The following is a 72,089-nucleotide window of genomic DNA, read 5'->3' on the forward strand; positions in this document are numbered from 1 at the left end:
GTGTTTTTGCACCTGTGGTGCTGATATCACAGAACCAACCACCAACAACCAGTTAATTTCAACATGTCAATCTCAACCAAAGAGCACCCATTATTATATATCTGAATTGGGAAAGAAAAATCAATTTCCTGAATGCTATGTACAGGAATTTATGAATTCATTGCAGAGGAGAGCCCTTTTTACATCTCTGCCACATTTCAATGCAGCCACTCGCTTTCCCATGGGAGACATCACAAAGAGGGTGAGGCAAGAAACAGAGAGGGATGCATATATGTACTCTAGATGGGTGAGGTTGATTACTTGTCATGGGCGAGAGGAAAGGGTCAAATGTGGAGTATAGAAATAGAGATGGAAAAAGATACTGAAAGGGTGGTGAAGCGAGCAGAAAAAGTCGTTGAGGAAGAGATATGGAAGTGTGGGACGCAGAGATCAGTAATAACGGTGGGAGAGGGACGGGACTGGAGAGGGAGAGGGCGCTGAGGAATTTCAGTATAAGCCAATAGTCAGTCTAAAAGTAGTCTTGATGATATACGTCTGAGAGCATTCAAATGAGTGTTGGTGTGTGTGTGTGTGTGTGTGTGTGTGTGTGTGTGTGTGCCCAACGGTGGACAGAGTGAATTATTACATTTACACGTGCAGAATCTCAAGTCCCCCAGATAAATGTACGTGAGTGAGTGGGTGAGTGAGTGAGTATATAAGAGATGGACTCATAGGACTCAGTTTAAAATCTTCTACAGAGGCCTGTCTACATGGTATTTCGCCCTGTTTTGAGTCTTTGTGCCACGGTCAGCACAGATGTCACTATGGTCATGTCAAAATCAGTTAAGCAGCGCGTTTGCCTTTTTCCATAAGTTTGTGTGCGTGTGTGTGTGTGTGTGTGCCGCTCACAGCAGAGCAGGTAAATGAGCAGGGTGACATGCAAAACAGCTATCATTGCTGACAGCCCTTGTGTGTGAGTGACATGATAAGGATTTCTCAGGTGTCACTTTATATACAGGTTACACATATTATATACTGAGAGGAGGATGATAGGAGAGGAGTGAAAATCAGAGGGCAGCTGTCTAGAGAAAAAGAAAGCTTGGTGTGGGGGGATTGGAGAAGGATGGCAGAAAGACAGCATTCCATGCCATCTCATTCCAAGATAGCATACATCAGTCATAGACAGTTTTAACTCTCAACAATGATGATATTTTTTCAGGTAAAGGCATTAAAATATCTAGTAACTAATGCTTTTTCCAGTCAGCAATAGATTACTTTATATTTCCATATTTAATTATCTAATTTTGCATCAAAACTATTTAAATATTCAACCCTCATATTCAAATGAGGGGAAATAACTGTATATCTGCCTTTAGTAGACGTTGTAATTATTGGTGTTATTGTGTCCATAATGGCTAAAGGGTCGCAAATAAGAAAAGAGAAAATTTGTCTTTTATAAATAGATAAATAAGTGCTGTCTCAATGAATGGCAAGAGCATACAGTAGCGCTGAAATAATTTTCACTCACGGAACACACTGAAAAACAGTGTTGAGTGGCTGAGAGAGAGAGAGAGAGCGAGAGAAAGTTGTGTGAAAGGTGTGTGTGTGTGTGTGTGTGTGTGTGTGTGTGTGTGTGTGTTTGGGACACAGACTGCAGTCGAGGTCAGAGTTGTATGTTGGTGTTATAGTAAGCAGACAGGACACACATGTCCTATCCTCCGCCAACACTCATTAACACTGGGTGGCCCTTTGGACGGCAGTGTTTAGCATTCTATAATGAGTTTCCCTCCGGAGCAGCAGGCTTGAATGTCACTCACAGTCAACTGCAGTTTGAGTTGGGAGGCGGTGATGTGTGTGGGTGGAGCAGTGGGTACAGTGTTGTGTCTGTTTTCTGATGACTGAAGACAAAGTAAACAGACACTAGGCGCCTCTCATGAAAATGAGTGAGGGCAAACAGAGAAGAGGAGAAGGCAGAAACAGAGGAGTTAGGAGTATTACGATTGTGTTTCTCAGCATACTCTCGGGGCAGAAAAAATGCCACAGACAGTGATTTTTGTGGTCATGGCCTTTTAGGCTAGACTGAGTCTATTATTCAATTAAGAGCCATAACAACTGGCCCTAAATAAAACACCAAATTGGATCCAAGTTTGCAAGGCATGTATCGCACAATGAGAGGGAGTGACATTTTTATTGTACAACATTACGTTAATGAGTTTGTGCAACACAACAGCCCCATCTTGACATTTGTTAGCGATGCCGTTGTAAACAAACCTCAGAAATCTTTGAAACAGTTCATATACTTCTATAGACTTATTACATTAGATACTGGACAATAGGTTTGTAAGGACTTTGACAATGATTCAATGGCATAGTAGTAACGTTTTTCTCCTAAAGACACCATCTTTCCTTCATTAAAATGAAGTTCGTCCTGAAGACTGTCCTGGCCATTTGGATGTACAAAAGGCATAAAAAGTGTCTGACTTTGACACTGAAAACCGCTCGTACCCATCTCTGATAGTTTCAACAAATAATGTTAAGCAATAACCACAATATTTCCCTGATCTTTCTCTTTGGAAAACCCTCAAGAATAGTTTTTGTGACATCATATGGGTTATTTTGGAAGAGTGATTAAGGGTGCAAGATCAGAAAATGCTCATTTTGGAAAGCAATGGCAATGCTTTTTGTCATGTCAGGTATGTAGAAGAATCAGAAGAAAGAATCAGTTAAGTAGAGAACATGCTGTTTGATTTGATAGGAGGGGGAGAGAGACAGGATTACTTTACAACATGTGATGACTTAAGGGGTTAGATCCTATGTTCACAACTACTTATGCAAAATTACGTCACCATTAAAGATTCAGGTTGTCCAGTGTCTTTAGAATAGACTTTGCTTGAAGATTGAATTCAAGTGTTTTCCTGCTGACCTCCAATAAAGGGAAAACATCGGCAGCAGACCTGATTCAGAAAATTCATAAATTCTTTATTTTAACCTAAGTGCTTAACCCTTCTCCTTAAGATGGAAGGATCAAGGTGAAAGAGAGATAAAAGAAAAGAACAATTGTTTTTTTACTGTGTGCATCTTTCTGTGTGTATTTGATCGGATTCATGTGTGAGCTTGTCTAATGTATATGTGCTTGTGTCTATGTTCTACCTTCATAAAGTGTGGTCAAGAGTGTGTATCTGTATTCTCGTTAGTAAATGTGGTCAAGCGTGGATTAATTAGCAGTAATGTAATTCACATTGTCACCTCTCATTACTTTCACAGTGCAGGATCCCCACCCCATTCCCTGTATCCCTCACGCCCTCTCTCCCCTCTTTTATCTCTCTCTCACCTTTGTATTCCCTCTTATGTCCCTTTTATGTCACTCCCATCTCTCTCCAGTGTTTCCCCTACCATTGTTTTGGGGAGCAAAACGACCCGCCTGCCCCCTTTAAAGAATGATAAAATCATATATTTTTGCTATATATTCAAAAAAATCTACAAAAAAATGGATGCGCAAGATAACGCTGTTTTCACACATACAGGCAATTCGCTTCTCGTTCCTCGCCTTAAAAGTTCAATTCATTTTTACTTACGGGCTGGCTAGTGGCAGTTTCATTTTGAGAGTTTCTGTTTCTATGTCTTGTCTCACCTGCGTCCTCTGATAACAGCTGACAGTAAATTGACGTTTTCACAGCGTTGTGCCAGCTCCAAAAAACTGAAGAAACAACGACAATCCCAAAGCAAAAGCTCTCGCCTGTGACTCACACAATCCTACGCCGTGTGTGTGCAGCTGGTGTAGCCAGTTAAAACATACATTCCGCGGTACATACGCTCAGCTAACGGTCCGCATACGTTACGCATTCAATGTAGCCAAAGTCGCGCAACCTTGCCCCTATTTTCAACTGTTACTAACCGTTGCTAAATAGTTGTGTGATGTGTAAATCAATGTTATTTTTATTTATTTTCAAAAATTATGTGCACTAAACCACAATTGTGCTAATGGTCACATAGTTAGGTATTTGGAGAAACTCTAGGGGAAACATTGCTGTCTCTACACACCTTTCTACATCACATAAAAAAGACCTGCCTCTTGTTGTTTCCACCCCTCCCTGCCTCCCTTCCTTTTTCCTCATCTTCATTGTCTTTTGCACTGTTACTCTCTCTCACCCTCACATCACCTTTTATCAAATCAGCTTTTCTGTCTCTCAGCACATTGAGCATTATTGTCCCTTCCCCATGGTGGACATTCTCAATTCTCTTGGTTTTACCACAAGGGCCTGCTCACACCAGCAAAAATAATTTATTTTCAGCAAAATTTCCATTAATTTAATTTGAATCACCTCAATAAGTGGTTTCACTTGTAAAAACCAAAGTATATCTGCTTTGGCCAACTGCAGACTGTCCTAACAATGCTGACACATGAGAAACCTGAGAGCATAAGGGTCCAATAAGAAAAAACGATATCTTATTAGTTGTGTTGCACCAACCAATTTTATATAAGCCTGCCTTGCTGGAGTACAAACAGCCCCACAATGGTTTGGCATGGTTTCAGTCATGAGACAGGCAGCTATGGTACAAAAAGAGCCACAGTACAACAGGAATCTGTTCCCAAAATAAGAAAATGGAATCCAAAAACAAATTGACATTTGGAATGGGGATGTACCGATGTATCGGCTGGACATCGTAATAGGCCGATGTCCGCCCTATTTACTCATGGGCCCATTGGCAAATAAGGTGACATGCGCCAATGGCAGTAGCTGCGCTGCCTTAATGTTGTGTTAATTGGTCTTACTCACACAACAGTAGTCTACCCAGCTTTGAAAAAGGCAAAGGTGGGACTCTGGCATGCCATAACGCAAGGGAGCAGCAGGAAAAGCTCCACGATGAAAATGTGCCTGTGACATTTTAAGAGGAGATGCGGCAGTAAAGTGATTACCTGAAAAGCTAATACAAAACAGAGAGATGACCTGGAGGCCAAGAGAGCACACACCGACAGAACGATTCAGCCCATGTTAACCACAGCATTCGAGAAGGTGAAAACATTCCCAGCGGTAAGCGTAGCATTCAACTGTTCCACGAAATTCTTTTTTGAGAAACTCAAACTGTTCATAAATGTGTTTGATTGTATTTCTGCTCTTTCATAATTAGTGCGATGAAGATTATTTAATATTTTTATATATATAGAGATTTATTTGTTTACCTGGCGAAAAAGAAAACTAACATCGGCATTGGTATTGACATCGGCCAAATGAAAATTCTATACATCGGTATTGGTAGAGAAATTTGTAATTGGTCTATCCGAATTTAGAACGAAGAAAATTACTAAAAAAGTTTAGCCTTGGGACAGTATGTTATGCAGCTTACTCTATTTTCAAGACAGGGATGATAATTTTTTTAGCTGGCATTTAGCAAACCAGCTAGCTAGCGGGCTACTGCGGCTGGCCAGCACTACAATGTTTCTGGCCAGCTATTATTTAGAGTGCCAACTACAATATCTCGCCAACTTTCCCCACAAGGAAATCAATTTCCAGCACCACCTATTACACGAGGACACCCAAATACATTTTGTTTTAGAACTTTCAGTTGTGACTCAGCTTTTGGCTTAGCTCTCGCCCTTTGGCAGCCCCAGTCTCTCTCTCACTAGTTCTCTCTATCATTCTCACTATTTCTAGTATACACTTACTCATTATCACACATCATCTGAAAGAGCATCTGTGTGTGTGTGTGTGTGTGTGTGTGTGTGTGTGTGTGTGTGTGTGTGAGAGAGAGAGAGAGAGAGAGAGAGAGAGAGAAGGGGAGAGAGAAGGGGAGAGAGAGAGAGAGAGAGAGAGTGAAAGGCATGTCAAGGTTGAGTGAGGGCAATCTGTTTCTACTAAATGTGTTTCATCAGAGTAAAATTACTGGCTCATAATGGATGCATAATACATGGATAATGTGATATTTCATAATGAATTAATATATGAAGTGCAGACAACAAATGGTGAGCAGAGGATGAGATCCCTGTTAGCTTTGTGGATTAAATATAAATGCAGTCTTTGTTCCTGGACCTTGGCTACATCTCTGCTTGTTGTCTGGTCTAATCTAATCCAATTGCTGTGTAGAATTTGAATGGAACAGTAATTGGCCCATGTGACAACCTCTCGTCAGTTGCAAGGACATAAGTAAAATGAAAGTAATCTCCCTTTGTGCTTCTTGTCTCTTAATATTGTATAATGAGACATGGAGAGGATCCCCTTCTACCAGCCTCATGCATTATTTCACCTTCATTAGGACGTTAGTTGGAGAACGGTAACAGGCCAAAGATAGGTATCAGAGGAAACAGGGATAAATTAGTGGATGAGAAAGAGAGATCTAGAGGATGGTACAAATTAGGAGTGACATACTGTACATTGTCTTGTCAACGTCTCATAATATTTTAGAACAAAGGGAAGTCATTCAAATGAGTGGTGCTTTCAAAAGACAAACAATAGCGTTCAAAATGTTCCACTAGACTGATCGATGGTCTGCCAATCATCAGTCACTGCTCTTTTTTGGCGCATTGTTACCGTGTGTGTTTGTCCTTTCTGATGGCTGAGGTAGACGGAGGACATGTAGGCTACATGAGAGACACTGTAAAGGCAAGTCCAACAATAAGTCATGATTGATTTTGTCCCCTGCCACTGGGAGGAAGAGACAAACACATTCCCCACAGGGCCTAGTGAGACAGATTGTGTACCAAGAATGCCATTGTTACTGAAAAGCACATTTTCCCTGACAAGGCAGTGCTATTTCTCCTCCTCCTCCTCCTCCCCTTCTTTCTCACAATGACAAATACTCTTAGCCTGATAGATGGTATTGTTTCCAATCACACACACACATGAAACCATAAGAGTGTCAACAGCCAGTCCACATATCTCCCATAGTGTTTATAAAAATCAGCAGGGAAGAAATTTAAGCTCAGCTGGACAGAACGTGATATGCCCACAGAAGCTTAATATTAAGATTGGGAGAGATGTTAAGTCCTTTATTTACAAAATATGGGTGGATGTAAAATACACGGCAGTCTTTACACAAGGAAAACAGAAAAACATAGTAACACAATAGGCTCTTTGTTACTGTATGGACTGTACTCCTGGAAAATGCAAAAGATTACTTAAAACATATCTTTTCTACATAAGAGTGACATGACACTGTCATGAACATGTCCATAAAACATTATAAACAAGTCATAAAGGTTTATGACAACGCTTCTTTTAGTAAGTGACATTCGGTTTTGTCATGACAAGTTATGGTTAGGGTTAGGGTTCATGTTTCATGTTTCAGTGTCCTGTCACTCTTATGTAGAAAACTTCAAGTAAAGTGTTACCAAACATATTTTCAAGCAAAGTATTTCAAAGATTTTTTATTAAGTTGAAAGTACAATTAAATAAGAAGCAGGAAAAAAATCCTTGTGAATGTGAGAATTCTGCAAGAATAGCACAACAATGAAACTTTGAAACAAACAAACAAAAAAGTGAAATACGCTAACAACTGTAAGGTATTCAGTTCTGGTGTGGTTAGAACAAAAGCTGTGTGGGCCGACGGAGCCACATTGTCACCATGCAGGACGCTTGCTGTGTTTTCTCATCTGCCAGTCAGCTCCTGTTGATTACAGCTGGCTGCCAGGAAGAGGAGAATTAATCAGTGCTGTCAGATCTCTATGCAGATCATCTGATAAGGCACATAAACACACTCACTGACACACAATTTATGCAGAAAATGCACTGAAATGTCATCTATTATATTGCTAGTCATGCCTCTTCAGAAAGTTGCTTAACCTTTTCAAAGTTGCCTTCTGTCGCCGAATTTGCAGCCAAGTTAAGCGCAGAGCTATCTTTGTCTTGAAATCACAAAACAATGTTTGCAAAGAGTCCTTCTGGTGATATGGTTTATTGTGACTCAATTTAAATAATTTAACTCGCATATGTGTTTAACTGAAGCATTTGCTTTGTGTTGACAATTTTGAGTGGGAATCCTAAAACCATCTGAGGTTACCCCAGGCTGGGTTACTGACAAAATAGGAAACCTATGAACATCCCCAAGGGCCATTGGGGACACCTGGGAATGAGTGTTGTGTAGAAGTGTTGTAGAGCTGCTGATTTTTTAATGACACTGATTACTGGCTTATGAAACTGCACTCTGGGATTTTAGCTGCTTGAGCTGGCCTTGACAGCGTAGCCTATAGAGAAATGCATAACAGACAAAAGGTCAGTCTGCACTGACTGATAACAGACATGATCCACATCAACAACCCTTTCCACTAGAAATTACGTTATGAAATATTAATTTTGCCAAATACGTTTTGGGAGAATCAAAAGCCGATCACACTTTATTTTACAGTACATTAATAACACGTAATAAGCCATACTTTGTATCAAATAGGAGAAAATGGGGACTTTACTAGACAGAAAATGAACACATTTATACTCTAATTACACACCATAAACCTAAATTATGCTGTAATTAGAAACCTTGTATACTAATAGCACGCAAATAGTATTACTAGACGAAAATTGATGCACAGATTTGCATATCTTAGTACACAGGTTAAATAAACGCACATGTGGTATTTTAACAAATTTATTATTTAGGGCTGTCAAAATGAACGGGTTAACGAGTTAACGCAAATTCCTTTTAAGGCCACAAATTTTTTAAGGCGTGATTAACACACGCGTTCTGTGATTTCACTTGAGGTTGATGGGAATGTTTTATTTGGTAATTAACCAAGGTATTAGACAAAATAAAATGTTGACCAGATGATGGCACTAGATTAAAGATTGGCGTATCAAAGTGATTACAATGTATGCTCTGGAGACACTGGATGAGTGTACAAAATTGCACAGCAATCCATCCAATAGTTGACAGAATATTTTAATAAAAATCCCAAATGTCAAGCTCATGGTGGCGCTAGAAGAAAAGCCAGGGGATCACCTTGGTCAATAGGATACATCCTCTGGGGACCACAAATATCTCCTGACATGATATTTCAGCCTGGACCAAAGTGTTGGACCGACCGACAGACGGACAAACGGACAGACGGATAGACGGACAGACGGACAGGCTGACGGATGGAAGGACAGACGGACAGACAGACCGACGGAGGGACAGACAGACCGACGGACAGACGGAGGGACATACAGATAGACAGACCGACGGAGGGACAGACAGACCGACGGACAGACAGAGGGACATACAGACAGACAGATGGACAGACAGACCGACGGAGGGACAGACAGACTGACGGACAGACGGAGGGACATACAGACTGACGGCCAGACAGACAGACCGATGGACAGACGGAGGGACATACAGACAGACAGACAGACAGACAGACCGACGGAGGGACATACAGACCGACGGACAGACGGAGGGACATACAGACAGACAGACAGACCGACGAACAGACGGAAGGACAGACAAACAGACAGACCGACGGGCAGACCAACGGACAGACGGACAGACAGACCGACGGACAGGCGGACCACCAGACAGGCAGACCGCCGGACAGGCAGACCGGCGGACCGACCGACATTTCCATCCTCATTATGATCAAGCTATACAATTTCCCAGTATGTAATTTAGTTAGATTCATATTTTTGCAGTGCTCCCCCTACTTTTTCTTAATGAGTTATATTGGTCCCACAAAACATTATATATCAGAAGATGCTAAAACAAGGACCTCTGCCACTCCAAACCACCATATCCATTATCCTGCCACATTTTCTCCAAACCCCAGCTAAATATGGAATATCATTTTTCTTGTTGAAGAAATGTCATGGGAGCATGCCTTTTCCATTCTCTACCACTCCTGGCTCAATTAGAGTTCTGTAATTACTGGGAATGTAATTTCTGGGTTGAGAAGATGGGATGTGTAGTGCGGGTTGCAGAGGAAATCCTCTGAGTTTTAATGCAAAGCAATGCTACATACTTTCTCATCGATGCAATCATGTAGAAAGGCTCCCAACAGTATAATCTCTAAGTGAAGATACATTGGGGTTGGTTTGTCCCATTATCTGGCCTTAGATTAGGCTATCAATCCATTTTAATCAATAAGGGTGCTGACATTTATAATAACTCAACAGTTTGACCTGCAGTCTGACCTCCTGATCATAGAGCACCTCCTGATCATAGAGTCAGGCTGTTATCTGCCAGAAACACTAGCACTTGGCCTGAATCCAGCCACACAGGGAACAGGTAGAACTATTTTTGCTTTATTTTAAAGTGCCTAGAGAGGAGTAGGCCAACTCCAACTAAGCCGATTGTGTATTATGCTGTCGGGCTGACAATGATGCAATCTAAGGCAGTGAACTCTCCCTCTGTTTTTTTATTTCCCTGAAGCATCTGTTTCTAAATGGGGGTTTTATCCTTTCAAGCTGAGGCACGTTGTAACCTTCAGCTGTTTTTTATTCTTTTCTAAGAGCTAAGCAGGATAGCCAGAGGGAACAAACTGCTGCCAGGACACTGTACACTCTTCACTACGGGTAATTACCACTACAATCAGTTCAGCCCATTACTAACTCTGCGCTTAATAGGGAGAGGGAGGAACTTCAGTGAAAACAACTGGTTCACTCAGTCAAATGTCAGCTATTGAAATAAATGCTTTACATGCATGTGTATTTACAAATCTGTTCCAATGTATAGTGCATGCATATCATAATTAAGGTTGGCACCGTATGCTGTAGATTCCATTTCAATCTAAATTATTCAAATCCAGCATTTTTATTTCTTAGTAGGCTTGTGAATGCCTTCCACTAAGCTCTTTTCCCCACATCCCTTTTGCTGATTTAGATTTGAAAGCCCTCACAGAAGTTGTCAATTTATAGTCAGATGCTTGAGTCCACTCTCTCTCTCTCGCTCTCTCACACACTCGCTCTAAGTATATTATGTGTTGACAGCTCTTTGAACTATAGGGTTTCATATTTGTGAGCTATTCAAGCAAGCTAAAATTGATGTGGATCTACTTCACAGAAAGAGGTAGAAAGTGGTAGAAAAATGTACTCTGACTGACTGAGACTATGACCATAAATTGACAGAGGTGTTTTCCAATCTCTGCCATTAAGTTGTTTTTCTTTTCTTTAATATAGGCAATGTCTAGTCCTTAAGTATTTACAAAGAACTTAAGCAAATTAACAAAGTGAATGCTAAGATGCAACATAGATATTTCAGTTTAAGTTTTTTTTAATGCCTTTTATATTTTAGAATTCTTCAAAAGGCCTTTGTTGTTTATATATATATATATATATATATATATATATATATATATATATATATATATTAGGGCTGTCAGCATTAACGCGTTAATCGCAATACGATTAAGGGCCGAGCATAACACGTTAATTTTTTTTAATCGCATGCCGCCATTTATTAATTTACTTTACACTTCACTCGGCTTCACGTCGTTCCTAACAGGCTACTATTTTGACCCTTTGCCTTTACTTATCATCATGCTGCCATACTTCCTCATAACACATCACTGCTGCAGGCATGATGGAGAAAGACAGCAGCAACACAATTCTCCAGACGGCTCAGTAGACAAGTCAAAAGCCATACGCACATTGTGTAAAGCCGAATTAAAATATCACCTAAGCACGTCAAGCCTGAGCTAACACCTACGAGCTAAGCATAGTAGTACAGTTAACGTGACTCAGGTTGATGCTAGTGGGCTCAGGCAAAGCACCACCCTGGAGAGTGCTACTCACCGACCTGTGGATGAAACCAAATCCCAAAAAAATTACTATCGCTCTTGCAAAATGGGTGGCAACTAACTGCAGACCTGTCAGCATCGTAGAAGACTCGGGTCTTAAAGACGTACTACGGTTGGCCTGTTCTGACCGTCTTATACATTGCAGTCGAGGGGGACAGCAGCCCTATGCACACACAGCCTGTACGACACGGAGAAAGCAGCCAAACTGGAACTGCTGCAAAGTGCAAACGCTGTCTCATTAACCGGTGATCACTGGACGTCAGTGAGCAATCAAAATTATTTAGGAGTTACTGCACACTATATTGCATTTTTTCGCACCGAAATCATGGCGGACGTTCATCTTCCATGACTGCAGAAACTGGCATATTAGGAAAGTTTTGTCTCTAAAGTTGATAACAATTGAATTTCTAGCGGAAAATGGATACTACAGTTGCGCTTTCTGTCTTCAGTGAAAGCATACAACCGTTGTTAGTTAGTACCTATTTTTTGTATACAGTATGGTTACCTAGCAACCGAGGCTTGAAGACACCAAGTGGTAAACAGTTGTACAACATTCTGTAAGAACTGGTAGGTGAATGGTTAGAACACTGAGCTTTGGTCTGGGAGCCTGGAGTTTGATTTCCTTGGGAAGCAATTGTGTTTTTTTCATTTTGGATTGGATAATTTGCATGCAATTGTGCAAGTCAGGGCCCGCGAACGCGAACATTTTTTTGCAGGGTGGTAGGGGAATACTCATGAATATGCCTGCTCTGGTTGGGTTGGTTAGGTTTTGGCAAGAGGAGTGGGATTGGTTATGGTTAGGGTAAGAATGTCAGGGCGATAATATTCCAAAAATGTGTAATACATGAGTAGTATGAATAACTGTGTGCAAATATATGCCAAGGTACTGTAAATGCACAGGGGTGCAAATAGCATACATTGATATTTGTACTAGACGGGGTATTAATAGAACACATTGCTGTGTGCACCGGCGGGGTATGAATAGCATTCACTTCTAATTGCACCAGGGTACGAATAGCATACACTGCTTATTGTACCAGGGGTGCAAATAGCCTCACCCATATATATATATATATATATATATATATATATATATATATATAAATATATATATAATGTATTACATATATAGCCCAATAATTTACATAGCTTTTTGCACATAGTATTACTATTTGTTCATGTTATAAAAGAGTAAATAAGTAAAATAAGTAAATGAAATTCACATTCTATCTATCCAGATTGGGTTAATATACAGTTGAAAAAAGTCAGAATCAGAATACCAGGCAATTATGTCATCTTATGCAATTAAATTAGCTGATGTCAAGATTTTATTTTAGGGTTTTTTGTGAAGATACTGCTATCACTTTTTAAACAGACAACACATGTGTACTGAGCTCTACATTTAGAAAGAAGATTGCTGTGGCTATTTGTTCATTCAGTAACTTCCCTCTGGCACAGACTTTAAAAGCTTGTCTGAGGTCTCAGGTAACCTCACCTCACTTTACTTGGAGACAATTGTTTTGCCATATACTTTAAAACAGAATATGACCAGACATTTTATATTATGAGAGGCAGGATACTGTGTAGTACATAGTAAAGCAGGATCACGTGCCACCACCTGTATTTGAGGAATGAAAAAATGCGGAAAACATAAACTGACCTCACACAATTTGTTATGTATGAACAGGCCTGTCAAAGTAAAGGGCTACCATCACATAAAGGGTAATGTTAAATTGTTGTTCCTGCGAATTTCATAAAAGTGAAAAAAATGAACTGAAGTTTAAGAATATGAAGCTTTGCCCTGCAAACCTTTTACATATGTTTTGGACATGTCCAGGTCTACACCATTTCTGGCAATCCAATACTCTTTCTGAAATACTAAAGAAGCCAATTGATTCATCCACTCTCACTGCTCTGTTTTGTGTTATATCAAGTATATGCATTTAAGCAATACTAAGTGTAACATGCTTGCCTTTTGCACTTTGTTGGCCAGGAAACTCATTCTCTTCAGGTAGAAAGACCCTTTACTCACTTCACTCAAGGGATTAGAGAAGTTATGCAATATCTTAAACTAGAGAAGATAAGATACACTCTCCAAGGGTCTGTTTCAAAATTTCAATCTATATGGCAGCCTTTCTTGACATTTGTAGAGAAATTAAAAGCAAATAATGTAACCCCATAATACATTGTGTATTCCTATGTTATTGATTTCTCATAGTTTTTTATTTGTTTTTATTTTTTATCTCATTCTCCTTTCAGGTAAATATATAAAGTGACTGGCTTTAATTTAGAAGTGTTGGTCTGGTAGGTAGGTGGGTGGGTAGATGTTTGGGTTTTGATCGTTTGTATTTTGTTTATATCTTGTAAACTCTGAAAATCTTTAATTTACAGACCTTGATCAAAATAACCAACAATAACGAAGCTTGTTGTCTGACTACATCCACAGTCGATGTCAGCTGTTCTCCAATGCTAAGAAAATGTTTGTCTTTCAAACTGAAAGTCAGTCTCCTTCCAACTCTTGAATTTTACTTTTACAGCCACAGAAACCATGCACCAGACATATCTACATATTTGTGAAAAATATACAGTATTTCCTGTTTTCTGAATTTGTTGGGTATTGACATTTTGCTGATATTCACAGTTTTCTCTGAACTGTTAATGGCGAGCAATGACCATGAAGCTGACTGAATTTATTGTAGACTCCACTGGACCCACTGCTACTATATGAGTCAGAGGATCGCTAACATTAATAAATGAGCGTATGGGTCGACGAGCCATTAAAAAGTGCTTTGAAGCTCCATTTCAGAAAAGATGGTCCTAGAACCTGCTCCGTGTAATTTAAAAGAGAAATAGGCTGTGTCAGAGGGCATTAATACAAATTAATATAAATGTGGTTTTGGAAAATATTTGTCAGAATGAAGCAGTAGTTATTGTAATCACCGTCACAAGCTATCATTTCAGAGTAACACATGCTATTTCCATTTATCTAATAGATGTGAAGAAGAAGCAATAAGCAGAAAAGTGGTGATGGTATCCGACAGCATTGTTTTTCTTGATGGTGTTTATTTTTATTTATTGTTACAGTTCTGACAGATCTGAGGCATTGAGACAGCACTCAGAGAGGGATGGATGCTGACAAGGATATAGTTAATATATGCGGCATGGTGAAGTCAGAAGAAAACAGTTAGGCCTCTTATCACACAGAAGTTATCACAAAGGCCCTTCACAGTGCAGCTCAAAGGGAAAATAAGGCAAACTCAGGTGGACACAGAAAGGGGAAAGAAAAGAAAAGTAGGGGATTGGAGCGGAATGGATTAAAAGGAGGAGGGAGATGATGTGATGTTTCATCCTTTAGGTCTTTGTCTTTAGCTTTAGTGTCATCTACTTCCACAGCATGGCTCCAGGCTTTGCATATTTACATATTTATTTTATTTACATAACTATTTACATAATTACCATAATGAAAATGGTACTCTGCCAATGCTTTGTGGCACATGAACCTGCAATAAACCCATAGTTTCTGAACAGGTTTACATACACATACACTATTCTCTCTCTTTTCCTCTAGCCCATAATGTCGTCTTTTTTTTGTCTTTTTGACCTCTCTCTGCCCCCATGCACACCTCACCTCCCACAGCACCAGTATGAAAGGTGCAGGATGTATTACCACTGTGCATGTGTGTATATGACCTATTGTGCCCCTGCTGAAAGCCCCATACACCATAAGGACCACTCTATCTGATCTGCCACATCTGCTATCAAGACAGGTAGTGTCTACACCTGGGGGAGAACTCTCTTTCTCCCTTTGTCTTTCTGTCTCTCTCAATCTGTCTCTCCCTCGTCACGCACACACAGACAACTGACACATATGTGCTCACACACCACTATGCCAGGATGCAGAGCGCTTGTTATTGAGACATCTGCCAGAGAGCAGACTGACTGACATCAGTCATCCGGCTGTAACAGATGATGATGAGGAGCAAGGTCAGCGTTCTCTGTCCTGTCCTCTCAGACCATGGAGGGCCTTTGGCTCTACTTTGCTCTGATCTCCAGAAACTCCAGAACAGTAAAGTACATGCTCACTAGGTACAGTATGCTCTATTTTTTTGCTTCTTGTCCCTGGGGGTTAAACTGAGCCCATGTTTTCAAAATTGGTTACAGGTTGAATTGATTATCCTTGGTGACATTTCAGTAACTAACTAGTAGCAGAGTACATGCTGACAAATATGGCAAAGAGACAGCAGGGACCTTACCAGTGCAAAATAACATAACAAAGGGAGTTTAGGCTTTGGGTGAGGGTCTAAGATGAATTACATTCCTTAAAGTAAGCAGCTTTTATAGTCACTTGTTGATGGAGCCACCATGGCATTGAAGCATTTCCAGATCTGTGTTGTCTGGTATTTGTGGGTACATGAGAGAGGCATTACTCTCTGGGAAATGTGCCTCAAAGGACATTTCTTCGAATTAAGTTAATACAGAGTTGAAATTTCATTTATTCAGCAAATTTCTTTTGGATATCAGAACATGCACTTAAAAAGCAGTCTCACAGCTTGGATTTAAAAGAATGACTATGCCTCTAGAGCTTTTAGATTATTAACGACATTCTGCTGATAGTATGAGAACTGAGATTTCATTTGGATATTCTACCTACAGGGAATGATGACATTTTGCAACAATCTTATCTGTCAAAGCAAACCAAATCGTAACAATAAAGCCCTTTACAAGCACAGCAGTTAGCACAGGCCAGCACATAACATACATTTTGGATGTGTGCAAATACACTCCAGGCAAACTCATTGGACACTAAAAGGTAAAGAGCGGCATGCACCGTTTGTACTGAAGAATGTAAACAAAGCTTTCCGGTGTACACTGAGGTGGCTACAAATGCAAAGACAATTGTCCTTGCAGTTGAAAAGACCTGTTAAAGAAAAATAATTGAATGAAAGTAAAAATGTCAAGGTATCCCTTAAAGGAAAATTCCAGTCGATTCCAACACGTAGCTCTGTTGTTTTTAAATTTGGAGTGCTGTCAGTAGCAAGAAAAATGAAAACAATCGGTGCTGCCTACACCGTGTTATCCTCCTGCTAGCATTAGCACCCAATAGGCTTAAACAGGGCAAGTTTTAAACTTGTTTTTAGCCTCTAAACATGTTCAAAGTGTCATTAAAAGTGCCTACCCATGTGAAGGGATTCCTTCCAAGTGAACACAGTGAATCTGACTACAGTAGATGTGAAAGAAATGCATAAAAGTTCTGCTAATTCAGCCCTGTTTAGTTCTGGTGTTGATACTGCAAGGAGTGCTTCGGTACCGTCTACAAACTACAACACCGAAAAGGGATACAAACATATTTTAAAAAATAGGCATATGCTTATTTTTTAAAAGTAAGTGCTGTAGTACAACTAGCAGGAGAAAAGTTATAATTGAGGTAAGTTTGGAGACACTACCTTATTTAATCATTAAATTCATATATACATATTTTTGTTGTATCTCTTTTCTGTGTTGTAGTTTGTAGACGGTCCCTAAGCACTCTTAACTGCCGTCTCAACACTGGAACTAAACAGGGCTGAATTAGCAGAACTTTCATGCATTTCTTTCACATGTACTGCAGTCAGATTCACTGTGTTCACTCGTAAGGAATCACTTCACATGGGTAGGCACTTTTAATGACATTTTGAACATGTTAAGAGGCTAAAAACAAGTTTAAAACTTGCCCTGTTTAAGCATGTTGGGTGCTAATGCTAGCAGGAGGATAACACGGTGTAGGCAGCACCGATTGTTTTCATTTTTCTTGCTACTATCAGCACTCCAAATTTACAAACAACAGAGCTAGCTATGTGTTGAAATTGACCGGAATTCTCCTTTAAGAAAAAAAAAAATGAACGCAGGAAAGGAGAAACATAACACAACAGATTACAATTTAACCGTTCAACAAGTGTCTGTACCTCCTCTCTCTCTTTACCTCTTTCTCTCTATCTCGCTCTCCATCCCTCCATCTCTGCCAAGGACACAATCCCTGCTGTTGTTACCATGGAGACAAGCCAGAAGGGCTGTGGGCGAGACATGTGAGGGACTGTGGGTGACTGTGTCTGTGTGAGCATGAGCATGTTTGTGCAAATCTTTGTCCCTGTTTGTTTTCATGTGATTTTTCAAGTTTTCTTCATATTTGTGTCCTATATTGTTTTCTTCAATAATGCAGTTCACATCATACGCTTGAGTGGTATTCGCACTACTTCAACAAGGTACTGTAAGATGATAGTAAAGTAGGCGTCAGGGCTAATACTTCTATCTGCATCATATCATCAGCATTAATGTGAATGGTCCCTTTTTTTAAATGGCTAAAAAAATAAAAAATAAATGCGTTTGGAACAGTGAGGTTTTTATGTGCAATTTGGTTAAGACTCATATTTTCCACTGTCCTTGGCATTCTGAAGCACACAGTGGATCAGCATCATATTGTGCCGTAAGACCACACGATTTTGATTTATTTCCCAACAAACAATGCAAGCCTCCAAGGGTATGTGCCGGTTTGTGTGTGCGTGATGGGATGTGGGGTTGGAGGCAATGCTTGTTTTGACAGCAATAATTCACCCCATTTATTGAATGAGAGATGAGAAGAAAGTGTAATTTTCTTGCTCCAGCCACTCTCCCTACTAAGAGATGGAAATGTCTCACATTCCAACACAGTCTCACGGCAGTTCGTGTAAATGTCACGTTATTCTTAATCTATTGATGCGTGTTCACGGAGACGTTTTTCTCGTTTTTTACGTGTAAATGTCACATTATTTTCTCGGGAAAAGGACGCCGGGAGGCGGCCGGAAGATGGCCGAAAAGGACGCTCCATAAGCCGGGAGGCGGCCCGCTGGGGACGCGCCACAATAACGGGGTGGCGGAGGTTGGGTTTAGGAAAAACCTTATGGGGAAAGGGCGCCTTACACGCCGGGAGACGGCCGCGGGCTACGCGCCACAGTAACATGCGGGACAAAACGGCACACGCGGGGACGCCATCCCCGGGAAATGAAGCGCCACACGCGGGACGCAATCCCCGCTCGCCCGGGTGAAAGTCCTGTGTTGTTTGACCCATCCACCACCCTGGCATTTTTTATATTACTCCCTACCATTTTCGTGCTGTGGCCACGAAATATGCTTCCCATTGAAATACATTACTTCACATTTTCGTGCTGGCCACCACGTAAAAACCGACAAAAACGTCTCCGTGAACACGTATCAATAGATTAAAATAACGTCACATTTACACAAACTGCCATGAGACCGGGCTACACATTCACCATTCTTGTCTAAAAAGCCTCATGGCCCAACATCAAAGTCCTTTTTTCCTGCCAGCAAACGGAGGTAACTCAGTCAAAAGGAAACACAAAAGAAATTATTGTACTGATATAAACTAGTCCAACACAACGTAACACCGCAGAATAACACACAGAGTCTGAAATTAGCATCTGCCTAATACGGGTAAATTGTTGGCATTGGCATGTAAAATAGTCAGGTCATCTGCCACTTTGGCTACATATTAAAAATTGCTTGCAACTGCTATATGAGAGCAAAGTTATTGGCCATAGAACCTAATTTGTTTTGATTGACAGTCAACATCCACCAAATTCTAACCAATAACCATCAATAAAAAGAGATAGAGTAACAGTGGATGCACTCAGCGCAAACAGCTGTTCGATCGGAGTAGAGAGGAACAGTAAAGTTGTCTAGTGTTAGTAGTAGATGTACATTTGTCTTTGTTGTGCCAGGTTAAATATTCTCTGTATGAACTGAAATGTACTGATAGTATATTTTTGCACGTAGGCGGGCACATTCATGTTTGCGCATGCATGTGTACAAAAGGCTACCCTCCCTCCCCCGAAAAGTAGGATTCCCCGAAAGCCACGCTGTAATTAAGACACTGAATTTACCATGCATGTAATGTTTTTTGTCCAAATATATCAAACATTGAATGATATCATTCTTTACATGAAATGCTGTCTAAATTATTTTAATTGTATTCCTGCATTCACTGTAGCGTATAATATTCAAAAGTGGCAGATAAAATTCCTGCGTGGAAAACTAAAAAACAAAGTTAATTTGAGACCCTGACAACACATTTCTGCTCTCTTTGCCGCATTAATCATAGAGAAAGTTGGTACAGAAACAAGAGCCCCCTCCACGCTGACGGATTGAGTGATGGTTGAAAGCTTAGAGCTCTGTCTCCATGTGAAATTAATTTAGTAAGGTGTCACTCAAACATCAAGATACATGTGTGCAGACACACAAATGCACATAAAAACATGAACATAAGACAGCAGATGAAAAAAATATAAAATGATGACAGTGAATGTAAGTTGAAGGTCTTCATGCTACAACATTAAAACAAATAACGCAAGACGGGGTAGACCATTGTCTTCATAAATCTTACTATTAAGAACCTCATATTGAGCCAAAATCCTGTTTGTTATTTCATATCTAACACCTCCAACATTTTCAGTCGGGGCCTTGTGAATGATGATTCAGTGAACCTGCATGTATAAACATGTAATCACCTGTAATACAAACTACTGCTGTACCAGGGGATCAGCCATGCTAACTGATGTCTCTCCATTCCACTCCACTTTATAAGCTTTGAATGACTTTGTTATTTCCCTCTCATTTACTCCCATCCTCCACCCTGCAATATATGAAGTTTTCAAGGCTGGTTTCAAAATTTACTAAAACATACAGCAGGAATAGTCAGAAGAAGAGGGCTAATCAAAGAGAAATAAAGACTTATATACTGTAGGAAATTGCCCTCATTAAACAGCCATACATTATGAAAGACGAAAGATCCTTTTTATCGTGTGTGTGTGTGTGTGTGTGTGTGTGTGTGTGTGTGTGTGTCTTTCTCTCTATGTGTATGCTTTATATTGCCTCAGCTCCAGCCCTCTGGCATTGATGGAGCATCATCATTATCACCTGGGCTGATGGTAAAGTGGCTCCTTGGCGAGACCCCGTCGACAGGCACTGTTTGGTGTCACACTTTGTGCGAATGTGAATGTGTGTGCATGCCAGAGAATGTATTTTTTCTATTGCAGTTTCAGTAATTCCGTGGCCACACTAACATGGCTTTATTGGCAGGTCCCTTATGCAAACAAATGGCCTTGGCTGCCAGGTTCAGTGAAGGGTGACGGTTGTATCTGGTTGCATCAGGTCGGGGAGTGATGGGCACAGCAGATTGGAAGGGAGAAACTCTTTCATTTCTCTTGCACTCAAAGACCCACCATGCCCCAATAAAACACACAGCGCCCAGGTTTGACCTCAGACATGACCATGGTTAGCTTCTTCAATTCCTTTACACTTTTAGTTATTTAGCATTAACTGTGTCCATGTAACATTGGCACAGGAACAGTCAACTTTTTCTTTTTTTTGAAGGTCAGTTAAATAACAGGCTCTGCCTGTATCTAGGCAACAGTTCTGCATTGAAAAAACAATCGGTTATCATGAGGACAGACAGAATAAAGGAAATTGATAGAATTATTCACACCCATAAGCAAATATGTCTATGATGCATAACATGAATATAGTGATAATCAATCCAGGATTTTTCCTCAGACTGGGCCTTTGAGAGGACACATATTAATGGGGGTCTGGGTCCTCCCTCAGGAAATTTTGAGCGTCAAACACTTCATTTCCTTCATTCTGGCAAATGTGTATGCACCAACTTATGGTGGACATGTCTTTATGAATAATGTTTATTCAGGCCACAGGTGACAATTCAAAATATAAAAATATAATGGAATATAATGCAGTAAGGCTCTCAGGCATTCTGAAAGGCTTTCAAATATTTATGTTATCCATGCTGAGTCAACACTGTGTATGATTTAGTCTTCCCTCCTCTTCTGTGTCTTGTTTGGGGAAGTAACCTCTTTAATTGTGCATGTGGCACCTATTCACGTCAATGATACATTAATTCATTATTGCTCAGCTGATATGGTGGTATCCAGTATGGTAGTGGGTTATTGTCCTCACATGTTAACTTCAGCACCTCCGATAAAGTGCTCACAGCCCTTTCTTTCCTACGTGAAGATGCCAGAGGGGGAGGTGGCTAACACAGTTTAACAGCCCAAAGAGCTGTACAGCCTGACTCTGGATAGTCAAATTGAGATTAAATACTAGTTAAAACTACAGTGAGAGTCTGGCCTGACTCTGGAGAATTAAGTGGCTACTACCATTTAATTTTCAGCCCCTGCTATGCCCTACTATGCCCCGCAATGCCCTGAACTATTATTTATAGTCATAGATCCACTATCTTTATTGTTACTATAACTGCCACTGTTCATCATTCCAACTGCTATAATTATTATGAATCATATTTCTCTATATCTGTATGTCTGTATTAGCATCTGTGTCCAAACCAGGAGCAACAGATGCCACCCACAAAGAGCCTGGGTCTGTCCAAGGATTCTGCCTAAATTAAGCTTTTCCTCACCACTCAAGGTTTGTGCCTAAAAGGAAGTTTTCCCTTGCCACTGTTGCACCAAATGCTTGCTCTTGGGAAATTGTTGGGTATTTGTAAATTATAGAGTGTGATCTAGACCTACTCTATCTGTATAAGTGTCTTAAGATAACTCTTGTTATGATTTGATACTATAAATAAAATGAATTGAATTAAAACCACCGGGAGAGTCCGGTCGACGGTACATCCCCGGTAAAACTGAGATCCCATTAGCGCTAGCTTCACAGCATTCAGGATTCTGGATTAAACGTATTTATGCAGGAGAAACCCTGCAATCCTTATCCTCTAAGTTTCTCCTACAGCATGGGCAATATTCACTAATGATGTTCAATAGATAGAAATGAATAGAGATTAACCTTAACATGCATTTCTTTGTCCCACTTCAACGTACTGCCTTCACATGTCACAAAATGGGGTGTATCCTGTGCTCCTGGTTATATGGATATTGATTTTGTTTCCAAAGACCAGCTCTAAAAGCTTAGAAGTCAGCTAAAGATTGTGGAAAGTCAGTATTGTTTTTAACTTCATGAAAAAACATTCTGACATTATCAAACAGGATTTGTGAGGGTTTCATAAGCCTAAGAGGTTGGAGAATGTAGTTCAACTCACTGAAAACTCTGCACTGAACTTCTTTTTAACAGCACAATGAACACATACATGTGTAATGTGGAGTCAAGCTTCTTTCTCTGGGTTACATCAGACTACAATTCATCAAACTAGGTAATCCTTCCCTTGTTTGGTACAAAATTCATAACTCCATACCATACACCCACACATGAACACAAACACACAAAAGCGATCACACACACACACACACACACACACACACACACTCTCTCACACATGGTTTGTTCCATATTCACCATAAGCAACAGGTGTGACAACAGCCTGCATGAACTCTGTGATTCTCCGTGTGGAAAGTGAGTAGGTGTTTGTGTTTTGATGATTAGTTGAGGATGACTACATGCCAACACATTAGGCCTCATGCAGCCAAAACACACACACACACACAGTTTTGCCAATGTCCCAGGGGTTTAGCAACTTCTCACCTACACCCACAACCTGTAAAGTAATTGCCTGAATAACATCTATCCACTGCCTACTATTATATGTTAAGATAAAGCTGAACCCTTTGATGAAAATATGTGTAAATAAAAAGAAACAACCTTGTTTTGAAATTTGTATTATTGTGGTTGGAAGGTTTAGTCATTAGTCGATGTCGTTTGAGCAAATTAGTGTCGATGACAGCTGTGGAACTTCATCTTTAGTAGTCATTAAGAAAGATATTTTCATATCAATGGTTGATGGTATTCTTTGGAACTGCACAATGGATTTTGTCAGATGAGTACAACATTGGACAGTAAACTGACCTAAAGCAAGGAGGTTAAACAAAAGAAGGCGTTCTATGCAGGGACGTGTGCGTGTGTGCCCTGTGTTTTTTTCTCTCTCTTGTTTCCAATTTCATATGCAAATAGGTGTGTGCCATAGCCAGGAGTTCATTGGTGCGAAGCTCTCATGCCCGAATTCGTGACAGCTGGGGAAACCACCTGATATAAGGAGCCAAGATGGCGGCCGTCTGCGGCCAGCAGGCACTCCTCATCCTCCTCATCTCCCAACCGGCCACACTGTTGCTTTGTTTGACTTTGTTTTAGATTAGGTACTGTTTTTTTTGTTTAGTAAGGGTGGACCGCCAGGTGTGTTAATCTTGTTTTCTCCTATTTAATTAGTTAGGGTGGTAAGTCTTTTGTCATTCTTTTTGCCATTTTGTTTGTTTTCAGTCTTGTTTGTTTCTTATCTCCAAGACAGGATTGTTTGTTTGTTTGTTATTTTGGTGGTAGGCCACAATGAAGCCTAATATAGCTATATGTTATCTACATAGTTTCTTTAATAGTTTCTTAATATTTAATTTCTTATACTGCACTGTAACTTTTATTCTCGTATTTTATCTGTTTTAAATTTTTGAATCTGTTTTCATGTAAAGCACTTTGAATTGCCCTGTTGCTGAAATGTGCTATACAAATAAAGCTGCCTTGCCTCTGTAAAATAAATAAGTTTGCTGATATTCAAACAAATACTTGTTTGTGGCTACTTGGGAGACGGGGAAGGTGGGGCCTTTTCATGTTGTGTCCTAGGCACCCCTAGACTGGGGCGTAACAGTGGGTACACATCTGTTAATAACCCCTAGGTTTGTTTTGCGCCAGAATTGTCCTTTAAGAAAGTTCGCATGATGTGCAACGTTTATCTAGGCTACTTTAAAGACACAAATGCACAAGCACAATCTTAAGGTTTGATGAACCTTAAGGTGGTGTTTTGCTTATTATTAAGATGTAGGCTATTTTGTTGAATTAAATTGTAGGCTAATATAGCCTAATAATAATAAAACGGTGAGAACATCATCAGCCAAGACTCGGATACCCGCGCACTTAGCCAAACTAATGCAATCATACAGTATAGCATGCCTACTTCTTTTATTGTTGTAGTGTTATCATCAACAGTTTGTCCACCACTTGTTTTTGGCTCAGTTTTATCAAGGGGCAAAGTGTTTTAAGGGGAGTTCTGCTTAAAAAAAATTAAAAGTAAAAAGGAAACTTGTTTCAGGGAGAATAAAACTACTCTCGGCTGAGTTTTCCTAGTAACCTTACCAAAAAGGCTCAGAATGCTGCAAATGTTGGTATAATATGAAAATGACTGGTGGATTTAAGACAAAAAATGTATTGAATAAATCAAATTTGAACATATCTGTCAATGGCTTGTTGATCTTAACATTGTACATTGTTAATTTCTTATCCTGGCCTGGCCTGGGACTCACATTCATACGGTTTGATAAACTACTTATTGAACTTTAACTTATCATTGCACTTACAATAATGAGCGTAGATGTCCTCAATTTAGGTCATCCTGTACGTCTCATCTCCGGTTTTTCCTGCATCCACCGTGTGTGTTTGTGTGTGTGTGCACGTCAGTCGCGGGGGGAACTGAGCAGCAGCCCCGCCCGCTGCAGAGAGCCGACAGGATTGAAACAGCAGCAGCTTTCAGCGACTTTAGAGTGAAAAATCATTACAGCGTATATTACAGCATTGATGTTAAAATGTATACAGGTTGGCAGGATGGTCTGAAATGTTTTGCACGCTCTTTCGCTGTGTGTATCAAAATAGTTATCACTTTTTTGCTATTATATAATCACACCAAACCCATAATGTTGAGTCATACATATCACAATAAAAGGAATACAAAACATGTTTTACAGTATTGTCTGCCTCAGTGACAAAAAACAAAAAAGTGCAAATTCTGAATTTTGTCAATAGATTTATTTACAAAATCTACTTTTTTTTACAGTCTGGTCAAATAAGGTTGAAATAACCTCACAGACCTCACGTCGGACATTAAGCTGTCCCTTCAGCACCCACAGCCTGCCACTGTTGAGCACCATGGACAGCGATCCTTAGTGTCAAGCAATGCACACGACTGCAGAGTGCTTGGGAGGCTGTTGAGTTCATTTCAAACTGACTCAGCGGCACCATTTCACAAAAATAAGCTCTGTAACACAGCATGTATAATGTATGTTGCCTGCTGAGGAAAGGGAACCGACACAGACAGACCTGACAGCCCCAGGGAGTCAAATGAGTGAAGGAGAAAAGTTGATTATAAGGCTTTTAACGACTCCACTAATTACCATTGATGCTAATTAGCTAGAGCTCTAAGTTAAGTGCACGGAGGGTAATCAGTGTCTGGAACAAGACAGAAGTTGGAGTCAAACTATCATCTCTCAACCCTTCATGGGGCACAGCAAGATGTTATGCACTGTGCTGTTATGTCCCAGAAATGTTAGTGTGCTAACATTGCTGACATCTCACATGCCCTCATGATGACAGTGAAAGTTTTTATTGTAAGACAGTCTTAGCATGACAATGGAGTTACTTTGATACTTACAAGAAAAGTCATGGCATCTTTGTAATCAGAGATGTATAAAATGAATCTTCAAAATTCGACCTCCACAGCAAAGGTTAATGTGTTGGTTTCTTTCCCAGTGTGTAATCATTCTGATCAATGCACTATTTCTCATAACACACACACACACACACACACACACACACACACACACACACACACACACACACACACACACACACGTCCATTTAACTTGACTTATGTTGTCTGTGACTGTTATTCTGTGCAGTAAATTCAGGTTTCTCCTGATGCTGAGATACCAGCTTAATCTTCTCCCAGGCTGTCGACACAACAACTGCTGGGGCTGATTTACTGTGGTCAGCTTCAATTACCAACCCTGGAAGCCAAAGGTATTTCTCAGGGTCCTTTTTTATTTTTTTATTTAACAATTATTTTTAATGAGACTGCCTCCAATCTATCTGTATGTGGGTCCAGGGGCTCTTGACAAATCTGTCCTTCAGAGGGCATCCTCCTCACTCTGATCTGTAGTTCCACTTCATTTCCCCTGCCTGTCATTCTATGTGTAGAGCCGCTATCAGTATGTTTCACCTGGCACGACGTCTCACCAGTGGGAAGATGGGCTGTATAACTGATATGGCAGTATGGTATATGTAGTTCTAAAAATGAAGTCACTCAAATATACTGTATGATGATGAATGGAGGTTTGCTGCTGGTCCTAGGGCTGTTGCTTGAACTACAGACTGTGCTTCCGCATACGGACACAAAGAATATAAAAGAGGATCAAAAGAGACAGCCGTCCCTTTCTCTCTCTCTCTTTCTCAAACTCAGAACTAACTCAGATTAAACTGTAAAACTAGGCATTGCTGATCAAATATAAACAAAAATGTGGTTACTGTATTGGCTATTTCTCACCTAATAAGTTTTCAGAAACACATTTCAGCTCACCATTTAACTGTTATACGAGATTGTTTGTTACCAGGCGGCGGCCGTTCTGTGTCAATAAGGAGAATTTATTGGTCTGGTGCGGCAGAATGCATTCTAGCAGTTGTAGTTGTTCTACCTTTTGAGCAAAAAGGGAATTCTTTTCTCCGTTTTCTCTGATCATGTAGCACCAATTTCAAAAATGTTAGCGCCATTCTACAGCATAGACAGCCCAGTCTTATGAAAAGACCCTCTGTCCAATGGTATTTTTCATTAATGTTGCTCCTTAACTGCTGTAAATGTAAATAAGCCACGGTTTGCCAACATGTTCGATAAAACAACTTAAAGGGTGATTATACGTCAGGGTTGTGTTGCAGTGGCCCAAAAGTTATCACAGGTTTATAACCAAATAAAATCCTGTGTAGAATTGTGTAATTTTCTCTCAATTGAAACAATGGATGTAAACATGGACTTTTGATGACGTCGTGAAGTTGCGTAGGATCATGGGAGTTGTTGTCTTCATTGTAAACCACCATTGCCGATTAAAATGTATTATTGTTGCATTCACGTTATGTTTAGTACCGTGAAATAGTAACATGTCATATCATTCTAATGAAATAGCTGCAGTTGTTCCCACATAATTACTTAGATGCTATTTGTACTGGTAGCTAAAACCACAATATCACAATATTTATATAATTTATTATATATTTATATTTATAATTCACGCCTGTGTCCCCTCTTGGATGTTTCAGCACCGGGGGAAAGGGGTTTGTTGTAAAGTTACTCTCCGGCGCTAGAAGAATTGCTTCGCCGGTGGGGATGGGGGTGGAGTGCAGCATTTCCGGGGCAGACCGGAGACACCTAGATGGCTCGATTTAGGCCCAACGCGGGTGCCATCGCCGGGGGTCTGATATGGTCGGATCATTAAACTTTCTGTTATTGCTGTTAGCGTCGTTAGCATCCGGCGCTGGAGTTTGTGCTGGTTGAGGTCGGGTTACAGTAGTCGCTGGCTGGGGGCCAACTGTGGCTGTTGTCTGCTCTCATCCCGACTGAAGTCTCTTCGGCAGGGAGTAAGGAAGACAGACCGGCTAAATTACCATAAGATTAGTCGTCTATCAATACAGCAAACATTACGTGGTGAATTTAATCATGGGGTAGCCCAGCGCTGATAACAGTGGTCAAAACAATCATACTAAAAATAACTGGACAATCATCACGGACAACATACATCATGTGATCAAAGAATGACTAACATTATTAAATCTGTTGAGGAGCTGATTTAGCCATGCTGGTCACCATCCTTGTCTCTGAACTGAAGAAACAGCTTGGCTTCATCAGTCTGATCTATTTTCTCCACCAGGCCTTGATCATCTGCTGCTGCTGATTGTACATCTCCGAAGGGGCTCTGGCTCAAGGGGAGTGTCTCCTGCTGTGATTCCAAGCAGAGGTCCTGGTTGTAGGGCTGTGGGCGCACTATAGGTTCGGCAGCGTGCTGTTTGTCCATGCTTTTCATGTCCCAAAGGGAACTCGTATCTACTGACTGTTCAATTCACCAGCATGACCTTATGACTGTAGGCAGTAATCACAGAATGGGGTTCTTATGGTGTTTGTGCTCATATGCATGAGTGTCTGGGAGGGAGAAATAAAAAGTACAAGCATGAAGAGCGAGAGACAAAACAGTAGATATGATTTATGGCATGTGCATCTAACTGTGTGTCATATATGTGTGTCTGTTTGTGCTGACAACTTCCTGTCCTGGAGTTTTATCCATGTTTGTATATATTTTGTCTGATAGACTACTGAATACCACCAATTATTACTTTTTCTATGACTATAGCCTCAGACTGTTGTGTTTGTTTCCTGCCTTCACCTGTGTATCTTGCGGTAATTAGATGCATTGTATGTGTCACATTGAGTTTTGTCTCCTGTTAAACTCTGACCAGATAGTGATTGAGTTGTAGCACTCTTTTATCTTCTCCTTGGTCCTGTGATGAAGAGTTCTCCCTGTGGGCCTAGCACTCTGGCTTAATTCGTTGTGGTAAGAGAGCCTGTAATGTTGCTCTACACGGTAATCACTCAGAGCTGCTCCACAAACGCACCATCAACACACACACACACACACACACACACACACACACACACACACACACACACACACCATTAATGGGAGAATAGCAGCACTGGAAAAAAAATCAACTTTGCCAACATCCAAAGAACACAGCGTACACTAGACGAAAACCTCAATCTAAATAACAAATCAGCACTTGTGTTGCCCATGGCGATGATGGTGTCTGCCTTCTGCTGCCCTTTAAATATTGGAGTGAGTGAACTTGGTTATATAGTTTGTTTTTTTTACCTCTAGCCATGCAGTGTGACTAACATTGGCAAAAAGGCAGACAGGCACAAGCAGAGTGTTTGATTCCTGTAAGAAGCAATAATGGCTGTAAGGGCTGTAGGCTGCTGTGCTCACAGGCTGTTCATCTGAAGTACCAGCTCTACGGGTGTTGTTCTTTAGCTGAACCTGCACTGTGACCTCCCTAAAGGTGGGTGAGCAAAAAGATAATTTTCCTACAGTGACAAGCAGAGTCACATAAATTAACCTAAAACAGTTGTGGAGTTGTGGATATACCCTATAGAAGAAGTAAATGCCTGTATATCACAAGCTATACAGTATATTTTGTATGACTGCCAAACATGCATATTTAATGCCCCAAACCAAAAGATTTTCTTTTCTTGTGTTTACTGAAATAATAGTCTTGCTTTGCCAGACCTACCTCCACCACGGTGCTGTGGAGGAGGGTCTGGCTAGTCCACACAGCATTCTGGGATGGGAGAAAAACATGCTGTAGTTTATTGGTATTTCTTTAAACCAATCACAATCGTCATGGCTGGCACTGAGCACCAGAAAAAGCCACAGTGCCGCTGCAAAATAGCCTCAGGAAGGAACTTATACACATTGGATGTCCCCCTAATCCAAATACCATATCTGGCAAGAGCGAATGTTTTTCGGAGAATATTCGTGCATAGTATGACTGTAATCATATAGAAATACATGTTATTATGAAGAGAATAAAATAATTGCTTGCAAATTGTTTTAATTACTCATTTATCATTAGTAAGGCCAATTTTTTGCTTTTCTTGTCCCCACGGTTCTGCTGCTCTGCTCTGCTAATACACAGCAGCTTGTTTGCCTGGTAGTGGATGAAAAATTCCTGTCCTCTGAGCATCTGTTCAGTACAGCAGGAATGTTGCTTCTCCCCAATGCCCCAGACTACTTGTCTTCACAAAATACAACTTAGAGAGATGTGAGCATAGCTAAAGCATCACCATTGTACCAATGACTACAAACATTTTAAATTGTATACTCAATAAAGAGGGGAAAGGCCACTTTCAAATTAATGAAAGGACACTTTTGCAGAGGGAAAATAATTAATCTTTATCCTTCAAACTTGGTGAAATGATAACATAATTGATGTACTGTTTTAATGAATCCAATTCAATCCCAAAAAAATAACGTAGGAAAATCTGATGAAGTTGCTGTTGGAAAAATGCATGGGGAGTAAGATACCCACTGTGTGGTTCCGGTGAAGTACAGTTTAATGGGCAGACTGTGATTGACAGAGCACACAATTGCAAACTATCAGCATGAGCTCCAATCAGACAGCAAAGCCTGTGTAACTGTGCTCTGAGTGCCAGTGCCATTTGTTTCTGAAACCTTTATTCACCCAGATTTGTCCTGTTTTATGGTTCATGTTCCAACCCAAGGACTGACTGGTCAATTCTGGCCTCTCTGGTGGCCCACTTACCCCTATTGTCAGATAGTGCTGCTCTGGTGTGCAGTGGTGGGATTTAACATAAGTAACAAAGTACATTTACTGAAGAACTGTACTGAAGTACAAATTCGAGGTACTTGTACTTAGTAGCTAGTAGGGATGCGAATTTAGATGTTTTTTGCTGACCGATGGCGGACCCTCGTTAACCAATCCTTAACCATTAACCAACAAACTGAGTTCACTCGTCCGAGAGGCTCAAACATAGATTCAGCGTCCGGACAGCTGCAGACTTGTACCAGTCAAGCAGCCATGATGTTCCGTGCATTGTACTTGATTAACTACAGTACCCTAGGTACCGGGAATGCAATTCTTTGGACCTGACGGGGTCAGCATATACGACTAGTGTTGACTCTGAAGAACATAAGAAAGTGAAAAACCCTTATCCTGAAATACAATATAAAAAGGAGGACATGGGATTTATCGTTTTGTTTTTGTATTTTACCGTGGTAATTGGGTATCAAGAATCGTGAAATTTCACTGGTATTGGTATAGACTATTAAATGTCTGGTATTGTTATATCCCTAGAAAGGTTATACAAGTGGACTTTGGAGTAACAAGTTAGCTCGCTACTTTAGACTCCATTGGAATAACAGTAACACTTAATGTTACATTGTAATTGTGATGACTAGCGTTCGCTAAATCAAAACAACTCAACCTTATCAGGCTAATTAACAGTCCCAAGCTTAAAAAATTATTATACAGTATACTCCAATTAAGGTTATTGTAACGCTACTATAAGAGATTTTTACCTTAAGGCATGCGAGCAGTCCAACACTGACGTCCTGTCATTCCCTGTTACTCTGTCCTTGCAGAACCAAGTTAGGGTTAGGGTTTGATGTCCACTGATTTAGCATTGCACTCAACAACATCTTCCTTGTCCAAACCTGGCACTTACCTTACCCAAAATGCAACTCAACCGCCAATAGTTTGGTCTGAGTTTCAGGTGTGCTGTGCTAGTAGCCTCGTAACTAAAGTAGCCTTGAGCCGCTAGCCTCATGTAGATATGAGAAGAAGCTACAGAGGTCTTGTAAGCCTTTCTTGCTTACTCCTGATTTTGTTTTTCTTCCGTTTGTACTTTGTTTGGTTGAATAAACACATAAAAACAAATGGCATCTTCACACATCCCCAGTGCAAACACACACTGTCTGTGCCACAGCCACAGCTCAGATGTGACCCACAGTTATGTGTCAGTTATATAATGATATTATTACATAATTCTGAGCCAGTTTTATAGCAGGAAATCTGCCCAGTAGTATCCCTAACCACTGTGAGGAAACCCCTATCAGCTGCAACCCTGTCCACCCCACTCTGCTGCTCTCCTTTGCCTGCATACCTACTCTGAGTCTTACATTTTGACCTCACATTACACAGTATAGCACACAGAAGCTGAGCTGGGGTGCTGATACCACTGCACCAAATTCTGTTCTCAACTTAACACTTTAAAGTTTCTTTAAATATTTATCAGTTACTTTTCAAAATCCACATGAACAATGCTTCACATTGGCTTAAAATGTCTTATATGACTTTTAAAGCCATTTTATTTCTTTACTTTTAAGTAATTTAAGCACCAGTATATGTTTGGTGACTAAGGCTCTTAATGCCCACTCCTTAATGAAGGAAAAATAATAAATATTTACATACTTTCCTGAAAAAGATGAATTATTTTCTTTCACACAGCCAACACAATTCTTCCAAACAAAATTGTTGACAAATGGCCTCTGAGTGTCCCTCTCTGGCAGTGTGTGCTATTGATAAGAGACTGCATGTCCTGGCTGTCAATCATTCAATCAGTTATAAGCAGGCTGGTTGCGTCAGGTCATAATTTAGTTGTGAGTTCATCAACGGAAGAGCTATCACATAATTTCATCACTTCCTTTCATCAGCCAGACAGCCTTTCAGATATACTACTGCTGGGGATTCACTCCAGGAACCACAGTTTCACAGAGGGCCACCTGCTGAACGCAAGTAGATCAAAGTACAAAACTGCGGGCCAGATTGAGCATTTTTTTGGGGAAAATAATCACGTATCAAAAAGTACTGCAAAAACAACCTTTTACACCATGTTATCAAGAGAAAACTTTTTTCTTTTTTTTATCTCATTAAAAAGTAACAGCAATGACAAAACTAAAACAATGGGTAAATAATCTATGACATAAATAAAGATAGAGAGAACAGTAATGTGGCTGAAAAGAGATATTTTTACTTTCTTGCAGAGACACACACACAAGCCTGTAAATAAAGCCTCTTAAGAGTGACTAATAGGCAAATTGACAAGATGTGTGTCTGTGTATAGCCTCGGGAAGGAACTTGTTTTGGTGGAACGTGTGTACATTGCAACAGAAAATTCAGATTGGACAGATAGTCTAGCTAGCTGTCTGGATTTACCCTGCAGAGATCTGAGGAGCAGTTAACCATAGTCCTCATAAATCGACCGGAGTTTAGAATGCCAACACGAAGAAAGCGGAAGGTAACGGACATCCAGTGGAATTTCCGGCGTCACCTGAACAATCCCGGAAATGAAACGTCGTCAATATAGACTAGTGTCCCAGTAGAGTATGAGCTGGAGTCATCGAGCTAGATTATCAGGTAAATACGTAAGTCATTGTTCATCTGGCGGTTAGGAAGCACTGGAGTCATATCAAGAACTGTCACCAGCAGCCATAACATCACATTGAAATTCATGGAGATCGACTCAGTCATAAATATGACAATGTGGGGATGAGATGCTCGTGCATGCGCAAGCACATCAACAAACACACTGAACACAAAAGATAGACAACACGCACTCATGAACACGCACATCAGAGCAAACACCTACTTGCCTCCCAGCGGTCGGGATGTAAATGCATTAAGAACTCAGTGTGTGACGTGAGACAGAAGGGGAAGAGTGCCAGCTGACACAGGTGGCACAGAGCAGAGATACAACGTATTACAGCCAATACAAAAACCCAGCTGAGGAGGGCTGCTAAGACAACAAATACGAGCAGCACACTGGCACAGGAAAGCAAAGACAGGAGGCGGAGATGGGTTTGAAGAAAGGGAGAGAGGGGAGCTAAACTGCAAGCAAGAAGGGCATTGGAAGAGGTGAAGAAATAGACAAAGAGGATGACAGAAAGTGAGTGAGTGAGTGAGTGAATGAGTGAGTGAGTGAGTGAGTGAGTGAGTGAGTGAGTGAGTGAGTGAGAGAGGGGTGTGATAAGACAAACAGTTTGGCTGGACCAAAAGGGGCGTGTTGGATTAGGACTGTCTATGGAGCCAGTTTTAAAGGTTGCCCAGCATCACTATTTATCTCACCTGCATCCAAATGATGGCACAGGTTAAAATACACCCTCTGCAGCAAGTGAAAGCGTGTGCATTTGTAAGAGAAAGACTCATTGTGCTCCACTGCACCTGTGGCAGGTTTCCAGCAGTCAGAGGTAGATAAATGGTCTGCTCTTTTAGGCTGGCCTGCAATCTGACCACTCTGCTGTTTATGAGAGAAGGGAAGTGAGAAAGAGAGAGAGAGAGAAAAAAAAGAGATGAGAGGGGTAGGCTGGTGAGGAGTAAGCGAGTGGTGGAGGATGAATAGGGAAATGCACAGTGGATGATTTGTAACATGACTACCTTCTATTAATCTCCCCTAATGCACTTCTTCACTGCAGGGAGGGGGGAACAGAGCAGAAAAAGATGACAGAAGAGGAGAAAATGAAGGTAAGTCAGACGATTTTACAGACAAACATGTAAAAACTGAGACAAATTATATAATAAATGCAGACAGCATTTGAAATCGCAACCTCCCCCTTACAAAATAAGTTCATACAGTGTGTCTACACAGAAAGCATTTTTAGTCTTCTATCTCACAAACGTCTGACCTAAAAGATATGCTCCTATTTTAATCAATCGAGCTGTCTACAGAGGTGCGCAGTGGCTTGCATTTTAATCATGCAATACATATGCTAAATGCAAGGAAAAAAACAAACCCTCAATTGAAAAAGCCTAACCATGAAACAACAAAAAACAAAGATACGACAGTTTACGAAAAACAAAACTGCTGATGATAGGGGCTTTTGATTTGGTTACTCAAGGTAGCTAGCACAAAGTGTAATTATTACAAGCTGCAAAAACAAGGACTTAACTTAAATGCAGGCTTATCCAGACCATGTTATTCATAAAAATAATAATAGTTTCCTGGCAGTTTAGTTTGAAATTACAAATATTTTGTCCCTACTTTTACCCAAATAGTATCAATTAGATCCCGTTAGATTAAAATGGACTAACCTAAAAATAAATATCAGTAACCTTAGTAATAAACAAATCTCCAAAAAAACCTCTAGTTTAAATCCAAAATATCTGAATGTTCTGTGAATGTAATGTCCCTTTAAGCTCAAAATTACGACTCAGCAGATTCCCTACTACAGTATTAAACTAAAACACAAACAGTTAAACTAAATTGCCTTGACATAAAGCGCTGATATCTTACAGTAATTCAATATGCAGTAATGTTAAGTGAGCACACACTCACGCACGCACACACACACACACACACACACAGGCCTGTACATGGCTGGGGTGCATGCGACCAATAGTGTAAAGACAAATAAAAAAATCAACTTACAGTTCTGTTTCGGTCCTGGAGAAACAACTTTGGTCCAGGAAATGTAAAGTAGCAGGCGGCAACGGACGCTGAAATCATGTCAGAGGCACTCAAAAGCTTTTCCAGTCACCAATGGCGCTATCTGACCTTGTAACCCGTAAACAGTCCAACACGTGTTCATCAAATGTCCCATGCAGCTTCCATCCAGCTAACATCACTGTCATCCGTGGTTCGGTTTGTCTACTAGCTAACTTTTTAAAAAGAAATACTGCTGGCCGATGCTACACACTTAGCTAGCAGCCTGTAACTTATAGCCAAACAGTTAGCATTGTTTCTTCAGCGAGCTTAGCGGCTAAGGGCAACACATTTTCAGTAAGGTTAGCCTAACTGACTGCAGAGAGACACACACACACACACACACACACACACTTTTCATACTTTTCTTCTCCTTGCTGGCTCATTCCCACTGCGTGTCTGCCCGCCCTGGCCACCTGCTGCCAATCACAACATGTATCACTGACTAGCCACTGATAATGGCCAATAAAAACCAAAAGGGGCTACATTTTTGTTAAAAACATAAGATATAGGCTATGACTAAAACAAGTCAAGGCACCATACATAACCACTGTTACTAAAACAACTATTTTGTATTCTGGTGGTTAAAAAAAGCCCTTTCTGGCACAATTATTCATTTATCAATTCTGTAACATTTTATATTAAAATATAACAATAAAGCTGCAGCAAGCTAGCACCCTGAAATGAATGTTCGCTAATAACATTACCTAATTAAGTTTAGTGAGTGAGCTTACTATTAAAAAGTTAGGTTTGAGCAAGTCACATTTCCTTTTTTTATTTGAAGATGGGTAGACTATATCGAACACTATACACAATAGAATTTAAGGTCCCGTGGCATGAAAATTCACTTTATGAGTTTTTTTAACATCAATATGAGTTCCCCCAGCCTGCCTATGGTCCCCCAGTTGCTAGAAATGGTGATAGGTGTAAACCAAGCCCTGGGTATCCTGCTCTGCCTTTGAGAAAATGAAAGTTCAGATGGGCCGATCTAGAATCTGCTCCTTATGACGTCATAAGGCGCAAGGTTACTTCCCCTTTCTCTGCTTTGCCCACCAAGAGAAAGAGAGAGAGACATCATGGCTTGCCAACAAGCAAAGTGGCAGTTGGTCAAGGCCACACCCCCACACTCCACCTTGCCCCTCCTCTCTCCTCCTCAATAGCATTTAAAGCTACAGACACAGACATGGCACATCCTGAGGAAAGCTCATTGTGGGACTGGTTCTAGTAGCTGTAATTCTGCACCAAGGCTGAATTTCGGGAAAGAGTCTTCAGATACAGTATTAGGGGGCCACTAAGGCCTATATAAAAGCATCCAAAAAGCAGCATGTCATAGGACCTTTAAAGGATAAGTCTGGTGGTATTCTATATTTTTATTATTGTCCCATGAAATAACCAAAACTAATGAACTGATTCTACTAACAAGTATTGCCTGTGTAGGCCTAGATTAGTCCTCTGTGTTACAGCCTCTGTTGTTATCCAAAAACTTACATTATAATAAACGTAGGCACTATAGATTATTTTAAGGGGATCCGACAAACACTTTCCTGCTGCTGTAACAACTTACTAGCACACCAAATCCACAGCTAAACATTGTCCCCAGAAAGTATTATTATAATATAATGCATTGCTAGTTTTATAGTTTTCATGGGATTTGTTGACAATAACAAAAACATAAAATATTGCCAGCCTTACCCTTTTAATTCAGAGCGACAAATGAAGATAAGAAAATTCTGGGTTACTTTCTCACTATGACTGTAGAAAACCACAGCCCTCATTTTGCCCCTTTTTTTCCAGCTTTTGATCTTTTCTATGTAAGGCAGCCCTTAATGTGCTCATGAAACTCTGACAAGCTAACTAACTGACAATCCTGCCAACAAGCCTGTAGGAGCAAAACACTGCACTGAAGATGAAATTATTAATTAATTATAAATAGAGAATATCTGTGAAGTTATATCATGTAGACAGCATTTCTGAGGAGCAAATAATAAACCGTCTTTAGTCTGAATAATGCTGCATCCTAGTTGCTTGCTTCACTGTATATAAATGTAACATTGATGATAGGAGGTGGGGGGATTGTGAGGCTGCCTACGTCAAAGCCGTGATGGCGTTCCAAACAGCATTTCCCTAGAGACTCTGTTTCCAGGCCAGATACACATTGCTGATTAAGACACTGATCCTAGTATTGATGCAGCTATAAAATACGAGATACTTCAACACATATCGATCAGGCCCTTAACCTAACACAAGACACTCATACACATAATAATGTGTACGCTCTCTAGCATATACTATACTGTATGTGCACACACATATATAAACATACACAGATGCTTACACATGCATAAATACATACACTCAAATAACAAAAAAATACATACATGATTACCCGACCCACTGCTCACACACAAACACATAACCAGATTGACCTGAGCCGTACACAGCATGGGTCACCAGCTGTAGATCGATGAGAGATGACGCTGGAAGTGACAGTTGTGAGTGAGAGGCCCGAAGGGACGCTGCAATATGGGGGAATCTCCTGTCACGGAGTATAGCCTTTACTGTCCATGCACTAACTGTATCATGTGAGTGAGAGCCTGACATGCATGTGTGTACGAATATGTGAAGGAATATTTCTGCTCCTGAAGCATGCACATGCCTGTAAAGGAGTACATGTATATTCTGTAATTCAGTTGAAGTGTAGGTCGAGTGGTGGTCAGTACGTATGTGTGGATAAAGAGATGATGGTGATTTTCAGGTGTTAATCATGGCTGTGAGGTCTTTGACTGACTGGTCCTCTGTTCCTTTTTCCTTTCGTCCTGTGATTCTGTAATTTGTTGTAGTAGATTGACCTCTGCTGTCAGGGCCTAATTAGACATGGTAATTAAGGATTAGATGGGTCAGGTGGGAGGTGTGTGTATATGTGTGTGTGTGTGTGTGTGTGTGTGTGTGTGTGTGTGTGTGTGTGTGTGTGTGTGTGTGTGTGTGTGTGTGTGTGGGAGGGGGGGGGTGTTAGTATGTGTGGATGAAGTGGTCTGATAAGGGATGTGAAGGTCGATATGTTGCTTTTAGTTTTAGGGGACAGGGAATTGTCTTCTTGGCAAGTAGCTGCCTTGTCTGCAAGATCAATGCAAGATGGCTGCAAGATGAATGTAAACAATGTTAATTAAAAAGTATCACTGTACTAAACCTCCTCTATTGACATCAGTGAGCTGACTAATGCAATACAGTAAAGAACTGCACTGTGTTTCTAGAGTGGTAACACCCACTACGTGGGAAATGCTCAGCTGGCAAAATAAGTGAGGAAGGAATGATGTCCCTCTTAGGAGATGTAAGTAAACCCTTTATGCTTGAAACCAGCACATTTCAGGACAAGTAAATAGAAAACAACTGTGTATGTGATTGCTAAACATTGTTTATTATAACTTGAAAGCAGCACTCAGCTATACTCTTGTACTATTCAAATCAAATTAATTAAACTACATTTTATACTAAGCAGGTCATACAGACATTGTGGGAAAACAGCTAGCACAATAGAGCAGCAAAGTGATTCAAGTAACAGCAATTACAAAATCACAATAAAAGGCACTAAAAGAGCTAGCGCATGCATAATACAAAAACGGAAAATGAGGAGGTAATAAGAATGGCATTGTCCAAACAAAACACCTGACAATAGCATGGCATAATAGGGAATCTACAGACACACATTGTGCTTAAATATGTATTTTCAACTAATTAAATCAAGTGCAGCTATCCCATTTAGTGTAAAGAAATAAAAGGATGGGACTGAGAGACAAACAAGACTCTGCTCGTGACACTGAGGCTGTCTCACCGGGCACAGACAGTTTTGCAGCTTATGGAGTGCAAAGAGGGAGTGTGTTGACACCAGATAGGGTGCAGTGTCAAGCAACCCCAGAACATCGCTCAGAGGGGGGTGCCTATCGCTCACTGCTGCCCTGTGGGGGGTTGATACACTTTCTTCTCTTCTCCCTTTCGGTCTCTGTCTCTCAATGCTTTGCTATGTAAAAGTGTTCTATTCTCATTCAACACATGGCAGGAGACTGTGGAAGAAAAAAAGCGGTACATGAGGAACACAGATGTAAGGAAAGGGGCAAAGAGAGGAAAGAGAGAAGGAATGTGCTTGAAGTATTGATCAAGTTTGATGTATGAAGGGCAACAGTTGAGGGGGAGAAGCAAGATAGAAGAAAAGCATGACAGAAAAAGAAAACAAAAAAAGGATTTGGATATTATTGGATTGAATTAGAACAAGGGCATCATCATAGTGTGAATGTGGAAAATTGTTTTAATAAAATGAAGTAAGGGTGGACTGGGTTTTACAGATACAAAGAGAGAGGAAGATAGATAGTGGGTGATTAGTATGCTGTATGTATCTCTCAGTGCTCCTATACTAACCAGTACCGATTTACTCTCACGTTAGCCTCAATGCAGTCCGAAGCTGCAGGAAACACAAAGTCGCAAAATATAAGCATTGAGTGTGAACCATGAAATACCAAAGAGCAGCTCTTCCAATGAAACAGAGCAGATATGGAGATATGGAGATAGCTAGTGATATGACTTCAGTGTTTTGGAGTGAGTTGGGATGACCTAGTTAGAAAAGAGTGACAGATAAAAGAGTGAGGGAGAATAGAGGACATGCGGCAAAAAAAAATGAATGTCAGAGAAACCATGTTGTATATCTGCCGAGAGGTTGTATGACATGTTCATGTTTTAAGACACACATAAAATACAAATACAAAAACAACATATTTGCCTAAATATATGACATATATAATATTTTAGAACATTAGAACAAGATTTACTGGAATTGTTGGGTCTTTGTAAATTATAGAGTGTGGTCTAGACCTACTCTATCTGTAAAGTGTCTTGAGATAACTCTTGTTATGATTTGATACTATAAATAAAATTTAATTGAATTGAATTGATTAAGAGACCACACAGCCAAGCCAGCAGCTCTGTGAGGCTGTAGTTAGGCACAGTGTTGCTTTAAGCTAAATGCTAACATTAGCATGCTTACATGCTCACAATGACACTGATAACATGCTGATGTTAATGTTAATGTGGCTAGCAAGTTTCTACATGTATGTATTAGGAGAACTGGATATTGTGTTTGAAGATAGCGGCCCATTCTACAGTGATGGCGTATAAGAGTCATTTTTTTATGTTTTTGAACAATTCAAATAATCATCGTTATACTATTTCTTTTGTAGGTCATGTAATGTGACCTGCAATTCTAACTGTGGCAACTTACGCCAAAATTGTATATAGTCCAACACTGAGATTGGGGGCATAAGTTTTCACGTCCAGTAATAGTGTGTTTGCCAAAGCTAGTCAGCCCCTAAAAGAGCTGCGGATCTGCTCCGGAACGGCGGAGGAGTCAATAGGTTTCCATTAAAGTCAATGTGTGTATTTTCACTGACTGCGGAACGACTGCGTTCCCATTCCGTCTCAGCTCCAGCGATCCGCAGCCATCCGGAGCAGATACGCAGAGCTTCTATTTTTGCCGGATGCCAGAGAGCTCCGCAGCAATTCAGCACAGGACAGATTGTGCGGGACAGGAAGTCGAGCATAGAAACAAAATAAAACCTCTGGTTAATTTTCAAACTAAAATACACCATGCTCACAGTGGATCATATTTCCCTGCACCACACCGGGAGATAAGCAGGTCAGCACAGAGTTGTTTCCCCTCTACTCCTCTGGATGGAAACAAACTGTTTTTGGTTATGTGGTTCTGTTTATAGAAACTACATCCTGTTATATCGCGCAATCATACGTGAATTCGCGAGATCTCGTGGGTCCTCGTGACTTCAGCTGTCAGTCATGGCAAATCCGGACCTGGTGGGTATTGAAGGACAGCAGACCACGGAGCCGACACGCAGCGGAGCCGACACACAGCGGAGCCGATCCGCAGCCGTTCCGCAGTTGGTGGAAATTGCGGGTAAAAACACAATCTTACACACAGAAATGTGTCTCTCAGGAGAAATTCCGTGTCCATGGAAGAATGCAGCTCATAGCATTCCTGCGTGGTGGAGCAGTGCTGCAACATTGTGTTTTTGTCATGAGGTGCAAGGTGAAATAAAGTTGAAATGATTGAGTAGACACACCACAAATCTGTCAAACCACAAGGGCCAGCCAATGAGTCACAAAGGATACAGGAAAACCATCTCTATTCTTGCCTACCGCGTCATTATGTTCAATCACAATTCCACTTTTTCTTTGTCCCTCTCCCTCTTTCCACTGTTGTGACACATATTGTTTTCAGTGCACCATATACTTATCTCAGTCACTGGGGCCTTAAAAATGCTAACAGTCAAACAAAATAATTCTGTGTTCCCAAAATCATCCCTTCTAGGAGCTTCACAGTGGGCATGTGACTGAAAAACAAATGTGTTTTTAGTTTTGTCTTTTCTGTGGTTCAAAGCGGATAGTAGGAGGCGGAATGCATTGTTGTTATTGTCACAATGTAAAGTTAATTCTTTCAGCATATTTATGTATTTTTCAGTGTATTATTACCCACAGAAATATACCACAAGTCAACTGACATGTTGTGCTACCACTGCAGTGTGTACGAGTAGTGTGGCTACTTAATGTTCCTGTTGTGTGCACAAAAGAATAAATCAAATGTTCACTTCACAGTTAGACTTGAACAAGAAGCTCAAGTAAGGTGAAGAAGACACAAGTCAACAAGAACAGGAAAATAAAATAAACTTTTGTTAAAACAAGACCGATGAAGACAGAATGTGTCCTTGTGTTTGTGACGGAAATTCTTTTTGTGACAACTCTGTCATCCTTGGCCTTCCTGACACTGACTCTAAAAGACAACCTAACTCAAGAGACTAGGTTTGATAGCATGCTGTATTGCACAGTGCAGTCAGGCCTGTTTCTGAAGTGAGCACATTTGATTCCGATGTGAATTTGTTTTGACTAAAAAGTCCCTTGACCTTATTTTTTATTTGTATGTTTACATATTTGTCAATTCATCTATTTCAGCTTGAACACACTGTTTGAAAAAACAAGTGTTCCATGAGCTGGACTGAACTCATAAATACATGTAAAATATAGACAATCCAATTCAGTTTTGGAGTGGTACTTCCCTAACACTGTACACACTGTTCCTGTGTTCTATCTTAGGAGATAAGCACTAAAGCCCATTGTTTGCGGGTGCACAGAGGATCCTAAGGTATGCAGATAAGAGAGCTGTGTGAGAATGGGTTCACTTGGGAAGAAGAAAAAATATTTATACCACACACACAATCACACATGCAGGAAAATGCACTCACATCCATGCAGCACGAGGGAGGCTTATAGTGGAGAGGAGAATAGTAATGAGGCAAAGCTTTGTAATATTCTAAATTTGGCTTTGGGTCTCCCGATGCAGGTAAGTGTTCACATTGCACCCTCTTTCCCCTGCGTTCCCTGCTGTGCATAGATTAGTGGAGCTGTCTTATGCTAGATATTTCCCCCTTAAGGCTGTTTCCATTTGGGGTGCCAGGAATAATGTTACACACTCCATTATTTTTATAGGCCTTGGGCATCTCACTCAAATCCATTCATGAATATATTGACTTTCACTTTGCTGCATGATTGAGGCTTGTTGCCTTGCTGCTGGTAGATGGCTCGGACAACCAGACTGTAAAGGATGAGTAAAGGAAAAACTCCAGCACATACAAACGCACTTTGTGAGCAGTGCAGTGGCAATAGTGATGCTGTTGAAACTGCTAGATTAGCTCAATCCCCTGCAGCCTCTCTCTCTCTCTCTCTCTCTCTCTCTCTCTCTCTCTCTCTCTCTCTCTCTCTCTCTCTCTCTCTCTCTCTCTCTCTCGCTCTCTCTCTGTTAAGAAATGGAGGAGACTGATGTGCCCCATATAATTAGATTAAGTTGGAGTTGGACTTATTTTGGTTTATAGATATTTGTCAGTGTGCAGTGAAAGGTGATATGGTTCACGGCGCTTTTTTTTCACAAAATTTGATATATCTTATATATATTGACTATGGGGCCAATAGTAATTGACCTGCATACACATTTGTCTAGAAATATTCTTCTTCTGCTCCCCTAGCTTCTGTCTCCTGCAAAATTACATAATTTCTGCATCTCTACTTGGTTTGTGTACAAATAAGTGTGGAATCAGGAGGAAGAGTTGCCTTAATGTGCATTGCCACACAGTTTGCACTTTGTGTGTATTCCTCCCACCACCCCAAAAATGCCAGAGAGAAAGAGACTGATCACCCACTCACACCCATAGCATTCTTCCACATGTTGCTGCTTATCTGGGTCCTGGTTGCACTGGCAGAAAACTAAGCAGAGTATCCTCCTGCCTAGCCACATCTTCCAGCTTCTCCTGGGGAAACCTGAGGTATTCATATGCCAGATGTTATATGTAATCCCACCAGCATGTTCTGGGTCTGTCTAGGGTTTTCCCCCCAGTTGTACGTGCCCAGAATACCTCCACACAGAGGTGTCTGGGAGGCATCCTGATCAGATGCATGAACTACCTTCTCTCGATGCAAAGAAGCAGCATTTTAACATTCAGCTCTTTTCTGGTTAACTGTACAAGCTCCACATTCTGTCCCTTAGGGCAAGACAAACTGCGTAGGAAGCTTATTTCAGCTGCTTTTATTATCAAAATAATGCCTTTGGTCACTACTACTACAATAGTTTGTAACCATAGTTAAGGGAGCCCTCCCTCTATTTCTATAGCTTCCTCCATTATTCCCAACAGCCCTAGCATGCTGTTCCCAATTGGAGCCCCCCAACCCCTATAACCCCATCCATGGACTCCAGTTAGGGCAGGGATCTCCAAACTGTTTCTAACTATTTGAAGCATGCTGCAAATAAAAGTCAGAGATCACTTGCTCTTACAAGCTCCATAGCATTCTTGAGTTTGCTTTCATGTCCCTAAATGCAGATGTGTGTGTTTACATGCACATACAACATGCTTTTGCACATGTTTGCATATGCAGCAGTGTCTGTTATTCATTAAAGCACATGCTTTTAATTGGGGATGTTAACAAGCACGCTGCCCCTGTTGGTGAGTGTGTTGTCCTTGGACACTCATTTCCTTATGGGGAGCCAAACACAAATATGTCTCTGCTTGTGTACTGTGACACTGCCATCATTAGTCACATTCAATGTGACACCAAAACCTCTGTAACATCGACTGTGACTCTAATACCCTTGGGTAATGAGTAATTCTGCTAATGATGAGCGAAAGACAGACACAGTTAAGTTAATGTGAAAGTGACACCTTGAATGCAAACTAAGCAACTTAGGGGTAGATGAAGCTCTGATGTTGTTAGATATTGGTAGAGCAATATGTATACATGCAATTATGAAGTAACTAGTCTAAATTCACAACATTCCTCTTCCGGGATTGCTTCGTTGTTCCAAATTCTGCCAGATTTCACTCTTTTCAGCCAGATGTCGGTTACCTTCTGTTTTGTTTGTGTTGGAATTTTAAACTCCGGTCGATTTATGAGAACTCTGGTTAACTGCTCCTCAGATCTCTGCAGGGTAAATCCAGACAGCTGAAACAACTTTTGAACGTACATGTTCCACCAAAACAAGTCCCTTCCCGAGGCTATTTTGCAGCGGCACCATGGCTTTTCCCGTTGCTTAGCGCCACCCATGACGATTGTGATTGGTTTAAAGAAATGCCAATAAACCAGAGCACATTTTTCTCCCATTCCAGAATGCTGTGTGGACTAGCCAGAGCCTCCTCCGCGGCACTGTGGAGGAAGGCAAGATTATGAAGTAACTATTTCATTTATCGTTTACTGGGATTAGCCTCAATAGGGGCCTTTTCTGCTGAAGGTGCTAGAAACACAATCCATTTGTTCTTGTTTAGTAGTGTTACTGCATACCAGCACATAAACGTGTGATATGTGGAATCCATTTTCAGAGGGATAACAGAATGAGCCGCACCTGACAGATGCATTCCTACCATAGACCTGGGTCAGCCATGGCCTCCTTTCAGTTTGTCAGGCACAGAACACCTTCCAAGGAAGTTGGCCAGTAAATATTCTTACCACATACAGCTTCGCCTAATTTGAAGGAGCAGCAGCTCAGAACATCTCAGCTCAGATCAGCTCCTCTTGAATCAGAATCAAAGCACCAGGAAGTGGGAGATTACAACCTAAATATTGCCTACCTGCGCCTAAGTACTTTAATTAAAGGGATTTGAAGACATCTTTTTAGTTTACATCCAACATTGGTGTAGAACACATGATTAAAGTAAATATCAATGGAAACTTATTAGAAAGAGGAAATTGCTACTTAGCATTTGTAACTTATCTTGATTCCCTCAAAGGGTGTATTTTCACTCTCTCTCTCCCTGCTTATCTCTGCTCTCTCCTTGGGATCCAACTAGTTGGTACTTTTACAATAGCTAATTTATACGACTGACATGAAAAAAAAGATGGGAATGTTAGTGGTTTTAAATCATTTAATAACCACAATAACACTGACACTGTTCTGGAGCAAATAAAAAGAGAGAAATGCATAGGATTAGAGCCAATTCTTATTTATGGTGGGTTCATTTTCTTGATTCATATGATCTCATTCAAACATCTCTGTAGGTTTCAGCTGCTTGTGAAATTTGGGTCAAGTTCTTGAGCAAGACAATGACTCTGCACTAGCTTTAAGGGTGCTGTCTCAGGGTGCCTGCAGAAGCAAGGCAGACTGCAACTGACTAATGACTGATCCATGTGACCTACCTCTCAGGGGAAGGCTGACTGAAAAGAGAATTTTCTTAATGGGAATCAATCAGTCAAAGGGTGACAAAATTGTAACTTTGCCACAGTTTTACCAGATGAATGAGAATCCAACTTTTAATGGAATATCATCAATACTCAAGAACATTTCTAATTGCTTGAATACTAAGTGCCTTTAAGTACTGTACTCTTCAAAACAATAGAGCACAGAGAAATCTGTTTTATCACACCCAATTCCCACCACTGCTTGAAATTGTTAAGAGGCAGCTAATACATACAAGGCCACTGGCTTCATGCCATACACACAATGCACGGCATACTGTAAGTGCATCCTATTGGAACTATTTAAAAGGTTGTGATTACATTCCTAAAGATCTGTTTTGAAGTGACATGTAACTAAGTGATGTGACATGAAAACGTACAATATGGCTCATCCACAGGTCTCATGTAACAGGTTTGAGGTGGAGGGGTGGAAGTGTTGGCAGGCGGAAGTCTTTGTGGCATTGTACACAAGCACTCCTGTTTTGATGCAGCGCTCACAGGTAGTGAAAGGAGGACAAAGGTGTTCAGAGGGACATAAGGGGATTGTGTTGGCCAGCTCTTTGACAAAATGTTATCTTAAAGGTGCTGTAGGTAGGATTGCGAAGATCCAGGACTTAGCCAAAAAATTTTAACATCAACAACTTCTCAGTCCCTCCCCCCTTTCTGCTAAAGCTCAAAACGGTCTCCTAAGCCCCTCCCCCCTCAAGGGAGAATGAATGTGTGTGCATGAGCAGTGATTAACACGCAGTTAGACACCCCCCCCACGGCCCCGATTGGTCCATCTGAACAGGGAGCTGTGGATTTTTGCAAATTGCACTACAGGCTGTAGGTGGTGCCAGAGGAGCCAGATTTTTTTTAAATTACCTGCTTCATGTAGTTCTACTGGAACATAGGGTCAGTTTCAGCAAATATGACAGAAAGTTAGTTTTATAAGTCTTACCTACTGCACCTTTAATAGTCCTGAAAACAGGATGCCCATCTTCTCTTAGGGTATATTATGGCCATGAATGAATGAACTTCTGCTCTCATGTTATAATGTGATCTGGCATCACAGCATACAAATACAGGTAATTAATGCCGCAATGAAGACTTCATAGGATCTTCCCTGAGATCTCTCCTCTGAGTAAAAAATGTGACACTCATGTTGGTGATTTACTTCATAGTTATGTTCTCTGTTGCAAAATACAAGGTTACTGGAGTGATATCTTTAGTTTCATGTCCAAGGTGTTAAATATTCAAATTGTCCCAGATCCAGTTTTAGTAATCTTAGGGATATCCAATGAAGCAAAGAGACTGACACTGGCGCAACAGCGCTTCTTGGCATATGGAATTCTCACTGCAAAGAAGTGTATCCTCTTATTCTGGAAAAAGAAAGAGGGACCAACAGTGAAGATATGGCTCACGGAGATGATGGACACACTCCACCTTGAGAGGATCCGGTACATCCTTAAGGACAAACTAAAAGACTTTGAGAACATTTGGCGACCTTTGGAATATTATCTTACAGGACAAGCAGTTTCCTGATTGCAGTCCGGGGTGGGTTATTGCGGGTAGGGCCTCTCATTTGTTAATTATTATTATTATTTTTTTTTTTATTTATCCTTAGTTCCATTAATCTTCATAATAAAAATATTTGAAACAACAATTAATGCCGCAGTGAAATTGTTCATTAAACTACTGTATATTGGTAACTCTATGAAAAGTCCAGTAACTGTGCGGCCTGAAACACTTTTTTCAAAGTATGTTAGATTATATTATAAATTGATTGCTTCTGTTTATATCCTACATTATATAAAAAAACAAATCATCTCCCTATTACCACCGTTCACCTTGAGACCAGACCGGGATGAGTTGATGTGTGAAACTGTAATGTAATACAGCCTCCTTCCTTACTGCAGGGCCTCTTATTCAGAGCAGCCGCCTCCTGAGAATAACAGGCAAACGGAGCATGAAGGGAAGGCGAGGTCTGGACCAGGGGAAGATAGCATGACTGTCTGACAGGATGTGCTTAGTTACACACTCTGTTCCTACTAGAGCCTAGACAGCCCACCAAGGCCACACATTTGAGGAGAGAGGAAGGAGGAGGTTACAGTGTGTGTGTGTGTGTGTGTGTGTGTGTGTGTGTGTGTGTGTGTGTGTGTGTGTGATGCAAGAAGAGATATATTGTCCCCTTCTTTTGCCTGGAGAGACTCTGGGACGCATCCAAGATGCCAACAGCAGTGACAGCATCATCAACAAAATGTAGTTGTGGCACACACACACACACACACACACACACACACACACACACACACACACGTATACAGATTGCTGCTGAGCCACTTGAGAAAAACACTCTAAATGTGTTTAGGAAACTGCTCTGCTCCGGGAGGGAAAATCACTTTTCTCCTCCCTTTTGGTCCCAATGAAACAAACAGCTCCACACGTTCCATCCCAACTCCACCAGAGCAGCAGGCCAAGCATGAACAAGTCAGTTTTAGAAGGAAACTTTTCCCCTTCGTCATGTCTACTAGCCATTAAGCCAATTACAGACAAATGAAACTAAGTGGGGCAGGCTTAACAGAGTGTCAGATTGCTCCTGAAGGTCAAACAACACTCGGAGTAAATGGTTTATGTCTATAAATCCCTTAGGTCGGATGCGTTGCTTGTTGGCATTCTACATCAGCACACCTGTTTGTCTGATGAAGCTATTTTCTTATAAAGGAAGACTTTAAATTCTGGCTGTTTGCCTAGTTTACCTTTATGGGCCATTTCTTGCTCTCATCTCTCTTTCTCTCTCTCATTTTTTTTTACATTTCCCAAATGGGTGATTCAGTACCCTGAAGCAGCAGACATTTTTCACTCTTGGAACCACCTGAAAATAACAGCCAGCATGGATAATGACCTAATAAGAAGACAGAAGATGTAAGGACAGGAGTAGACATGCTGACGGGAGGAAACGAATATGAGAGATCTAATGATCTGAATTGGAATAATTTTTTAAAAGTCTAAAGTCTGTTTGGTTCAGCTTGTAGTAATTAGGTACCCTAATTACTATATCTGCTTTCGGGTTTTTAATATTTAAAACTATCAAGTACATCACATTAAAAAAACCCTTCTATTTCTCGGCTGAATACAAAGTAATTAGCAGCACATATTAAAATACATGCAGGCATGTTTATGCCAGTGAGGGGGTGGTATCGCTGAGTAGGCCAAATGTTTAATGGTGCCAAATAGATCTCAGGTGAATAAGGCTTCTCCAGCAAACACAACACTCCGTTAGAGTAAGAGGAATAGAGTTTTTTTTAAAGCGAGTGACCTATTTTTGGTTTGGAATGAATGAGTGAATAAATGAATGAATGACTGAGAGTTGTCTGAATGAGAATGAAAAGAACTTTGACACCACAAGTAGTAGGAATAGTAAGCAAGGAATAGGAAGCAGCTAAAGTAGAAAAAGAGAGAGTGAACCAGAGATGAGAGCAACATATGCTGATGATGAGGACTTCCCAAGAAGGATTTTAATATTTAATGTGTCCTAGATTACACTCCCCCCTTACCAAAAAATGACTAAGGAGCCAGGGACAGAGAGATGGAGGGAAGGAGAGAAAGAAGGAGTGTACACTTTTAAAAATGGGAACACGTTCACACAGTTGGTGTGAGGTGGACCATGTACCCTCAGAGGATCAAAGTAATACTACACCAGGTCATTTGTTTTGTAACACCTATGGGAACGTATGTGCCACTGAGCACTGAGCTAATATTCACACACTGTGTGGCAATAGAGAAGATAAAGTGAGTTTTCACTGTGATGTTTGCAGTTTACATTAAGGTGGCCTTGTGGGTTTTTTACAACAATAAAAAAGGAACTCTTTACCTGCAAGTTCATTGTATGTTTTTTTTTTTGCATCTTTATGACACAGAAAGAACACCCTCCTATAACTGACTACTATTAAGCAGAAACATCTTGGTAAAGTCTCTTATTCACTGTCTTGTGAAGAGTTAAATTAAAAGATGTATGCCACTCTCAAATCTGTACAGTAAAGATAAAGCCAGATGGATAGCTTAGCTTAGCACAAAGACTGGAAACGGGGAAACAGCTAGCCCGGCTCTGTCCAAAGGAAACAAAAGCCACCTACCATCACTTCCAAAGCTCACTAATTAACAAGTTAAATCTTACTGGTTACAGTAAATCAGCACAAAAACCAAAGAGTAAAAAAAAAACACACGTGTGCCTGACAACCGCACGGTGATGACAAGATTCCAGGAAGTCACTATGCCCGCCCAAGAACCCGTCCATCAGATAATACTGTGTAAAACCACAAGCTGTAGCTTTTACACTGGTTTTTGTACAGATTAAACACACAAAATACAGCATGTTAACTAATGAGTTTTAGAGGTGCTCAGGGTTTAATTTGAGCTGGAACACGCTGGAACAGGTTCCAGCACCTCCGACGTTGGATCCGGAACCTTTTTTATTGGATCCGGAACCTTTTTTACTGGCACCTTCTGTGTCACTATGAAAAATTAATCGCCTAAATGAAAAAAATAAACTACTGTTTGTGTAGTGTTCAATGATGTTATCTGTCTTGTTAGTCTTTATTCCCCATTGGAGTTCCACAAAAGTCTTGTGTTTGCATTTTCAATGCGTTTTGAGGTGAATTTTCAGGGTAAGACAGAGGGGGGAGAGGGACGGAGGGAGGGAGGGGAGGCACTTTAACAGCGCAGCGCTGCACTTCAAGTGACACAAGCGCTTGTGCTGGTTGAGATTGCTGTTATAGCCTCATTTCACTCAGGGGAAAAATGTCAAAAAGACAACAAAGTTTGCTTAACTTTTTCAAATACGCTGGCCAGTCGGATCCCAAACAAGCAAAAACCGTTTCTGCCGATCAAGAATGTGGAGACCATGGTGGTTTTTTTTGTTTTAATTGTCCAATGGATAATTGCTGCTTGTGAAAACGATCGTTGCAGTGTATTTTAATTTTTTTTTACATTTTGCACAGATGCAGTGCAGAAATCTTATTCCTGACTGACCTTGACTTTGTTGTTCAAAGACGCTGTTGAAACTGCGCTGAGAACAAAAAGCATCAGCATTTCCTGCAGCACACAAAACATCATTCAAAGCAGTATAACAATGCACTGCATGTTGTGATTCACCAAAAATGGTCACCAGTAGCCTGACACCTAGATATTTGTCTCTGCCACTTGATCAGACAGCTAATTAGCATGAAAAGTAATGCTTGTGTCACTCTCTCAGTGTATTTATGTGTCCGTCAGCCATGCACTTGTCCGCCTGTGTTAGTGTCTCTATTTGTCTGTCTCTGTTTATAACTGTGTGTGGTTGCTGCACTTTGTTTCTTGCTGGTTTGCTGCTTTGCTATCAGTGTCGAGTTCAGTAGAGCAGGGGTGCCTGAAGTGAAGCCTGTTAATCGGCTCAACCCACAATAACCCTCCAACTGGCATCTTAATTAATCATGTTGCGGTGATAAGATGTAGCCTTGCATGTCAATGTTTGGCACTACAATACCATGGTAATGTTACTGTAAGATAATCATAATTGCCTCTACCTATTGTGGGGTTATTAGTTGCTTGCCTGTGTGAGTCTGTGTGTGTTAGTGTAGATACTACACTCGTGTTCACCTGCAGCCTGGGTTACACAACCATAAAAAAATTGATTTAAAGGTGATGAGAAGTCTAGCACCTCTCTGCTGGCTGCCACTCTGTGTTATCTTTAGGATTGTCCTGCACTCACTTCACCATTTCATTTATTTTGGAGATGACATTTGCCACCAGTACCAGCACACTTGCACATTGAGGCAAGCACACACACACACACACACACACACACACACACACACACACACACACACAATGACATTCAATACCTGAAAGCCAAACCTTACCTTACTGTCAACATAAATAACAGAAACCACTGCTGAATGCTAATACAGTGAAACCAAATAATGAGCACTAATTTTGTCTCATGTTAGACAAGCTGTTCCCAGTCACTGTGTGTGTGTGTGCGTGTGCGTGTGCGTGTGCGTGTGCGTGTGCGTGTGCGTGTGCGTGTGCGTGTGCGTGTGTGTGCGTGTGCGTGTGCGTGTGTGTGTGTGTGCGTGTGCATGTGTGTGTAATTTAAAACATCTCCACACACATTTCTGACTGTATAGTAGATTCTATGTTTGTCTTGTAAGGCTTTCAGATTAAATATGGCGCAAACCACCACAAAATTATTATTCTCCTCATGGAGCTCTGTCTGCTAAATCTGCATGTTTTACACTGCGCTGTCATCCCTTTATGGGACAGCATAATGATGAAGATGCTGTTTAGATATTCCCATATTATCTCCCAGGCTCAGCTTGCAGACAAGTTAAGGCATCCTGTACTAACCAGAAAACTGGAAATATCTCTGGCTGCCTTTTCTCTTTCTATCACTGGACAATTACAATATTTATGAGAGGGACCCTGTAGTGGAAAAACACAGTTTTAGTCTCTAGCTATTTCTTTTTCCCCCTTGTACTGTAGACTCCCCCCCCCTTTTTTTAATGAAACACCACCAAGAAAATCACTCAAGCATTTGTCAGTGTAATTGTACAACACAATGCCATGAATGGATATGAGCCTGCCGTTTCAAACTGCTGACAGGCAGAGAATAAAACACCTCGCACTGAACAGGGGATTAGGGCAGAGAAAAATAGTGAATTAGAACGACAGCAAAGGAGAGACGATGAGGGTGTATGTGTGTGTGTGAAATAATAATTATATTTTAATTGAGTGAAAATAAAACGATGATTACGCTGACCTTTTGCACACACCATGAAAACATTTAAAGGAAGAGCAACAGCTGTTCTGTAACAGACGTTTACCCTGATGGGAAACTTGGAAGTGCAAGCTTACCATCCTTGTCAGTATGATGTCACCTGGTCACCTGGACTCCTGCATTTTTACTACTGTTACATCAAGGACCAAAGTAGAAATATATTCAACTTATGTTGTCCTTCACTTTTTTCTTTTTTTGTGTGTTATTCAATGTCTACAAACGGTCATGGCGGGATGTTTTAGTCAGTTACCCGTTGCCTCAAGATGTAACAATAACTACATGTAAGGGTTTGGTGTTTGCACTGAATTAACATTGTTGTGCTGGCTGAGGGTTGTAGTGAAGCCATTCTTGAGCTCATTTGGTGCTTAACACATCTGTCATATCCGATAGAAGCACCAGGTTCAAACCCCTTGCTCAACAATGCTTCCTCTGCTAATGTCAATAGGATCAGTAAGGAGTAGCCACATTATAGCTGCCATAGCCATAGCACCATAGAAACAACCACAACAGCAGCCGTAGCCCTAGCAATAACCATACCCACAGCCACAGCTTCAACCATAGCTCAACCCACAGCCTGGCAGAGTGGCTGTATACTGTCAGAGCTCGGCCTTTAGAAAGGAGTAACGAGCAATAAATGCATAATGTATAATAGTGTCAGATCATTTCTCCTTTCTGTAGTATCTGCAGTGCATAACCCTAAACTGGCAGTGTATTACCTCTCAAGGACTGGACCAACACATTAACTGCCATCTAACTAGCACTAATGGGATCAGGGGGAAGGCCAAAAGTGTACTGCAAGGTAACTCAATAGTTGTTGCGAGGCAACACAAAAGTAGTTCGGAAAGAAAAAAACAATCCACCACACCCAGGGAGCCTCGGTAGACGCCCTCCTTCTCGAAATGACAAATTATAAACTAAACTTACCAATAACAGCATCTCTGTCTATTACAGTACATTCCCAGTCCTCACGAGTCATGAGATTGCATGGATGTTGGTGATCATTCCAGGAATTCCTATGTTTGTGTTATGATTCATGCAGTGGACTGGTGTTGCTTTCACTGACAGGAAACACATGTAGGCACAAGTCACTTACTGTAAATCCGTGTTCCAGCATCCTCTTTCTGTCTCTCACTCTCATACATGGGTGGTGATGGCGCAGTGGATATGACACATGCCTTTGGTGTGGGAGACCTGAGTTTGATTCCCACTGCAATACATCAACCACTGTGTCCCTGAGCAAGACACTTAACCCTAGTTGCTCCAGAGGCGTGCAACCTCTGACACATATAGCAATTGTAAATCGCTTTGGATAAAAGCGTCAGCTAAATGACTAAAATATCTACTGTATACAGTAGTTAAAGCTAGTCCCACCTCAGCAATCTACAACTGTTAATTGCGGCTTATGCATTGATGCATCAGTATTAAAGATCCAATAATGCCATATGTTGTAATATATCAGTCACAGGTACTGTGCACACACTGCTTTTGTTTGAGTTCACTTGAGTAGGATTTTAAATGCAGGTACTTGTACTTGTACAATACTTGTAATGGAGTATTTTTACATTAATTCATTGGTACTGTACTTTACTGGTACTTTTTTCCATCCCTGCTTTCAGATGATTTTCAACGTGATTGTGTATTCTCAGTCATCATCCACTATAAATATTTTCCTCCCTCCCAAACAGTTACTAGTAATTCCCTGGGAAATGATGTGTGTTTCATGTAACTCTTTCCATGCTGACAGATGTTCTGGCTGCTCAGGGATTTGGGAGGCTGGAGAGCCGCAGGCCATCTATAGAAAACTGGAACAAAGAGTGGCTGTAAATCAGACCTCAAATGGCTGCTTCACATAGCCTGACAAGCCAGACCCACATCAAGGTGTTGGGTCTGGGAACTCACCATTGGCAGGGCTCAATCCAAGGGGCGGGATAAACGGTTGTCTTTCAAATTCCCTCTGCACTCATAACCAACCAGAGCAACGCTAGTTGATAGATTAAACTTTTGCCGTATCCAGTCGGCAAAACTCCGAACACATCTTCCTTTTTTAAGAATGACTTTTGTGCTTAACTCCAAGTCTTCCAGAGTCGCGGCTAAAGCCAATTCTAAAGACCGCTGTTCGCCAGCAGTAGCAGCCATCTTCTTTGTTTTCAAGAAGCAGGGAATTCACACGTAACCGTCGCAACTCTGCCGTCCTTATGTTAAGCCCGCCCACCGACTTTATGCACGATGTGATTGGCCTGACTAGAATTTGGTTTTTCCAGCTCGCAAGCCAATGGAGAGTTGCTAGACTGACCCTGGCTGCATATTACATTTGCTGCCGCTATGGTGCGTCTAGATTTCTAGGCTATTCTTCACAACAATGTTTAACTCCAGGGACATTTTCCAGTCTTGCACAAACATTTTCTTACAGCTCATTGCTACAGTTTGGCTTATCACTGGCAAAAGGGCAGGCTTACTCTGTAATTTGTGTGTTTAATCTATTTCACTCTGCACATGGAGTCTTATGTGGGAAGACAGAGAATTCAGCATCACCTGCCCGGGAGCTTATTGCTCCTGATTCATATTTGCATTGGAAAACACGAGGGATCACAACACATTAGTAGACACAGAAATGGGGAAGCATCCTCAAAGATAGTTGTGTATGTGTGTGAGTAACTGAATATAAATGTGCCCTTTTTATGAAAGCATGTTTCGCACCTAGACTGGGGATCGAATTTAATCAAGTGAGACCTCTTCTATTTTGCTTGATAATTCTGAGATTGAATAGACTGTAACCTGGACTACATGCTACACATCACATGTCCATGTTGTATTCTATCTCGACCCACCAGGTTCTTCATATATCCTGTGGTGAATTTTAAAGTATATGTACACGTGAGTAATAGCCATTTACTTTGTGTAAATGGATGTGTTGCATTGAATTAAGCACCTTCTTTAATTTCATCCCCTTCCCATCAGGGTTCCCAAAGCAAACTGCAATTTCCTTTTAATCATTTGCCTATGACACTGCAGATCAGTGTGTGTGTGTGTGTGTGTGTGTGTGTGTGTGTGTGTGTGTGTGTGTGTGTGTGTGTGTGTGTGTGTGTGTGTGTGTGTTTGTGTGTGTGCGTGCTTGTGTGCGTCCGTGTGTGTGTGTGTGTGAATAAATCTTTTTGTGTGCGTGCATACTGTATGTATTTGCATTTTGCATGTTGTGCATGTGTGCGTGTGTGTGTTTTCGATAAGATTATTCATTGTGCAGACTTCCTTGTCAAGGAGCAGTTCTGACGGCCTCCTGTAGTCTATCTCCATCATTGTCCCATGAAAAGAAAAGCACATCACCCACAATTCACATCCACTCATCTGTACCTGAGTGAATGATGGATTGCACCCATGTTTAAAGTGTAAAGTGAGCGCGAAGCCTGTTCTCTTTGACCTCTCCTACCTCTTGTTGTACAAGCACAAGCACCACTTACCTCAGCCTGCCACCCAGAAAATCTAATTTTGCATCTGTCAGCAGCAACTATAAGCAGATGGATTCATTGCTTAAGAGACATTTGTGTTTTAATGTAGCCTGTACATAAATATTTCAGTGACATATCCTTGAATTACGAGTTTTGAGTCAGTCTGTAAATAACTTATCCATTCACCTTTCTCCTCCAAGATGCTAACCTCTTGCCAGACTGTCCTTGTAAATATAGTTTCTTTTTTCTTTTGTGACCTGCCTGGAAAATAAAATCTTAATATTAGTGGCTATAACAGTTGAAATGGTGCAAGGGCTGAGGCAGACAGTATGTTCAGTTTTTTTTTTAAACCTTGACATCAATCATCCATCCATAAAGATGTCATCCTTAGCGATACTTTTTATGACATGAGATACATTTTATTGGCCTTGCAAAGCCAGACCACTTGCTTCTATCATTGTGTTCTGGCAACACTCAACAGGCATTTCCTTTGGACAGACAATTGAGAAAGAGAGAAAGTCACATTCACTGTATCAGGAAAGTTTTAAACTGCAGTAGCGAATGATGGAGACTCTCAACAGATACATTACACATACATTTGGAGTGGTGCTTCAGCCATAGAATTTGTATATTTGACAGCAGTTTTTGAAGTGAAGAAGAGAATGAAGACGTGACATCCCGGACGTCATTGCAAAAGTGACAGTTGACTTATGGTTTCACAAGGGACACAAACCCCAGTCTCCTGAGTAAATGTCCTGTGTTTGTTTGACCCATCTACCACCCAAACCTGCCTCCTTATGTGGAATGTTGCCGCTGTTACACTTTGTCACTTTGCTTCCTTGTATGCCCTCGTGATAATTACTACAGCCACAAGAGTTCGACGCCTAACAAGAAACGCAATTATGGGTCGTTATGAGCTGCTTGCACAATCAACCTATACAGTTAGTTTTGGGTGAGGCCGGTCTGTACAAATGGTTTTGAATACATTTACAGAAATAAGCTTTTATTTATATCTATAACACCTATTTGTAATTATTGTTTACGGTTTACACGTTTCAACATGGTGGATTCCAACATGTCGGATGGTGTGGGTCAAATATTTTTTCAAACCAAAACCAAATCTGTTTTGTTTTGTTTCTGTTTTTGATAAATATAAGCCATGCAGCTACACAATCAGGCTAAACACTCCCTGTAGTTTACTAATTGGTCCGGTTTCCATCTGCTGGGCTCAACGGTCTCTCACTCATTCTGCAATTGAATTTGCAAGATGTCTGTCTTTACCTTGCTGTACCATTTATCGTTCTATTTACCAATCAAAGTAAAGTGATCCCTGGTTTTGTAAAGGTACACTGACTGCAGCACTCTGGCAGCTTCTAGAGGTCTCTTTTGAGAAGAAATGACACTGATACTGTTTGGATTTCTAAGTAGTGCATACATTTCTCACAGACATGAAAACTGTAAGTGAGAGGCTAATTCTCCATACATTAATCATGACACTGAATGTCACTCCACATGTGTGTGCATAAATGGGGATTGGAGCTGTGGAAATTAAAATGCCATGGTGAATTATTCTGTAATTCATGTGTTTCTATGGCTAAAGCATCCATTGCACATTTGATACAGCTTTCTTTAATCACAGCCGTGATCTCCATCTTGGCAAAAGTAGGAATCATGTTAATTATATTTGATGAAGATGCTATCCCTTTGGAGTGTTCTTCTTAGTAATCCCCCTCAGTTAAGTATCTTGCTGTCTACAATAATAGGTTGCCATCTTGAATCCCAAGGCTCTAAGCACAAGTTATACTGCTGATGACAGGGACTGGGCTTTCATGGGATTTTAAGGGGAAGCTGGTAAGCCACTTACAGTAACATCCCACAAGTCAGAACATGAGGCGGGCTGCCAGTGGCTCACCATTTAGATTTCCAAGTGCTGATTGCTGAGCTGTGTGGTGTCACACATTACAGTTTCAAAGTGCTATACACACATGTGACACACACATACACACACAAACAAACAAATACAAGCCATCTGGCAAACTTACACTTCCACAATGTAATTGCACGGTTATGTGACTTTTGCATCACGCAAACCAACTAGATGTTTTTTCCTTTTTGTGTTTTCAGGCTGTCACAGTGGTTGGCAAAGGTTTCTCTGTGAGGGAAATATGTACTGATGGAGCAGCCTATTGAAATCCAATGGAATCCTGTTTATGTTTGGTGCAAGACTCTTGTCAGTATTGCAGTAGGTTGCTTCATTTGAAGGACACAGAACAAAAGAAAAGCAGCTTCATACACAAACTATAATGGTCTGTGGTCAGCTTTCTCTTGGGCAATAAGAGGTATCACGAAATACATTTTCACGTGTCACAGTAAGAAACGCACAGGTGCTAATTATTACATTCATGATGGTTGAATTCCATTTAGCTGCTTCAGTTTCAGGGTCCTGGTTTTGCGTACGCTGGCTCACTGTCACACTGTTATGACTTTCTGTGACATCAGGGAGGGACGCATTGTTAATGTTATTTCCCTTGCTTTTCCTACTGTGACGAGTCAAAAATGTCTGCTGTGAAAAAAGGCGTATTGGTTGTAAGTTAAGCCAGCAAGGGTTAATAGAGGTGATGAAACAGGTACTAGTGAGAAAACATGTTGAGAGATTGTGTGAGTATAGGTGTGTGTGTGTGTGTGTGTGTGTGTGTGTGTGTGTGTGTGTGTGTGTGTGTGTACATCGTGTGTTGGCTGGGTCGCCACCTGTAGTAAGCCACGGGATAGTCTATATCCACCACGTTCCACTTCCGGGATTGCTCTGGTGCCGCCGGATGCATGTCTTTTCAGCCGATGTCTGTTATCTTCTGCTTTCTTTATGTTGGAATTTTAAACTCCGGTGGATTTATGAGGACTATGATTAACTGCTCCTCACATCTCTGCAGGGTAAATCCAGACAGCCAGCTAGACTATCTCTCCAATCTGAGTGGTCTGTTGCACGACTAAAACAACCTTTGAACGTACACGTTCCACCAAAATAAGTTCCTTCCAGAGGCTATTTGGCAGCAGCACGGTGGCTCTGTGCAGAGCTTAGCGCCGCCCAAGACAATCGTGATTGGTTTAAAGAAATGCCAATAAATCACAGCACGTTTTTCTCCCATCCCGGAATACTGTGTAGACAAGCCAGACCCTCCTCAAAGCAAAGCGAGACTAGCCACGGGACAACAAAATGCCCTCTTAGCACTGTAGTCATTAATCAGCCACTCATTATTGAGGTGTGCTGTGAGATTTACACACAAAAGTACTAAAGTACTAAACGTACACATACATGGGCATTCAAGCCACGCTAGAACACAGACACACACACGTGAGTGCAAACACACTACATTGTTCCATTCTGTTTCAGCCTCTGACCTCCCCAAGCCCCTCCACAAACACATAAAGCATTATTCAGCATTTGGGACTGTGGGGGAGAGGGACTGAGAGTGCAGAGGTAAATAAATCAAAAATAGCAGACTTACAGTTATGCATACCTTTTAATGATCACCAAAATCAGATCTCATTATTTTCCACACACCACCTTTGCCGTTGAGTGAATTTTCAGAGGACTTTGAGTGGACCACTTAATGTTGCCTCATAAATCTATTTATGAGAATACTAAGCCAGCAACCCAATGAGTGTCACTGTTAAAACATTTGCCACTTCTGCTTTAGTTAACTAGCATGCTGCATATTTAGCATATCCAAATTACCATTTAATATTTATAATTTTAGTGTCAACTGTCAAGGTTCCAGGTGTTCTTGATTACATGCCCAATTTGTGTGTGTGTGTGTGTGTGTGTGTGTGTGTGTGTGTGTGTGTGTGTGTGTGTGTGTGTGGCCAAAACACGCCATTATGCGTCACCTGTGTTAGGGCCAGAGGTAGTAACATGTGGCCTGTCACTCATCACAGGGGCCGCTTGGCTGAATAGAATAGATCTAAAATGAAGTGAAAATGTCTCGACAGTCAATCATTCTGTGATAAGTGCTTGAAGAATTGTTCAGTGTATGAATGCTTTCACAGAACGGCTTCCATTCTCCCCATTACATGATGAGGACACCATCATATTCTGCGGCTTTCGCTTTCCTCCTCAAGGACAGAATTATATTTATCCTTTAAGCAGAGTTTCCGGAAGGAGAGTGTTTCATGGCCACTATCTTGCCTCAATGCATTCCTAACCCTATTTCCAATTCTTCAAACCAAATATTACCATCAATCAACCGCACACACATCTGTCCCCGCTGTCTTACACAGGTGTCACAAACAGCCTTTGTGTTTTGGTGTGGGATGAAATCTCTTTGTTCCATACAAGACAAAGATTTATAACAATTCCCAGTCCGTCACCACCTCCTCCTCCTCCCTGTCCACATACTTTATATACCATCGCCATCTGTGTCAGTTTGGAATGAAGAGACTTGACTAGCCAGTGATGTACTGTGTCCGGTCTAAATCTGTGTCCAGCATGTTGGCCCCAGTGAGCATCTCAGTATGTTCACATATGTGTGTGTGCATGCTTTTATCGTGTGTGTCTGTGCTGCGGCAGTGCCAGTCATCACCGTGCTATCATGGAGGAACAGAGGGCTGTATCTCTGCTGCCTCACACAGGACAAAGGTTGCAACTGCAGGCAGACTTGTGTCTTCCATCACATCTAACCCATGTAGGATGAATCTTACACAAGCAGTTCTCCAGTGTCCTCCCCACGTCCGTCCCTCAGGAGGGCTGATAACAGTGGTAGGACTCCAGCTGCTTCCTCACTTACGAGCGCCATGCATGAACACTCAGAGCATCACCCATCTGTGCACACACACACACACACACACACACACACACACACACACACACACACACACACACACACACACACACACACACACACACACACATCCCTCAGACTCCCTGCTAAGAAGGTGGAGAATGAGTGGATCACACTGACATTTTCTCTTCAGGCAGTCCCAGGCAGGTGGCCGCTGTATTGTTTTGTGTGTATCTGTGTGTGTGTGTGTGTGTGTGTGTGTGTGTGTGTGTGTGTGTGTGTGTGTGTGTGTGTGTGTGTGTGTGTGTGTGTGTGTGTGTGTGAGAAGAGAAAGAAAAGCAAAGTTAAAAGAAATATTAAAAGAGTGGGAAAGATAATATAATAAAGTAGCAAGTGAAACAGGATTTGGTAAGCTGTTAGCGCATTTTCAACTCACGGATGGACATGAAACTCTCTTGTCAGTACGAACAATGACCAGTTGTGTTACAAAAAGTGTGGTTTATTGATAATACGTCAAAGGTACAAAAGCCTGTACATATAATCTTAAAGAAAGAAGACAACTACAAGTCCCAAGTAACACTTTGGTAAAAAAAAAAAATAATCCAATCATCAAGCTTTACATTTTGCTAGTGGTGAGCTGACAGTAGAGGTTAATAAATACATTAAGAAACTTGAATTAATTTGGGATTCTAAATCAATTTTGGATCATTCAGCAACTATGGTGCTGTGTTTTGTTTCCCATTGTAATGATGACGGTTTCTGGATACATTGCTATCTCTTGTCTCTTCTCCAGCATTGGTTGAGTAGAGCCTTTCAATATACTTATTTGATGGAAAGGCGTTCTCAGAAATTAAATATTTCTATCCAATAGACATTTTTTTTACAGCAGACATTTTGATGTGTTGTAGTAGGAACATCCCACACCTGCCCCCAAAGCTTTCTCAGCCAGAGTATCTAGGTGTTGAGCCACAATAGCATAATATGCTTGTTTCTTCTTTCAAACAATACTATTGTGTTTTAGAATCTGAATGCACTTATTCTACTCTTACAGGCATCCATTGTTTTCCATTCATTGCCATGCGGTATCACTATCAGTTAGCCGACTCTTGAAACTTTCTCGATTTAGGTCAAAGTTACATTAGAGTTGTGAGGTAACACTCTGAAACTGCTTGTGCTAAAACTTATTGCAGAAAAAAAGTTGTCTGTGATGGACTACAGAACTAAAGCAAGTTTAATGTCTCTGTTTAAAACAAATTTTCATACCATATGGAAATTAATAGAACACACTAATATAGTCCTTTAAATTACATAGGATACACGGAGGTATTCATTAAAACTATACATCCAAAAATGTATTTACAGTTGGGGGAAAATACTTCACAGGTTTGCAACTCTGGGAACCTTACAACTCGATATGGGACATATTCCTCACAAACTTGAGCGTTATATATGATGTGCTCACTCTAACATATTGATAGCAATATTACATATACCAAAGCAAGGACAAATAAGTACAAATATTTGATCTTCACATAAACAAAACACACAGGAATGGTTTCGTGGGGAGCAATACTGCTGACAGATGTCTTAGAGAAAAAAAATAGCTCATATAGAGTTTTCCCTCTATTAATATGTGTGAGCATATTCTCAATAGATTCACAGAAAAACAAACAAACTCTGTTGATAGAACATCAATCTCCTTTTTCCTTCTCCAGTGACTGTCCTTTGGGTATTCCAGCCGAGTTTGCTGTTTTGTTTTGTTTGTTCTCTTTTGGTTTTTAGGCTAGCATTTCATCATCCATCACACTGCAAGGCAGAATATAAAATCATTCCATCCGCTGCTTGATGAAGAGCTTCATTCTTTTTCCTCTGAATGATGGAACTTTATCAATATTTGCCGAACAGCGGGACACTGAATGCTTAGACAAGCGATGATATATGATATTGCTTTAATATTGCTGAGAAGTGAATTACGCTTCCTCAGTGGGTCCTATTTTCTCATCCTACTCAGCAGGTAAGCAGTGCAGACAATTCAGGTAGAACTCTGAAGACAAACCCTGACTGTAACTTTCTCTCAGTTTTCCGTCCTGTAGCTCGTGACTAGTAATTACTGGCGTGATCCTGTTAGATGTCCACATTCTGCACCAGTCAATAGCTTTTTCACTCCTCAAACAATCAACTCATTTAGACACCTCTCTCAAAGTAATTAGTGGAAATTGGCACTGATATGGATTCTCCTGGGCTGACCCGCTCATAGCTGCTTCATATATGTGGTATTGTTGTATCAAAATAATGGGTGGGTTCTTCCATGGCCCATGCTGCACCCTTCCACCAAGTTTCATGAAAATCGGGGTAGTAGTTTTTCCATAATCATGCTGACAAACAAATGGAACCGAAAAAATACCTCCTTGGCGGAGGTAACAAGCGTTAAGAGTTTATTTTTGTTTTTTTAACTAAGAGTTTACAGCCATGCTAGCGGCTCTGTGAGGCACAGTGGTGGTTTGAGCTAAATGCTAACGTCAGCATGCTAACATGCTCACAATGGCAACGCTAACATGCTGATGGACAATATTTACCGTGTTCACCTCTTCAGTTAAGCATGTTAGCATGCTAACATTTGCTAATTAGCGGTAAACACGAAGTACAGCTGAGGCTGATGGAAAGTCATTAGTTTTGAAGCTATTTGGACATAAAGCAAATTATTGGACAAATTAAAACGTTGACCTGATGATGGGCTAGATGGAAAGTCAGGAGATCACCAAAGTTATTGCAATTCATCTTGACTAGGGCGCAAATGTGTGCACCAAATTTCATGGCAATCCGTCCAATAGTTGTCAAGACATTTCCCGCAAAATCTCATGGTGGCACGAGAGGAAAAGTCAGGAGATCACCAAAGTCATTAGGATCCGTCCTTTAGGAACCATGAGTGTCTGTACCAACTTTGGTGCCAATCCATCATGTAGATGTTCAGATATTTCACCAAAGGAGTAAAAACTTTGAGCGGATTGGGGCGCTACAGGAAACATCAGGGTATTACCAATGTAATTGGGATTCTTTCTTTGGGCAACATGAATATCTGCACAAAATGTCATGGCAATCCAACAAATAGAGATATTTTAGTCCAGACCAAAGTAATGGGCTGACATTGCCCTCCACAGAGCCATGCTGCTACTGTACAACACAAGCATACACATGTAAATCCACATGCCCAGTCTTTCTCTAGAGTTCTCAGAGGGTGGCTCGGTTTCCCTATCTTACTTGAGCACAGGGACATTCAATTCTTTATAAGGCTCAGTGGCATTCCCATCTGGACGACAGAACTACAGCAGTTACACATGCACACATATGATACTGTACATGAAACAAGATGCAAAGAATCAAATAGATAATTTAAGATGCATGAATTATGCATTAAAGATGTATGAATTATAAAATCCAAGCCTCAAAATGTTTTAATCCACTAAGTGAAGCTCAGGCTGGACACGTGAGTTACCAAACAGGCACATTCTGACATTTCAGCAAGGTGGCTCATTTAAACTGCCATCTTCTCACTGTTCCCTGCAGCTGTACAATACCTGCTGTTACAGGCTGAGCTGCTGTTCTCCGTCCATCATCCCAACTTCCCCCTGTTAATCAGCATGTAGGATTGCCGGGCTCTACAGGGTTGTCTGTTGAATTTATGTATTCAGTATCTTGCATGCAAATCTGCTGGGTGCTCTTCTACGTATGCTGTGGGGGTTAGATGGTGCTCCTCATGGAATATGCAGCGTGCTGCCTGGATATCTGCAGGGAGCAACCCAATGAGCAAAACACCTACCACCAAATGCAACTGTAAAGCCATTTTGCCCATAAATGGCTCTGACTGCATGACAGTGGCAAGTGTGTCCTCAACATACATTGGGAAATGGTGTTTAGAGCTTCAAACTAGGCAAGTGTGTTTGTGGGTTGATGTGTGTTAACGTCTGTGTATTGTGTGTACACCAAATGCAGGCTCAGCAGATTCTGGCCTTCACAGACTATTGGCTTGTACAACAGCATTACTCTCCTCTTTAATATCTTCAGTTAATGCGAGTCTCTGGCTAATTGAAAATGAACTAGTCTCTCTGCAGTGCCTTTATTAAGCTGTTAAAGTCACACACACACACACACACACACACACACACACACACACACACACACACACACACACAGACACACACACACACACACACACACACACACACACACACACACCCTTTCAATGCAGGACAACTATCAGAAACCTCCTACTGTATGCAAAGAATAGCTTGCTCTGGTGAATAAATCAATAAATTCTTTAGTGCAAAGGCGCTATACCAGGTGAAGCTGTGGTACTTTTATTTCTTGCTGAAAAGGAATAGCTGATAAATCAGGAATATGTGGAGATAAAACCACACATAAAGCCAGTGCAGATCGCACATCTCCAGTGGCAGTGATTTACAGCAGGCCGAGCTAAACTGCTTACCGTCAGGAGCTGTAATAGATGCCAGCGTCTGCTCTTAATTTCTGTGGCTGAGGATAGATATTGCTGCTGTTATTTTCTCCCAAGGCGGTTTCACTGATGTCTCCCAAGGTACCCTACTGTGTTATATTTGAACCATATGGGCGCAAAATGGTGCAATTAAAAACATGCTGAAAGCCTCTGAAATTGATCACTGAGACGGGCAATTTTGGTTTCAATAAGCAGTGTAATATACAAAATGTCTACTGTTTCTCCTACTGTGGATCTCGCAATGAGTCCCGAGAGCTGACATAAGAAGATAGAGACATTAGTAAGAGATGAGCTGGAAAAAGCAGTAATGATGGAAGTTGTGTGTTGGGATAAAGGATGTGGGCACTCAAATATACATGAGTAAGGAAAACGATTCTGCCTGTTTCACCGTCTTACACACACTAATTAGCATTGTCTGTGGAAACAAATATAAAACACTGTCTTTTTGTGTTGGACGTCCTCTGGTGGCTAATGGCTAAGATATGCGAAAGTATCAGTGCTACAGTAAGCATGTATATTCACGGACAGAGTTATTTACAACTTGCAGAGGCTCAGGCTTTGGCAGCTCATCAGAAAAAAGGCTTACATAAGCTGCACTATACTTTATGGATGTGCTGCAACAGGTCTGCCTCCATATAGTGTTTCTCCTGCCACCTGCTGTTCATGGAGCCCATTGCAGCTTTAAGGGTGTCACTTATCCTCATACTGGTTCAGCTCTTCCGTGCTCTCATAGGTCTTTGCTTATCAGAAGAAATAAAACACTCATCTGTCTATAGCAGATGATAATACATGTAAATTAAAACAAAAAAAGGTCAGACTTTCCATTAATCAATTTTCAGTGGGACAGGAGAGAGAAAAAAGGCAGCTCGTGTCTCCACCCCACAGTTTCCAACTGCTCTAAAACCAAAAACCAACGTAATACCAAACTGCACCACCAGGTGAGGGAGTGAGAAAGGCTTCAGCTACCTGTGCTGTTTCAAGGATGGATGATGCAACAGTTTCTATTATATGCAGGTCTCTTAAATAACCAGTAGATGGCATCAGCAGTTTAAGATTAACACTTGTGGCCACAAAGCTTACTATCAACATAGAGTATAATAACAGCTGTTAGATTAGACATGGCCATTGTAAATACTGCAACATTAAGACTAAAACAATGACATTCACCTCGGTTGCCATTTGAACATTAATGGCTGTGAGAAAAGTTGATAGTATTATTATTTTTGATGTTTTAAGAGTTTGATTGGAAAAAGAGGGTTTGTATTTAATGAAAATTGGAGATGTCTAATGATCCTGAAAACAATGAGAAACACCTTGTTAAAGCATCTGTCTGTATCTGTCACATTACAGAGAGATGTTATGATACCAAAGGCAAATTAATAAATATACAGCAATGAAAAACATTTTTTTTTAAACAGCCCATGTGAATGGTTTTGTGTGATACCTCACCTCTGCTCCATAAGTGAATAATCTGGGTGGCTTCAAGGGACAAAATGCACTTTCAGTGGCCAGCTGGCCTATTTCAACACAGTGGTGGAGGCTATCATGGCTTTGCACTGCTTCTCTGATGTTATGTGTCATGATAGTGAAAGGTTGCTTCTTGATTACAATGGATGAATGAATGAATGAATGAATGAATGAACATCTATATGCCTGTGTGTTTTTATCAAATGAATGAAATTCACTCTATGGTTAATAGAGGCCACCTGTGACAGGCCGGCTCAGTGTGGCCGATGGCCGTCAAACTAGGTTTAGGGTCTTGCCTTTCCTCCCACATCCCACTGTTGGCCGGGCTAGATGACCGCTCTTTTGCTATTTTTAACCCCGTGGTGCTGTTTCTGTTTCTCAGCCAGCCAGCAGAGAGGAGAGCAGAGGTGCGGGCGTCTCTCATCACACCCACCTCTCTTTCTCTTTCTCTCTCTCTCTCTCTCTCTCTCTCTCTCTCTCTCTCTCTCTCTCTCTCTCTCTCTCTCTCTCTCGCTTTCACTCTCGCTCTCTCTCTCTCTCTCTCTCTCTCTCGCTCTCTCTCTCTCTCTCTTTCCAAAAATAGCAGTGAGTCGTGATCAGCTCGTCCTTGAGAGAGAGAGAGAGAGAGAGAGAGATAACTGTATTATTGCTTAGAATCAGAGGAGGGGTTATGGATTGATACAAATAGTCACCCCTGCCAAGCCAACCCCAGCGCAGGCTGAATTAATGTGTTGCTATTTTTGGGAGCCCCGTGTTTCCAGGGGAGACCTAATGACGCAATGACGTCAATGCGGGTCAATCGCAGACTGGAGGAATTAAGTGGCTTCCATTTGGGGCTTTTGCAGTATTTCCTATAGAAAGGATGGAAACGAGTACAAAATGGAAGTGTATTTCCTCAAAAATGCATCGAAAATAGAGATGAATCAAAATGCAGAATGGCAGTGGCATCACGTCGCCCCAACCCTTCGACCATCAGCGATAGTAAGGGAGGTGTGTATATGGATGTTTTTTTCCCCTCCTCATCTACAGCGCATCTGTGGGATGATACCTGCCGGTGACTAGCCTTGTGGAATAACATTTTTCGAGAAAAAATTGTGTAGAGTTGATTTAATTTGATGTACACAGCCTCGGCTGTTTGTTCGTATGATCTTTTGTGTGTACGTGTTGTGTTGTTTTCACTGCTATGTGCTGCCTACCTCTCTACTATTAGCTACATGTGATTATACTCTGTTTTATTTGCATTTTCTGATTCTTTCTTTCTCCAAAGGGCTTTTCACATCCCGACCTATTCCAAGCGCTCGCAACTAGACGCACAGAGGTAACGAGCACCTTCTCCGTCATCTCACCTCTCATAAATGAATACAGCTATTGGCCATTTATTCTTGCATTTTACATGATGTTCTTCGTGTGCCAGATGTCTTTAAATTGCTGATCAGGATTGGCATTGTAGTAAGAGGGGTTATCAGGTATTGTAGCTCAAGATTTTGCAGCTCGGCGAACTGCCGACGCGCACAGCCAAACGGTGGTGATGCGTGGAGATTTCGTTTTTTCCAAAACTTGAATTCGCATGTGGATCATCGCTTTATAGTGAAAGTTTGTGTTTGTCAAGTGTTCGTGCTGTCATATCTGTGTGTTTATTCCCCACTGATTGCGAGCACATCCATTATTAGAGGAGGGTTTTTTGTCAGGGGGTAGGCTGCTGGCCGGGTGACGTGGGTAAAGGCAGGATGAATTGACAGTGCAACCCCTTGCTACAAGAAAAACCCCAAGAGGGATGCATGTTGCATGCAGCAAGAAGATCCTGCTCAAACACACACACACACACACACACACACACACACACACACACACACACACACACACACATTATCGGACACATTCAGACAGACAGACCGACAGACGCACAATCAGACACACTCACTTGCACACATACACAGTGTCGTGAGAGGAGGTGGGGGGGATTTTTAGGGCGTTTACCGGCAAGGCTGGTGTAAGGCTTTCAGAACCATGGACAGCTCACATGAAGATCATCCAGTGTGGTGTACTGTCTTCTGTCCGCACTGGCTGCAGCATCTTTGTTTGGCAGTAGCACTTCATAAAACAGTCCATGACTCTGTATTTTATCGTGAAAAGATCATATTTACTAGAACATTAATACAGATTCAACTTTATGATCAATGGTAGGCCCCACACATGACATATTTCACCTTTTCCTGCAGCCATCAAGTTGTTACTATTGCATGCAAAGGCACCTGTGTGAATTGATGTCAGCTGTTCACTATTTGGGTAATAGGTGTGTTGAAAAAATATATATTTGTATAATATTCAATTAGATAAATAATCTCTCTGAATATTTGTGTTCATGTACCATCTCACCTTTACACCAACTTGGGGAATCATATTTAACTGAAACCCAGAATCTCCCTCTCCGGCTTTGTTCCAAACTATAGTTTGATACACCACATTCTCGTCTCCTGTTAGAAACTCACAAAGTGCTCCAGCATGCTTTGGGACATTTCAGTGTTATTCACAAGGTGTTCCGGTTTCATTGAATTCCCCTTGTTCATAAAGTAGCAAAATATACCAATCAAAATGCTTTTTTACAGTTTGACGTTTTATAGGGTGCCAATTGACATTAGACCCTATTGTCAGTAACTGGCTCGGTGAGGTGTAAGGCGTGGCGATGCTAAATCACAAATAGGAATTTAGGAAGCTGCATGAAAACCAGTATTTCACAGATGTTACAAATATAATTCTTTGCATTTAGTTATGTGTATTTAATGGGATTCCTGGTTTGTTTTATTGATAGGCTTGGTGATGATACATTTGTGCATGTGTATTGGGTGGGGTGCATGGGATGTCTTCCGATTTTTGAGTCACTTCTCCTATTCAGTACTAATATAGCAAGCACACCATGATGAATTGCTAATTTAATGCACGTTAACATCACACTATGATCATACATGATTGCTGTTTTCTCTATTTAAACTCAAAATCAAGCTGAACTCATAGACAATAACTGTATGTGGAATTGTTTATTTCAAATGTGGAATTTCTCAACTCTTAACTAAAAGTACTCATTTGTTCAATCTATGTGTGTTAGTACGTTCCAGTAAAATCTATTTCTAAACAAACACAATTATGATTAAAAAAGAGGACACAAGACAACAAAGATTAATTGTTCAAACATTTAGATGACATCAGAATATACATGCTGGTGCTGACCTGTTCACAATAACCTTTGACTTTTGAAAAAAAGAGGGGTTCATAGTTTTATTAGTGAAATCACATCCAAATGGACTAGTCAAAAACCTCTGCATGCTATCACTTCTTTTTTTATGGTCCTATAGGGAAATGTACAACTACTGACACAGAAGTATATGGGATTGAGGCCTACTGGAACACTCAAACTATTTACACTTTATACACATGTATATAGTTTTTATTCTGCTTAAGTGGAATCATTTTCAATTGTTAGTTTTAGACAATGTTCTTACCCATACAAACTAAACTGGCCAAGGCAGTAGATAATAAAAAGAAAAGTGCTGAACGTCATGTCATCACTCTTCTCTTTCAGAGTTTGAATGTTTAGGTGTCACATTTACACTCTATCTGCGACATTTTAGTCCAACAGAAGACATAGAAAAAATAAATGGAATCCAAACAATGATTGTTATACATGACGCCTTTTATTCCTAATTTACATTCAATCTCATGGATCTGTAACTGTGTGTTTCAGATGCTGGACCAACTGTGTTGGATCGTCAGCCATGAAACCAGATCAGCAGTCTTGTTCTTTTCAGGTCTTTTTGCGGTCTGGGCTTGCTGTCAAATGACTATCCAGGAAGCCCTTACCCCAAAAAGCATCTGCAAGGGACCCTTACATCAAGGATGGTTTTCAAGGAATTCCCTCTTGACACTTGAGCTCAATTTATATATTGTGAATTCAATGTTTTTCAATTTGCTCATCAATCAAGTTTGTGAGAATACAATTGGGAAATTTGACTTTGCCAACACAAAAGTTGTTGGTTGTGTGTGTGTGTGTGTGTGTGTGTGTGTGTGTGTGTGTGTGTGTGTGTGTGTGTGTGTGTGTGTGTGGTTTAAGACGTACCTGCCGTTAACTGGTTAACCTTGTATCTGAGATGTAAATTATTGCCTGATTTTGTTGCATTCACTTAAACAAGCAGGTTCATATTTCCTGAGCACCAGAATTGAACGCCATTACTCCAATTCTCAATGCGCCTGAAGCACCACATAGTTCCTCCAGAGGGTGGCAGCATTGCTCAATTCTATTGACGCTGAGGAAATCTGACTTTAATCCACACACAACAAATCCATGGACACACGAGCAGTTAAAATGATGACCATGATCTTGATGGTAGTCTCCTCATGTGTTGCATATATAATGCCATAAGTTAGTAATTGTATTTATTCATGATTACAATGCTTTAATGTAACCCAGGTGTAACATTTGTTTTATATATTTAGTTTGACTGTTTAGGTGTGTCATACATTGTTTTAAATCTGGAGGCATACATTTTGTCCATAAAGTGAATGAGAAGTTGTTGTCTCTGCTAGTATTTAGCAGCCTACACAGCATTGCATTGGTGAAGAAAGTGAATTATGAGCTCCTGTGAACACGTCTCGACTCAATAAAAAAAATGTCTGCACACATTTGTCATTTCCTATCTGTTACTAATTTCTGCAACAACAGACATTTCCTGTTCTTTGGAAAACAAGATAAAAACACAATCAGGTGCAAGCCAATTGACTCAACGTTTCTGCAGAGCAGTGATGCGATTTTGCTTCCAGTTAAACACACGCAAACACATTATTAAACCATTC

The 72,089-nt window shown here is 40.9% G+C and overlaps 1 long non-coding RNA gene across 1 annotated transcript; it reads left to right on the forward strand.

Moving 5' to 3' along the window:
- Positions 1–24,228: 24,228 nt before the first annotated feature.
- On the forward strand, positions 24,229–34,271 carry LOC116045689. The gene is made up of 3 exons (XR_004103983.2): positions 24,229–24,328; positions 32,410–32,414; positions 34,259–34,271. It is a non-coding gene; the product is annotated as an uncharacterized LOC116045689 (long non-coding RNA).
- The last annotated feature ends 37,818 nt before the right edge of the window (positions 34,272–72,089 follow it).

This window comes from Sander lucioperca, chromosome 7 (assembly GCF_008315115.2).
Source record: "Sander lucioperca isolate FBNREF2018 chromosome 7, SLUC_FBN_1.2, whole genome shotgun sequence".
Taxonomy (NCBI): domain Eukaryota; kingdom Metazoa; phylum Chordata; class Actinopteri; order Perciformes; family Percidae; genus Sander; species Sander lucioperca.